Genomic DNA, 71,329 nt, shown 5'->3' with positions numbered 1-71,329 from the left:
TATAGAGTCTAAGGATGCTACATTCTTTGAGGATATTTTCCCCATGAGAGATATGCAGAGCACTTCTAGACTGGAATCTGATGAGACTCCTGAACCTGCCATTCCGATGGAATATTATGAACACAAAAGTGATGAAAGTTCATCAGAGGATGACGAGGAAGCTCCTGTTAGGAGCAAGAGACAAAGGACTGCAAAATCTTTTGGTGATGATTTCCTCATGTACCTCGTGGATGACGACACTCCCAGTTCCATTTCAGAAGCTTATGCATCTCCGGATGCTGACTACTGGAAGGATGCGGTCCGTAGCGAGATGGATTCCATCTTGGCAAATGGGACATGGGAGATCATTGATCGTCCCTATGGTTGCCAACCATTGGGATGTAAGTGGGTGTTCAAGAAGAAGCTTAGGCCCGATGGTACTATTGAGAAGTACAAGGCTAGGCTTGTGGCCAAGGGTTATACCCGAAAAGAAGAAGAGGATTTCTTTGATACTTACTCACCTGTGGCTAGACTGACAACCATTCGAGTGTTACTCGCATTGGTTGCCTCGCATGGTCTTCTCGTTCATCAGATGGACGTTAAGACGGCTTTCCTCAACGGAGAGCTAGACGAGGAAATTTAGATGCAACAGCCAGATGGCTTTATAGTAAATGGTCAGGAAAGAAAAGTGTGCAAGCTAGTGAAATCTTTGTATGGCCTGAAACAAGCGCCTAAGCTATGGCATGAGAAGTTCAACACTACTCTGACATTTGCTGGCTTTGTTGTTAACGAAGCTGACAAATGTGTATACTATCGCTATGGTGGGGGCGAAGGAGTTATACTGTGTCTCTATGTCGATGACATACTGATATTTGGCACCCACCTCAAAGTCATTGAGGAGGTCAAGGTTTTTCTATCTCAGAACTTTGAGATGAAAGACCTGGGTGTGGCTGATGTTATCTTGAACATTAAGCTACTGAGAAATACTGAGGGTGGAATTACACTTTTTCAATCCCACTATGTTGAGAAGATTTTGAGCCGTTTTGGATATTCGGACTGCAAACCTTCTGCAACACCATATGATCCTAGCGTGCGGAATCGAAAGTTCGAAGGCACGACTGTAGATCAATTGAGATATTCTCAAGTGGTTGGTTCACTGATGTACCTAGCCTGTGCTACTCGTCCTGACATCTCATTTGCTGTGTGCAAACTGAGCCGGTTTGTTTCCAATCCGGGAGATGTGCATTGGCATGCTGTTGAGCAAGTGATGCGCTATTTGCAAGTTACTGTGAACTACGGAATTCACTATTCTGGGTACCCGATGGTACTTGAGGGGTATAGCGATTCGAATTGGATATCTGATGCTGATGAGATGAAAGCCACAAGTGGATATGTCTTCACACTTGGTGGCGGTGCTGTTTCCTGGAAGTCTTGCAAGTAGACGATCTTAACGAGATCGACTATGGAAGCAGAACTCATAGCATTATACACATCATGCGTCGAAGTAGAATGGCTTCGTGAGCTTTTGATGGATTTCCGATGGTTGATAAACCAGTCCCAACTGTCCTTATGAACTGTGACAATCAAACGGTGATTGCCAAGGCTAAGAGTTCAAAGGACAATATGAAATCCACAAAGCACATAAGAAGAAGATTAAAATCTGTCAGAAAATCAAGAAACTCCGGAGTGATAGCGTTGGATTATATCCAGACAGCTAAAAATCTGGCAGACCCTTTTACGAAAGGGCTATCATGGATTGTGACAGAAAATGCATCCAAGGAGTGGGTATGAGACCCACGTAAGTTGCCATGGGGGTAACCCAACCTATGTGATCGGAGATCCCGTGAATTAGGACCTGGGAAAACAATCCAGCGGTCAACTAAGGATAGTATCCTTAATTAACCCACTCCGTTGGAGATGCAATAATACTCTCAATTTTGTAAGGCGGGCTGACTTTTGTCTTAATGTGTTTCAAAGCTTATGTAAGCAAGACGCTAACCTACAGAGCATTCTTTGGTGGAACACACCTATGTGAGCCCGACTGCTAGTCACAATCTATGAGATTGGATGATCTCTAGGAAGCTCATGAGAAGGTATGGAGTATGACTTATAAGCTCCACCCGTGGGGTTTAGCCTTCGGTAGCCACGTATCAGCTGACAATGGTCGAAACTTCTACACGCCAAACTGACAATTCAAGGCATAGTCCATTGTTCAGTTGTGAAGAAGTCTAATCCCATTGCTCTAGGTGGAAGTTAAACTTAACAGTCTCCACTGAAAATTCTGGTATATCAAACATTGTTTGGAACAGTTGACAAACTTATGTGCCTCGAGATCTGGTGGGGGATTGTTGGATTATGGATGGGCTTAGGCCCATATAAGACAATAATTCCTGGTTAATCTCTAAGGCCCATGCATGTGCACGGCAAGTGGTGGGAAGTGTGAGAAATTTAGTATCATACTGCTACAGTAAGAAGAATGAGACCTCTTTATCAGAGCTGCTCCATCACTTGCTATTGGGAGCTTGGGAATAGGAGTTGTACACGCGCGCTCCTCCTCCGCCGCCGCCCGCCTCATCTCGCCACGCCTCGCCTCGTCACGACGCGCGCGCGCGCCGCGGATTGCGGGAATGAGCCGAGTCGAAGCTTATTTTCGCCGGTCAGGAATGGTTAATTAATCTCAGATTAATTAATGAGTCGCTTACGGAAGTGCCAGTGTCCGAGACGTTGGACCGTGGGTTGTTCGCGGACTCGGTCATGGGCCTGAGCCCAGACCCATCTACCCGACGACCTATATAAGAAGGCGCTGGCCAGTGGAGTGAACCCTAACTCAGTTCACTCACTGCCTTTCACACAACCCTAGCCGTCATCTACTGTTCCTCTCTCTGTGCTGCTTCCGGCGATCCCATCCCAACGATCGCGTGCACGGTTGGTCGGGAGAGCAGGTGCCTCTGGAACCCTGTCGTTCGAGATCCTGCCCGGGAGAACGGCAATAAGGTTTTTGAAGAGCGTCTCAACGCCGACTGCTCCCGGTCCGTCCCCTTCACCGACCACCTCTGCTTCCACTACTTCCCCTGCATCGACTCCATGGCTGACGACGAAGCCGTCAAGAAGAAGGCCTCGGCCGATGCCGAGGCTGCTGTTGCCGCCACCGCGTTGGCCTGGCCAACCGGAGGGTATGACTCGTTCATCCCCTATTTGCTCGTTCATGTGCTAGCCGTATATATGTTGTTCATAGATGTTTCGGTTCTATGTATTGTACGTGCTCACGTGCTTACGTATCAGTATGAGATGCATACCGTATTTGCCATGTTTACTGTCTACTCGTGGATTAAAATCGAGAAAGTGCTAATATTTTCAACACTAACCACCGCGTCCTTGATAAAGGCAAAACGACACACCTAGAAAGTATTTGTGCCACGATTCGAAACATATAATTTTTGAACATATATCGAATTAACTCAATACTTCTAACATTTGCCTCACACAACATACTACAGTACGTAGTAGCCCACCTAATTTTTGAACATCATATCTAATTAATTCAAGACTTCAAATCCAGCAGCTGCTCTGACGCCTTCTGTCCCTGTCGATCTCCGCCTTGGCCTTGCGCAGCCGGGCCTTGTAATCTTTCTTCCACGCGCGGAACTGCGCCTTGAGTTTCCTGAGGTCACCGACGGAGCCCGCGCTCGGGGCGCCGGGGTGCCACGGTCTCTGCTCGACAGTCAGCGCCGCCACACCATTCTCGAGCGCCTGGCTCCCCCGCCGGAACTCCGCGCCGAGCCGGCCCACCGCGCTAATTCGCCTGCCGCCGTCCGCACTACGGCGGCTGCCCGCCTGCCGCAGCCTCGTCGGTGCCTCCTCGCCGGGCAGATTCATCATGCGAGGCTCGGCGAATTCATGGAGGTCGACGTAGGGTAACTCTTGAGCCATCCGTGCAGCGTCCCGAGCCATCTGCAGAGACGCCAACTGCTCGTGGAAATCCTCCTCGAGGGACTTGATCCTGATCTCGTACTCCAGCCACCTGATGTGGTAGCTCTCGATCCGCCGCCTGAGCGCCGCGTTCTCCTCCTCTTTCTGCCGCAGCCGCGCCTCCGCCTCCGCCGCCTTCCTCTCCAGCTCCGTCACCGAGGCTGAAACCTCCGCCGCCGCGTCGTCCTCGCCCCCCTGCCAAGAAATTTGCATGTCGCAGCCCGCGCCTCATGATCAGATCAGCTCGAATGGATGGATGCCAATGCCGATGGCAATAATGGGCATGGCTGGAAACTTGGAATGGAATGGACGGAAGGTACCTTGTGAGGTGGCGATGGCGATGGCGACGGCGGGGTCCACGGCCCCGCGGCGGCGGCCCCAGGGACCCTCGGCAGCGACGGGAGACGGCCTCGCAGGGTCGGCCGCACGGGCAACGGCGGCGGCGGTGTCGACTCGAGGGCTTCCTCCCCCTCACCATCTTCGTCGTTGTCGTCCATTTGCGTTACCTCTCCTCCTCCGGACCTTCCCATCAGCGACTTCAGCATCGCTTCCAGCGAGCTGAGATCCGACGTCGACACCACCGACATGGCCGGCCGGATCGATCGGTCCTTATCTTCGCATCAAGAATTCATGCATGGCGGGCACGTGAGAGAAAAGAAAGACGAAGATCGTGATCGATGCGGATTACTCTAGATCGCAACGAGATGTTGCGGCTAGCACGCGCCGATCGGTGCGGAAAGCCTCGATCGATCGATCATGCGCAGATGCATGCACTGTTGCGGAAATGCGGAAGGAAAAGATCGAGCTACGGAACGGAATGGAGAGCGCGAGGGAGGAGGAAGCCCACCGCGAATATAGGATCTTCCGTACGTAGTGAGGTTTTTCTGTAGCATGGTCTTCCCACTCAGATGTTTGTGAATTAACTCACCACGCGCCTCGCCTTTTTTTTTTTTTTGAGGATGCCACGCGCCTCACCAGAAATGTTTGTTCGAGGTTCCCCTTCCACTAGCTGTGAAATGCATTGCTACTCACATCGTAATTAATTTTTGGTGGGTTCAAGAATTAATAAAACAATAAAGTCTCAAATTGTAGAAAATGGTCAGATAATTTTTGTTGTTGTTTTTCAAGTTTCAGTGCAATTTAAAATCCCCAAAAACTGAAATTTCACAACATAATCAGTCTCAAATTTTAATTTTGGGTGAATTTTAGTCAAAATTTCAGCGCAATTTCATAACAAATTCAACTTCAAGGAGATTTCCAACACTACATTTCAATTTCATAGCCATCATTTCAATTTCCAGCACTACAGCGCAATTTCATAACAAATTCAATTTTAGTCAAATTCAACTTCATCAGTCCAATTTCATAGCCTGCACTCTAGAAATATCAAGGAGCAGTATTAGCCTGTAAATCCAATTTCAAAGCCAGTTTACTGCAATCTCAAACACTACATTTTGGAATTATCCAGAGCCATTCTAGTGAGATTTCCAACACTGTATTTCAGAGCCATTTCAGTGTAATTTTGTACCACAATTTAGAATGTTCACCCACCAATTTCAATGAAATTCCACATGACCATTTTTTTGTACAGTTTCAAAACCACCTGTGTGGAGTCTCACAACCATTACAATGCAGTTTTAGAAATACAGAAATTTGGTCATGGCGGACGATGGCAGTGTCTTTGTCGTCATTTCCTTGTCGAGGCATCGTCACTGCAGTCAGCGTCACCTTGCAAGGGTTTTTCCAGGGGATGATGATGACGCTTTTGATGTCGTTCTCTCTCCTGGGGGTGGGTTCGTTTTGGAGCTGGTGTTGGCTAGATGGGCCAAGAGGTGGAGCGGTGTTGCATTTTGATGACATGGCATAGTGGGGTCTCGGCGATGGACGCATGTTGATGGGCGCACGCAGGATGGTGACGCTGTCTGGCGGTGTGGTGGCATCGACAACAGGAAGGCCTGACAAGGTCAATGTGTTGATCCCTCCTGAAGATGGGATGATGAAAGATGACTGCAACAAATTCTAGACCGTCCGCATACGGTGCGCACTGAGTGTCTGCTAGACCGGTTGGTGTTATCCGCTCACCGTTGGGCCGTTTTGTGAAGGCATCGGATTAGTTGTTGTGTCTTGGTGCGAGGCCAGGGCACATTGATGTTGTCCTGGATAAGGAGGTGTTAACCATGTCGGACTCTGATGGCATGGGCCGGGCCAAGGACCCCAGATAACTAACCAGTGGGCCACATTCGCCGAGCCCCATGAAAGGATTGGGATGGAATGTTCTGAAGACTTGGTGCATACTCCAAGGCACAAATGGAATCTTTAGCATGTTTATCTTCAAATGCAGTCGATCTATGTGTAACCCCTAGGTACACATTCGGCGTCTATATATACCAAAGGGTTTATTGTTGGAAATATGTCCTAGAGGCAATAATAAAATGGTTATTATTATATTTCCTTGTTCATGATAATTGTCTATTGTTCATGCTATAATTGTATTAACTGGAAACCGTAATACATGTGTGAATACATAGACCACAACATGTCCCTAGTAAGCCTCTAGTTGACTAGCTCGTTGATCAATAGATGGTTATGGTTTCCTGACCATGGACATTGGATGTCATTGATAACGGGATCACATCATTAGGAGAATGATGTGATGGACAAGACCCAATCCTAAGCATAGCACAAGATCGTGTAGTTCGTTTGCTAGAGCTTTTCTAATGTCAAGTATCATTTCCTTAGACCATGAGATTGTGCAACTCCCGGATACCGTAAGAATGCTTTGGGTGTACCAAACGTCACAACGTAACTGGGTGGCTATAAAGGTGCACTACAGGTATCTCCGAAAGTGTCTGTTGGGTTGGCACGAATCGAGACTGAGATTTGTCACTCCGTATGACGGAGAGGTATCTCTGGGCCCACTCGGTAATGCATCATCATAATGAGCTCAATGTGACTAAGGAGTTAGCCACGGGATCATGCATTACGGTACGAGTAAAGTGACTTGCCGGTAACGAGATTGAACAAGGTATTGGGATACCGACGATCGAATCTCGGGCAAGTAACGTACCGATTGACAAAGGGAATTGTATACGGGATTGATTGAATCCTCGACATCGTGGTTCATCCGATGAGATCATCGTGGAACATGTGGGAGCCAACATGGGTATCCAGATCCCGCTGTTGGTTATTGACCGGAGAGTCGTCTCGGTCATGTCTGCATGTCTCCCGAACCCGTAGGGTCTACACACTTAAGGTTCGGTGACGCTAGAGTTGTAGAGATATTAGTATGCGGTTAACCGAAAGTTGTTTGGAGTCCCGGATGAGATCCCGGACATCACGAGGAGTTCCGGAATGGTCCGGAGGTAAATATTTATATATGGGAAGACCTATTTTGGCCACCGGAAAATGTTCGGGATTTTTTGGTATTGTACCGGGAAGGTTCTAGAAGGTTCCGAAGTGGGGCCCACCTACATGGGGGGCCCACATGAACGTGGGTAGTGGGGGCAAGGCCCCACACCCCTGGTCAAGGCGCACCAAGATCCCACCTTAGAAGGAATAAGATCATATCCCGAAGGGATAAGATCAAGATCCCTAAAAAAGGGGGATAACAATCGGTGGGGAAGGGAAATGATGGGATTTCTTTCCCCCACCTTTGCCAACGCCCCAATGGACTTGGAGGGCAAGAAACCAGCCCCCTCCACCCCTATATATAGTGGGGAGGCGCATGGGAGCAGCACCCCAAGCCCTGGCGCCTCCCTCTCCCTCCCGTGACACATCTCGCTCCTCCCGCAGCGCTTGGCGAAGCCCTGTTGGAATCCCGCTACTTCCACCACCACGCCGTCGTGCTGCTGGATCTCCATCAACCTCTCCTCCCCCCTTGCTGGATCCAGAAGGAGGAGAAGTCGCTGCTCCGTACGTGTGTTGAACGCGGAGGTGCCGTCCGTTCGGCGCTAGGATCATCGGTGATTTGGATCACGACGAGTACGACTCCATCAACCTCGTTCTCTTGAATGCTTCCGCTCGCGATCTACAAGGGTATGTAGATGCACTCATCCCCTCTCGTTGCTAGTATCTCCTAGATTGATCTTGGTGACACGTAGGAAAATTTTGAATTTCTGCTACGTTCACCAACAGTGGTATCAGAGCCAGGTTTATGCGTAGATTCTATGCACGAGTAGAACACAAAGTAGTTGTGGGCGAAGATTTGTTCAATTTGCTTACCGTTACTAGTCTTATCTTGATTCGGCGGCATTGTGGGATGAAGCGGCCCGAACCGACCTTACACGTACTCTTACGTGAGACAGGTTCCACCGACTGACATGCACTTGATGCATAAGGTGGCTAGCGGGTGTCTGTCTCTCCCACTTTAGTCGGATCGGATTCGATGAAAAAGGGTCCTTATGAAGGGTAAATAGCAATTGGCATATCACCGTTGTGGCTTTTGCGTAGGTAAGAAACGTTCTTGCTAGAAACCCATAGCAGCCACGTAAAACATGCAACAACAATTAGAGGACGTCTAACTTGTTTTTGCAGGGTATGCTATGTGATGTGATATGGCCAAAAGGATGTGATGAATGATATATGTGATGTATGAGATTGATCATGTTCTTGTAATAGGAATCACGACTTGCATGTCGATGAGTATGACAACCGGCAGGAGCCATAGGAGTTGTCTTAATTTATTGTATGACCTGCGTGTCAATGAAAAACGCCATGTAATTACTTTACTTTATTGCTAACCGTTAGCCATAGTAGTAGAAGTAATAGTTGGTGAGACAACTTCATGAAGACACGATGATGGAGATCATGATGATGGAGATCATGGTGTCATGCCGGTGACGAAGGTGATCATGCCGCGCCTCGAAGATGGAGATCAAAAGGCGCAAGATGATATTGGCCATATCATGTCACTTTATGATTTGCATGTGATGTTTGTCATGTTTACATCTTATTTGCTTAGAACGACGGTAGCATAAATAAGATGATCCCTCACTAAAATTTTAAGAGATGTGTTCCCCCTAACTGTGCACCGTTGCGAAGGTTCGTTGTTTCGAAGCACCACGTGATGATCGGGTGTGATAGATTCTAACGTTCGCATACAACGGGTGTTGACGAGCCTAGCATGTATAGACATGGCCTCGGAACACAAGCAAAACACTTAGGTTGACTTGACGAGCCTAGCATGTACAGACATGGCCTCGGAACACAAGAGACCGAAAGGTCGAACATGAGTCGTATAGTAGATACGATCAACATGGAGATGTTCACCGATGATGACTAGTCCGTCTCACGTGATGATCGGACACGGCCTAGTCGATTCGGATCATGTATCACTTAGATGACTAGAGGGATGTCTATCTAAGTGGGAGTTCATTAAATAATAAGATGAACTTAATTATCATGAACATAGTCAAAAGGTCTTTGCAAATAATGTCGTAGCTTACGCTTTAGTTCTACTAAGATATGTTCCTAGAGAAAATTTAGTTGAAAGTTGATAGTAGCAATTATGCGGACTGGGTCCGTAAACTGAGGATTGTCCTCATTGCTGCACAGAAGGCTAATGTCCTTAATGCACCGCTCGGTGTGCTGAACCTCGAGCGTCGTCTGTAGATGTTGCGAAACATCTGACATACACGTTTTGATGACTACGTGATAGTTCAGTGTGTGATGTTGAACGGTTTAAAATTGAGGCACCGAAGACATTTTGAAACGTCGCGGAACATATGAGATGTTCCAAAGACTGAAATTGGGATTTCAGACTAGTGCCCACGTCAAGAGGTATGAGACCTCTGACAAGTTTCTTAAGCCTGCAAACTAAGGGAGAAAAGCTCAATCGTTGAGCATGTGCTCAGATTGTCTGAGTACTACAATCACTTGAATCGAGTGGGAGTTAATCTTCCAGATGAGATAGTGATGGTTCTCCATAGTCACTGCCACCAAGCTATTAGAGCTTCGTGATGAACTATAACATATCAGGGATAGACATGATGATCCTTGAGCAACTCGCGATGTTTGACACCGCGAAAGTAGAAATCAAGAAGGAGCGTCAATTGTTGATGGTTAGTAAAACCACTAGTTTCTAGAAGGGCAAGGGCAAGAAGGGATACTTCATGAAACGGCAAATCAGTTGCTGCTCTAGTGAAGAAACCCAAGGTTGAACCAAATCCGAGACTAAGTGCTTCTGAAATGAGGGGAACGGTCACTGAAGCAGAACTACCCTAGATACTTCGTAGATGAGAAGGCTGGCAAGGTCGACAGAAGTATATTGGATATACATTATATTAATGTGTACTTTACTAGTACTCCTAGTAGCACCAGGGTATTAGATACCGGTTCGGTTGCTAACTGTTAGTAACTCGAAATAAAAGCTGCGGAATAAACGGAGACTAGCTAAAGGTGAGATGACGATATGTGTTTCCAAGGTTGATGTGATCAAGCATCGCATGCTCCCTCTACCATCGAGATTGGGGTTAAACCTGAATAATTGTTATTTGGTGTTTGCGTTAAGCATAGACATGATTGGATTATGTTTATCGCAATACGGTTATTCATTAAAGGAGAATAATGGTTACTCTGTCTATTTGAATAATACCTTCAATGGTCTTGCACCTAAAATGAATGGTTTATTGAATCTCGATCGTAGTGATACACATGTTCATGCCAAAAGATATAAGATCGTAATGATAGTACCACATACTTGTGGCACTGCCACTTGAGTCATATTGGTATAAAACGCATGAAGAAGCTCCATGTCGATGGATCTTTGGACTCACTCGTTTTTGAAAAGATTGAGACATGCGAACCATGTCTATTAGTATATATGCATGAAGAAAGTCCATACAGATGGATCAATTGGACTCACTTGATTTTGAATCACTTGAGACAAGCAAATCATACCACATGGGCAAGATGACTGAAAGGCCTCGTTTTCAGTAAGATGGAACAAGAGAGCAACTTGTTGGAAGTAATACATTTGATGTGTGCAGTCCAATGAGTGCTGAGGCACGCAGTGGATATCTTTATGTTCTTACTTCACAGATGATTTGAGTAGATGCTGAGAATATTTACTTGATGAAACACAAGTCTGAATTATTGAAAGATTCAAGTAATTTCAGAGTGAAGTTGAAGATCGTCGTGACAAGAGGATAAAATGTCTGTGATATGATCATAGAGATGAATATCTGAGTTACGAGTTTGGCACACAATTAAGAAATTGTGGAAATTGTTTCACGACTAATACCGCCTGGAACACCATATTGTGATGGTGTGTACGAACATCATAACTGCACCCTATTGGATATGGTGCATACCATGATGTCTCTTATCGAATTAGAACTATCGTTTATGGGTTAGGCATTAGAGACAACCGCATTCACTTTAAATAGGGCACCACGCAATTCCGTTGAGACGACACCGTATGAACTATGGTTTAGAGAAACCTAAGCTGTCGTCTCTTAAAAGTTTGGGGCTGTGACGCTTATGTGAAAAAGTTTCAGGCTGATAAGCTCGAACCCAAAGCGGATAAATGCATCTTCATAGAATACCCAAAACAGTTGGGTATACCTCCTATTTCAGATCTGGAAGCAAAAGTGATTGTTTCTAGAAACGGGTCCTTTCTCGAGGAAAAGTTTCTCTCAAAAGAATTGAGTGGGAGGATGGTGGAGACTTGATGAGGTCATTGAACCGTCACTTCAACTAATGTGTAGCAGGGCACAGGAAGTTGTTCCTGTGGCACCTACACCAATTAAGTGGAAGCTTATGATAGTGATCATGAAACTTCAGATCAAGTCACTACCAAACCTCATAGAACGACAAGGATGCGTACTACTTCAGAGTGGTACGTAATCCTGTCTTGGAAGTCATGTTGCTAGACAACAATGAACCTACGAGCTATGGAGAAGCGATGGTGGGCCCGGATTCCGACGAATGGCTTGAGGCCATAAAATCCGAGAGGATCCATGTATGAAAACAAAGTATAGACTTTGAAAGAACTACTTGATGGTCGTAAGGCTATTGGGTACAGATGGATTTTAAAGGGAAGACAGACAATGATGGTAAGTGTCACCATTAAGAAAGCTCGACTTGTCGTTAAGATGTTTTCCGGCAAGTTCAAGGAGTTGACTGCGATGAGACTTTCTCACTCGTAGCGATGCTAAGAGTCTGTTAGAATTATATTAGCAGTTACTGCATTATTTATGAAATCTTGCAGATAGGATGTCAAAACATTGTTTCCTCGACGATTTTCTTGAGGAAAGGTTGTATGTGATACAACCAGAAGGTTTTGTCAATCCTGAAAGATGCTAACAAGTATGCAAAGCTCCAGCAGTCCTTCTAAGGATTGGAGTAAGCATCTCGGAGTTGGAATGAACGCTTTGATGAGATGATCAAAGATTTTGGGTTTATACAAAGTTCATGAGAAACTTGTATTTCCAAAGAAGTGAGTGGGAGCACTATAGAATTTTTGATGAGTATATGTTGTTATCATATTGTTGATCAGAAATGATGTAGAATTTCTGGAAAGCATCCAGGGTTATTTGAAAAGTGTTTTTAATGGAAAACCTGGATTAAGCTACTTGAACATTGAGCATCAAGATCTATAAGTATAGATCAAAAAATGCTTAATAGTACTTTCAAATGAATACATACCATGACAAGATTTTGAAGGAGTTCAAAATAGATCAGCAAAGAAGGAGTTCTTGGCTGTGTTACAAGGTGTGAGTATTGAGTAAGACTCAAGACCTGACCACGGCAGAAGAAAGAGGAAGGACGAAGGTCGTCCCCTATGCTTTAGACGTAGGCTCTACAATATGCTATGCTGTGTACCGCACCTGAAGTGTGCCTTGCCATGAGTTAGTCAAGGTGTACAATAGTGATCCAGGAAGGGATCACATGACAGCGGTCGAACTTATCCTTAGTATCTAGTGGACTAAGGAATTTTCTCGATTATGGAGGTGGAAAAAGGAGTTCGTCGTAAAGGGTTACGTCGATGCAAACTTTGACACTAATCCGGATGACTCTAAGTAGTAAACTGGATTCGTATAGTAGAGCAGTTATTTGGAATAGTTCCAAGTGGCGCGTGGTAGCTACATCTACAAGATGACATAGAGATTTGTAAAGCACACACGGATCTGAATGTTGCAGACCCGTTGACTAAAACCTCTCTCGTAAGCATAACATGATCAAACTCTAGAACTCATTGAGTGTTAATCACATGGTGATGTGAACTAGATTATTGACTCTAGTAAACTCTTGGGTATTAGTCACATGGCGATGTGAACTTTGAGTGTTAATCACATGGTGATGTGAACTAGATTATTGACTCTAGTGCAAGTGGGAGACTGTTGGAAATATGCCCTGGAGGCAATAATAAAATGGTTATTATTATATTTCCTTGTTCATGATAATTGTCTATTGTTCATGCTATAATTGTATTAACTGGAAACCGTAATACATGTGTGAATACATAGACCACAACATGTCCCTAGTAAGCCTCTAGTTGACTAGCTCGTTGATCAATAGATGGTTATGGTTTCCTGACCATGGACATTGGATGTCATTGATAACGGGATCACATAATTAGGAGAATGATGTGATGGACAAGACCCAATCCTAAGCATAGCACAAGATCGTGTAATTCGTTTGCTAGAGCTTTTCTAATGTCAAGTATCATTTCCTTAGACCATGAGATTGTGCAACTCCCGGATACCGTAGGAATGTTTTGGGTGTACCAAACGTCACAACGTAACTGGGTGGCTATAAAGGTGCACTACAGGTATCTCCGAAAGTGTCTGTTGGGTTGGCACGAATCGAGACTGGGATTTGTCACTCCGTATGACGGAGAGGTATCTCTGGGCCCACTCGGTAATGCATCATCATAATGAGCTCAATGTGACTAAGGAGTTAGCCACGGGATCATGCGTTACGGTACGAGTAAAGTGACTTGCCGGTAACGAGATTGAACAAGGTATTGGGATACTCACGATCGAATCTAGGGCAAGTAACGTACCGATTGACAAAGGGAATTGTATACGAGATTGATTGAATCCTCGACATCGTGGTTCATCCGATGAGATCATCGTGGAACATGTGGGAGCCAACATGGGTATCCAGATCCCGCTGTTGGTTATTTTCTTTCTTTAACGGTAATACCAATATCGTTGCACTATTATATGGTTATTCTTTTGTATTATAAAAAGCGCAATTTTTGTGTAAAATGTGTGATTTTTTTTCATTATATGGTTATTCTTTAACTCCATTAATTCATTTCTTCTTATGAAAGTTTCTTTTTATGAAAATTCCACTATTATAAGCTTATTTTTGCATGTCATAAAGAGCGCAATATCTGTGTATGTTGTGTGCAAGTTTGTTCACTATTTGTTTTATTGTGTTTCATTTTCTTATTCTTAAAGGGTAATCCCAATGCGACTAGTTCATTCTCCCTTAGAAAACATTTATATTTTGATTTTATTTTAGTTTTTGTTTCATTCCTAGCCTTCTCAAAGGGTGAACCTACGTCACTAATTCATTCTCTCTTAGAAAACTTCATTATTTTGATTTGGTTTAAGTTTTTATTTCATTGTCCTTCTTCTTTAAGAGTAATACCGATGCCACCAAGTCATTCCCTCTCAGGAACCTTTTTTTTTGCGAAAGTTCCACTATTCTACGTTTATTCTTGCATATTATAAAAGATCACAATTCATTTGTAAACTGTGTGCAAATTTTGTGCGTATTTATTTTATCTTCATTTTATTTGTTTTTAAAGGGTAATACTAATGCCACTAATTCATTATTCCTTAGAAAACTTCATATTTTGATTTTGTTTGAGTTTTTATTTCATTTTCTTCTTCTTGAAGGATAATACCAATGTTCTTAATCCATTCCTTCTTATAATTTTTTTCTTGCAAACGACATTACTATATGCTAATTATTGCATATTATTAGATACACAATTTATTTGTAAATTATCTGTAATTTCTGCCATTATTTTTTATTTTAGTTTTCACTTTATTTTCTTTTAAAGAGTATTACCATTGCTTCTAATTTATTCCTCCTTAGAAAGCCTTTTTTGTTTTAGTTTTTATTTTAGTGTAATAGTATAGGACAGTCAAAACCTGGTGCGTGGCCTTCTGTCCATGGTCCGACTTTGTTCTGATCCAAAAGGAGTAATCTATCATGAGGTCAAAACTTTCAATAGACTAAAATTCAGTTACGATGTTGGCTTTTTGTACTCTTATAGGATGGGACTGTAGTAAATAGCCCATTAACGTGCAGCCTTTGGCGCTGATCGCACTAGGCCCCGGCAGGTTTGGCCGAATGCTTTGCCAGATGCTGTTTGTACACATGAGTTTGGGCTTTAACAAAATGTTTTTTCTCTGGCCTAAGAAAAATTGACTGACTCAAACTAATTTCAGTCGACAGACTGTTAGTCGCTCCCATCCTCCTCCATCAAGATAGACAGCCTGTATGCCCTGGACCTGTATTATAGTTTGTATCTTGAATAAATGCCAGACCAATAATGCATAACGCGTATATCACCGTGAAAAAAGTGTGTGGTCAGATTGCAGCGTCCAGGTGCTGCCGCGTCTAATTAAGGGCGTCCAGGATGTCTGCACTCCTTAGTTAAGGGCTTTGCTGAAATTAAAACCCTTAATTAAGTAAAAAAGGGGCTTTGCTGAAATTAAAGCAATGCCAAGGCTTACACTGTTGTTTAGCATGAGTAGCCCCCCAATTATCTTGTAATCTCCCTTGCAAACGATGTAGTTTTTTTATGATCAATAAAGTTTTTTTTGACATGATGATCAATAAAGTTGCCATGTGGTTTTCCCTAACAAAAACGCATATCCCATCAAAAAAAAAAAAAGGAAAACGTAGCATGTCGCGCCGGTTGGACATGCTCTAATCTGGTCGAGTCGCACCGCGTAGCCGAGCGGACGACTAGCCAGAGTGACCCGACGCATCGGAGTATGCGAGCAGCCGAGCCGACGCCACCCCCACCCCCCATCTCCGGCGCCGCCCCGCGGCCCCAACTCCGGCCGCCGCTTAGCTCCGCCCGCGCCCTATTAAGCTTGTGAAGAAGCAGAGTTCAGTGGAGAGATTAACGGACCGCCTCGTCGCGGGGGCCTCGATGGACGACCTCACCCCGTCGCCGGCGAGCGAGGTGCCGTTCCGCATCAGCTTCTCCGGCCACGGCGGCCACCTCCGCCTCGACCCTACCCCCAACCCGCCCAGCCCCGTCCCCGACTTCGTCCTGGTACGCCCCCCCCCCCCCCCCCCCCCCCCCCCCCCCCCCCCCCCAAACTCCGTCCCACACTGCACGTTTTTACTCAGTGCGAAGTCTGAACCCTAAACCCAGCGATGCTGTAATGGCAACCGCAGCCGCCGGCCTACCCGCCCGAGAGTCCCAGCAGCGTGAAGGAGTACCTCGAGGCCAATTACCTCAACCCCGAGCTCTACGTCCCCACCGTGGCCAATGACGGCAGGGTGTGGGATGTGGACTGGTTCGACCTCGCCAGGCCGCCTCTGGAGCCCTCTGCCCCCCGCACCATGCTCGTCCCCGCCTGGGAGCCGCCTTTTCGCCGACGATCGTCGTCATCGTCTGAGCAGCAAGTTTGGGACCCTGAGTCTGTGCAGATGGAGATGAGCCAAGTGTTCGACTCGGGGACTGGGGGGATGGTGCCACGGATGCCAGGCCCAGCGAAGGACTTTGTGAGGGGGAGAGTCAACAGCCGGCCGTTCCGCCCGGGGGGCCTGCAGGACGATGCGGCTGAGGCGGCAGCATTGGAGAAGGCATTCCCAGAGGGTGCCCGAAATGGCGATTGGGTGCGTGAGCTTATGAGTGGTGGCCCTGCACTAAACGCTCCACCAGGGTTCCCCAAGGGATTGGACTTGGGCCAGTTGAAGGTTCGTTAAATCTTGAAGTGTGTGTTCATTTTACCAAGGAATGCTGTGGGTGTTCTAAACTGGGGCAGTAACAACTCCTCTCTTATGTTATAGGAGTATAACAGTCACTGGAAGTGTTTCCGTGACGGGGAGCATGTCGAGGAGCAACCTGCATCTTCATCAAATGACTCGACGGTAACCAGCTTAAATGCTTACAGTTCAACATCCACATCCCTGCAGTTTTGGCATTATATTCTGATTGCCCCATGGTCCGGCAGGATAAGTACTCGGTGCAGTTTGATGATTTGTTCAAGATAGCCTGGGATGAAGATGATGCCAACATTGTGTCACATGAAGATGATGGTGAGCAATTGGCTGGAGATGAGGGTACCAATGGTAATTTATTGCCGCCGTAGTTCATATGTTCAAATCACATGAATATATTCTCTTGTTTTGAATCGCAGCAGCTACTTTCTACACCTACAGATATGCCATTTTGACTTTTCAGTCTCAATGCAATAATTTGAATATGTTTTTTAATACTAGCAGAAGACGAAATGAATCATGAAGCCATTTCTAAGATAGACCAAAGTTTGAAAATGCTGTCTGCAAGGATCACACAAAAACCTACATTTAGATATGGAATATGAAGTAATTGATAAAATGCCTATTACTACTATGTATAGAGTACGGTTTCTCGTGAAAAACAAAACATGTATAAGCTACAGTTACTTAATGAAAAAACTGTATATAGGCTACATGTGTTTCTCAATGCTATTAAGTCTTATCCGGTTCCGTGTTAATCCTTGCATTTCCCAATCGCAGATGTCAATGAACGAAAGGTTGATAAGTTGCAAGATGCTTCTGAAACTCTTACAATGGCAGACACTGACAAACAGGAAACTAATGCCAGAGAAGATATTTCTGAAGCTCAAACTGACTTGGATAAAATGTTATCATCTGAAGTGCAAGATACTCGCAGAGAAACAAGTGGATTAGTTGATGATAAGCCAGCACAGGAGGGCACGGTAGGTGCACATTATTAAAAAAAAATGTGACTCTTTGCATCTGTTTTGTTTCTTATTACATCATCTTCGTTGGTGCTTGGTGTTGCAGAAGCAGCAACATTTCTGAAGAAAATCGAACTGCTGACTGTTATTTCTTTTCATTTCACTCAATAGGATTGGGCACTCGTTGTTGGGGATAATTCTATTGTGGCGAACTTCCACAAACTTGTTCCAGATATGGCAATTGAATATCCCTTTGAATTGGATAAGTTCCAGAAGGAGGTAACATACTCATCAGCATCTGTACCTTTTATCTGAATATCTGAAGTTTCCAACGCTGATGAGCATCTAGTGTGTTATGCTGTTTAAGAGCATGAACTACATTTCTTTTAACATGATGTTCAATAGGCACAACCATGCCACAGGCTTGTGTAGTGGTTCATGCACCAGTGAATCGGTGATAGCGTGGTACCATATCTCTGTGCTTTGACAGTCTACACCCTTTCCTTGTAAATTACCACGAATAGGAAACATTCAGTTTCAATTTACCTAGCAACTATATTAAAGATTTTTAGATTTGTATCGGAATTAGTTAGGATGGCACAAATTTTCTTTGTGCATGCAAGCTATCAACATTAAGAAACTTGAAGCTGTGAATAATTATGTGTTTTGAAGTCTCAACCTTAGTTCTTAGTGGTTGATAGACTAGGAATTGTGTGCTAAGAACTAATAAATTTGCACTCATATGATTTTACCACCATCTTGTGAAACTCTGAGTGGTTGATAGACTAGGAATTCAACATCCCTTCCAAATTCTCTATCCATCACATGCGGAGACACTTGTGTTCATACTTATGGTTCACACATTGACTACATATGGAAACAAATTCCGTATTATGATAGCTGCAAATGGTACATTCCATTTCTATTTGTTCCTTGTCTTTGGCCCTTTTGGGACACAAGACTGCCATATGAATTTCGAATGGAAGGAAACATCAAGCAAGAAGGGGTGTCCCCTTCATATACTTCTTATCAAAGTTATGCATACAAGCAAGAGCAATCCCTAATTGCTATCACCTTATGGTTAGAATAGTATGGTAATGAATGCTTGATACAATCGCTAACCTGTATTCTTTGTATTTACCATAAATAGGCTATATATTATCTTGAGAAGGGGGAATCAGTCTTTGTGGCAGCCCATACATCAGCAGGAAAGACGGTTGTTGCAGAGTATGCCTTTGCTTTAGCATCAAAAGTACGTCTGACTTCACTGATTCATTTCTGTATATTTTTTCTGAGCTGCGGCCTTTCATTCTTCTTATTTACTCTGTTATTTGCGGTCAGCAATGTGCTTGAGTTAGAGGGAGATCTCTAGCTTACTACTTATTACACCTTATAGTTGCTTTGAGAAGTACACAGTATTCCTTATACACTTTCACTTTTACTTTCGTTAGTAGATTTATGTTTAGAGTAATGCATACTTTGTTACACTACTTCTTATGTACTGTAGCAGTCTATTCAGGTCCTCCCAAACATATAATGACATATCTCTATAAAAAGAATGCAAGTGTAGACACTATGATAACAGACGTTATTATGCAGCATTGCACCAGGGCTGTCTATACTGCTCCCATTAAGACTATCAGCAACCAGAAATACCGAGATTTCTGCGGGAAGTTTGATGTGGGACTTCTTACTGGAGATGTTAGCATCAGACCAGAGGCAACTTGCTTAATTATGACAACAGAAATATTGCGCTCAATGCTCTACAGAGGTGCTGATATTATACGGGATATTGAATGGGTATGTCATTGCATTTTTTTTATTTTTCTTAGTGTAATATGCTCTGTTTTTCACTTTCAACTTCACATTTTGCAATCTTATAAAGGGATCATGGATTCATGGTTCATGTTTCTGATGTGTGATTAATGATGCAATCAGGTAATTTTTGATGAAGTGCATTATGTCAATGATGCCGAGAGAGGCGTAGTTTGGGAGGAAGTTATTATAATGCTCCCGAAGCACATTAACATTGTCCTCCTTTCAGCAACGGTATGGATTCAGTGAAAACTGCAATCTTATTACGACTGTTGCAATCAACCAAATATGGTATATATAGTATTGATGTTGAAACTGTTACCTGGTAATAGTTGAGTCATACCAATTATGCAAGTATGGCATGTCATTTAGTACATAGTCGTTCAGACTTCACTTTAGAACAGGGAATACTAGTACTTTTCAGCTGCCTTTGGATTCTTAATTGATACTGAAGATCTTAAGGTGATTTGGCCGTAGCATTATGGCAAGTATGTGTAAGTTTCATAGTATGGAAGATTGTCTGATTGTGTAAGTTTCATAGCATGCAAGTACGGTCTTATGATCCAGGAACCTAGATTATGTCATACATGTACAGGAAAGTAATTTATTTGCTGGTTGTGGTTATGCAAGTCTCTGGCTGCTACAGTATTCAACTACAACTATTACTGGCTGTAGCAACCGTTTAATGATAAGCAATGGTTAATGTGAAAATTTGATTCCAAACTAACACATTAAATATATTGAAAAAGTGCTTTTCACTGTTGTGCTACGAAAAATCTGAAGTTTGATATTCCATAATATTTCATCCATGTTCAGGTTTACTTTAGGGTTGACTTTTTAATTATTCTGCCAGGTTCCGAATACAGTTGAATTTGCTGACTGGATTGGCCGAACAAAACAGAAGAAAATTCGTGTCACATCGTAAGTGTAACGTGCTATCATTTTGAAGTGGGGGAAAAATGCACAGTTTACCCCTGAACCTATAGTTTGTTAATTCCAACCAGCCACTCTACTATAGTATTTTGTGCAATAAAAATCTTGATAATTGTTTCTGTTGATATAAGCCTATAAGTTAATTATGATGATCCTATTAGGCCTTTTTTTTCACATGTATAATAAATTAATAACATGTCATATGACCTATTAATGGTCTACGCCTACTAAAACTTGCTAGCTAGTAGTATGGATGAGGAGGTGCACGCTTGGATCCCGGAGAAGTAATCAACATGCACGCACATATGAGGAGATTACGTACAAATGCTATGTTAGTCACCTTCATGTAGTTTGATTGAGTCAGTAATTTGTTAGAGGGCCTGGCCGCGTGGATCATGGAGATAATTCAGGTGGTAGTGGCTTGCATGATTAGCTGGTTATCTATTTGATTCATCTTTCAGTGGAACAAAATGTGTCATTTGGTGTTAAACATTTGCCTATCGCAAGTGTGTATTTGTCCCTGAGAGGCTGAGAGAGAATGCAAATGCACTCAGAGAGATAGAGGGAGGAGTTGAATTACACAGGATGGAGTTGAGTAGCTAGAGGAAATGGTCAGGGTACCGCGTTCCTTTGACATGTTTATAGTGGGAGCTGAGTTCTGCTTCTTGCCCTCTCATTTTCCCCTAAAGGAGGGGTATTTTTGAAACACTCTTCTTACTATAGTATACGGACAACAATTTGCCCTTCCCCGATGTGGGGGGCATAACACAAGATACCTTTTTGGCTTGGTTGCACATAATTGGACAGTGTAGGAGCTTCAACAATATTGGGCTCTAGGTGAGGTTAGATAATTCAGCGCCTTACAGTGTAATTTTACATTCTTAACTGCACTTTTGTAATAACATGCTTCCTGTTCTTAAGCTCTTTCAACATATACTTCATCATATCACAATTTGCATCACCGTATGACCACTATATTTCACCAGGACTAACAAAAGGCCTGTTCCCCTCGAGCATTGCCTGTTCTACTCTGGAGAGGTATACAAAGTATGTGAGAAGGATATATTTCTTACTCAAGGATTTAGAGACGCCAAGGACGCTTTCAAAATGAAAAATGCAAACAAGTTTGGAGCGAAACCTGGAACAAAATCAGGAGCTCCTGCAGTACGTGCTGGAACTCAAGGCAGAAATCCAGACACGTCTAGTAAAGGGAGAGATCAGAAGCACCCAAAGCACCACCAAACCAATTCAGGAGCAGCAGCAATTCAGCAAAGCACCTCAGGGTCAAGGAGATCTGAGTCTTCATTCTGGATGCCGCTTATAAATAACCTTTTGAAGAAATCACTTGTGCCTGTATGTGAGAAAGATTGCTTTTGACATCTCTCTCCATGTTTTAATTCACGACGAGTTCTTTGGACCTCATGTTCTTCTGCTTTGAAATGTTACTTTTCATTGTGCATTCTGAACCTAATACTCCGTTGTAGAATAACAATTTATCTTATCATTTTTTGGTCATGAACATAATTTTCCTTTATCTATTGTATGTTACTTAACATTTGACATGACTTTTTCTGATCATTTCTATGGTTCTTCTGCAGGTGGTAATTTTTTGCTTCTCAAAGAACAGGTGTGATAGGTCAGCAGATAGCATGTTTGGTGCTGATCTCACCAGTAGTTCTGATAAAAGCGAAATCCGTGTTTTCTGTGATAAGGCCTTTTCGCGCCTCAAAGGATCTGACAGGAACCTTCCTCAGGTTATCCAATAGCAAAGTTCTTGACTGGTTAGCTTAACTTTGTTTTGATGCTATAGATTTTGACATCTTTGTTAGGTCGTAGGAATACAAAGCCTTCTGCGAAGAGGAATTGGAGTTCACCATGCTGGGCTTCTTCCTATTGTGAAAGAAGTAGTTGAGATGCTGTTTTGTCGCGGTGTGATCAAGGTTAAGCTTCGAACATCTAACTGATATTTCATCTTTGTAAAAGGTTTACTGTGGTCCGCAAACCCCTTATAGTATAGTGCCTAGCACACTTAACATTAAAAATTGGTGGAAATAACCCTCTATGGTGGTTTTGCATGGTGGTGTTTCCACGGTTGCAGCGATTTGAACACATGGAGCTCCAACGTGGATAGGTTAGAATATTGGACAACCACACCATCATGGCCCCGCATGTCATCTTCTTCCTCCTCCCGCCTTCTCTGTCTCTGTCTGTCTGTCTGTCTGTCTGTCTCTCTCTCTCTCTCTCTCCTGCCCTTGCTGGCCACCTCCACCTGCTCCTCTTTGTTAGCCATCACCTCCTTACTCGATGGCCGCGTGCTCCTCCATGCCTTCCAGAGCTCGCTACACTCCACACTGACTTGGAGCAGGATGACGCTCCCGTGTGCCATGGCATGGTGGAATCATCTCCTCAACCCTAGCGTGGATCTGGAGCTGATAGTGATTGATCCATATGCTGCTTGTGTCTCGATTCCAGTGGTGCAGGTCTGCTGCTCACATGGAGCCGAGCTCATCTCAAATACTGCCAACTAGAGTTGTACTCTTCCTCCCAGCTGATTTTCCGAGCGTCTCCAATGGTGTCTCTCGCCTGAAGAGAGTGAGTGGAACATGATGCCATGTGTCCATGTGGGGTCCTGACATGGCTGTGCAGTCTTCCTTACTTATCTAAGCCGGAGCTCCACCTGTGGAGAACTATTAGCACAGTAGCAAAACCACCTCGTGAAACCGCTCTAAAGGGTTTTCTGCACTGGTTTTGGAAGCTGGGAAGATCAGATGTCAGGTTTGATACTTGTGAGGGTAAACTGGACTTCTCTTTTCGTCTTTCAGTTACATGTTAGAAACTGATGTACTAAGCTAACCAGGATTAACTACTTCTCCATTGTCATCTATCTACTTTTTCTCTTAGTAGTTGCACTTCTTGAAGCCTGAAGGGAAACATTCATGGACGGTCCATATGTTGTAGGATATTTGCTAGATGTAAACAAAGTATACAACTATAAATGCTTACTAGTGAGTAGTGGCTACTAATTGGCAGTTGTGCACTGTGCTCGAATAATCATTGCCGAACCAGTATCATGGGCACAAGGTGTTTAGCTTGAGTGAGCTAACTGTGAAATGATTGTTCGGTTCAAACCAGTGTTGTCAGCTACTAGCTAAACAGTTATATTTTAAAATAGCATGTGCTGCTGCAGTTATATTTTATAAATTAACCAAGTGGGAACCTTTTGACTTGCTTAAACTCGTTGCAGGTACTGTTTTCCACCGAGACATTTGCAATGGGTGTTAATGCTCCTGCAAGAACGGTGAGTTCTTTTTTGTTTCTTCTCTCATACGGAGGGTTTCAGTGTTTCTGTATCTTGTGTTCAGACTTCATATTGCTATTATACTTAAACTAAGCATGGTCGACCCATTCGTAGTTTTACTTATATTTGTACTCCCTCCGTTCCTAAATGTAAGTCTTTTTAGACATTTCAAATGGCAACAACATACGGATGTATGTAGACATATTTTAGAGTGTAGATTCACTCATTTTGCTCCGTATGTAGTCATTTGTTAGAATCACTAGAAAGACTTATATTTAGGAACGGAGGGAGTATATTTGAACTGTGGTAATGAAACCGATCAATTGTCTCGTCATTTTTCGAATTGACTGCAATGTGCTAATGATGCATACCTTATACTTAGTGTAAACTAACATCATTTATTCTGGCTGGTAACTGCTATATCTTTGCAGTTAATTCTAATTGTAGCGAGGTGCTAATGGTCATTTTGTTATGTTTTATAGTTCAGAACCTTGGGAGTCCTTTTTCGATTTATTCATGTGGGAAGCATGAAGTAGTCACCACTTAACACTCACCTCGCTGAGATTTGGGATACAACTGTCAATTTTTTTGTCTTGGCATGTGTATTGGGAGTTTGGGACAATAATATCTAGTGATTGTATTATGGTTTGCAGGTCACTTCTGTTGAATATGCTTTGCACTAGACCAATTTTAATGTATTGTCAGTATCTTGCCAACATTGATTGACAGGTTTCTTTTTCTAAATATATTTTGCAGTTTGCTGTTGACAGTTACACATAATGTCCAGTATTTAGTTCGTGCAAACATAAATGTAGTCAGGCTGATGCACATAGTGTTTTTTCTTATTTCTGTGCGCCGTTTGGAATCAAGCTAATTGTTGCTCATGCTGAGTTTATATGTTTGAGCTTACCATGCCTTTTAAGCCCAAGATTCTGACTGCTCTGTGCCTCCGACTAAACCTTGCAAATTCAACAGGTTGTGTTTGATACTTTAAGGAAGTTTGATGGAAAGGAACATCGAAGGTTACTTCCAGGGGAGTATATTCAAATGGCTGGACGAGCTGGTAGGAGAGGACTAGATACCATAGGTACAGTGATAATGATGTGCCGTGATGAAATTCCTGAAGAAAGTGATTTGAAAAATCTTCTTGTTGGAAAACCAACTCGACTGGAATCTCAGTTTCGACTAACATACACTATGATACTACATCTTCTACGTGTGGAGGAACTTAAGGTATACCTCTCACTGTCGACTAGAAAAGTTTCCTGCTCAGCCATGTTATTTGAATAAGTTTTGTATTTAGATGTGGGTGTATTTCCTGTGACCAACCATCTTTCAATTTCTCGAGCTCATGGGGCAGATGCACTCTGAAATATATATGTTTCAACTTTCAACTCTGGATACTCAAAATTGCAACATAAACTCGACATATATGTCCCTCTTGCTAAACTGCTCAAATCAGCTTATTTCCTCTTATACAATCTTCTTTCTTGAGCTTATCTATGCTGAAGCACATGCATTGCGAATATATATGTTTGAATTATAGACCAAAAACTGAAATAAGCTAGAAATATATGTTGCTCTTGCTTCTGTTAGACATGTATATATTAGCTGTCTGATATCATTATTGTTTTAAGTGGTTTAGTGCATTTTTTATTTGCCTGTATACTGGCTATGGCCTCATGAGAATACAAGTTGCTATTCCTACAGCTGCACTGCTCAACTCAGGTTATTTACTTGTTAAAACACAGTATATTGTCAATCCATGTTTTGATAAATATGTTGACCAGAGAGTCTGTATTCGGGGCTAACACCTTGTACCTGGCATGGGTGGGTGCCCCCATTATCTCTACCATTGGATGTGCGTTGAGATCTGCGCACATTCTCTTACCACAAATATATCGTGAGAGCATGTGCACAAATCTCGAGGTATTGTTTAAATGGCTGACGCAGTGGAAGCGCCCAGCCTACATACAAGCACAAAATCGACTCATGTATTCAACTAAATTTCTTGGCTTGCAGTCTGCTTAATTTGCATTACTGTTTGATGTGAGGTCGCAGGCAGTTGCAATTGGCACTGGTTCTGAATGAGCATAAGATGGAAGTATGATTGATTGCATTGTCGTTAACGTTATTATCAGCTGGAAATACTCAATACATGATAAAACTTTGTTAAGTTTAATTTTCTTTTCTCCTAGGCATACTGACTTTACTATCAGTATATATTTTTTGCTTTGGGAGACGCTAGAATGCGTCTTGATGTATTTTATGGAAAGAATAATGCCCAAGGCCAAAAGGCCCTACAGAGGCGGTGACTATGTCTTAGATCGATGTGTGCCACTATGCTCTTTTTAAAATGTTCCAGTGGAAACGGGATATCCTTCACAGATGCATTGTCTTGTAGGTGGAGGACATGCTTAAGAGAAGTTTCGCAGAATTCCATGCACAGAAGGATTTGCCTCAGAAGGAAAAGCTGCTTCTGCAAATGCTACGTCAACCTACAAAGACAATCGAGTGAGACATCAACCCTTCTTTACCAAATTGTATTAATACGGTTGGTGCCGATATTTGATATTCTTGCACTCATGTTTAATTTATGGGTTGGGTATCTAATTTGTGGAACTACAACCCTTGGTAGAATAGACCCAACACAGCTTTAGAGTAATTGGCACTGCAAAGATGTGATAGAAAATACCGTAGTTGGCAAATGTGTTGATCTAGTCTCATTTTTTGGATATGCAAAAACGACCATCTATTCCTAGAGGACTAATCTTTGTTCATCTGTCCAAGTTGGCAAATGAGTAAATACGCCGCAATATCTTATAACCAAATCTTGTAGTAGTCTGTTGGACTTGGTTACAGAAGATAAAAACGATAAAAAAAACCGTAGTTACAGAAATGCAGACATTTATTTACTTAGTCCTCTGCCTCCCAGGCTTCCAGTCATGAACTGTGCATCTAGCCCCCAAAAGGATGGGAGTGTGGCAATATAGTCATTTTCTGCAGCACCTTGCAGGACTAGATGTACAGTTGGGTTGATCCAGGGCACATATCATAGAATCAGTCCTCTGTGTGATCTTTGGATGTTATCAAATGCTAAGCTGATATGTTTGGTACTTGGTATTTTCTTTTGTATACAGTTAATAAACAAATAAACATACAGCTCAGTGGATAGAGTGTTTGTTTCCTATGCAGAAGGTCGTAGGTTTTATCCCTACTTGGCGCGGTTCAGTCTTTTTCCTCCTTGTTAACAACCTTGTTAACAATCATTTGTTGGGCCTTTTTGGGGCTTCCTTATTTAGTATTACATTTTCATCATTTTCTTCGCAGTGTTATCTATATAGCACTATGAAGCATTTAACTCGTTTTTGGTAAAGCACTAACCATATAGTGTAATAATAATAAAAAAGTTGCAAGATCGTATATTACATGCAATAAATTATCCTATCTGCATCATAATCTATTAAATTCATTCTTAAATCATCAGGTGCATAAAAGGGGAGCCTTCTATTGAAGAATATTACGATATGTTTCTAGAAGCCGAAGAACACAGGGAATTTGTCACAGAAGCAATTATGCAGTTGCACACTACTCAGCAGTTCCTTGCGCCTGGAAGATTGGTGGTTGTTAAATCCAAATCTGTATGTATTCATTCTATTGGGTTGCATTTTACGCATGCTTTATTTTTGCTGTTCATCCTTTCAACGATTTTTTTGTTTACTTATCCTGTCACAAATAAGAATTCAATTTTGCGACCTTTTATTAAACAAATAAGGATCCCATCCCAAGGGGAGAAATCCTTAAATTCAGGTGACATGGGTATACACACAAGTAGCTTACTGGAGTTGAGCTTGGCCCAAATTCAGTCTTGTGTTTGAAATTAAGCTTGATATCTGCATCTTCTTGATTCAAAACTGAACTAAATTTCTGTTGGACCTCAATTAACTTACCACCTTTGAGCTTCTTTCTCAGCACCTCCAGTTTGAATGATAAGGACTTTGACCAGCCATTTTAAGCAAGCTACATTTACTGTGGACTTCTTGTGGCACTTCTATGTAATTTATTTGATTCGACGCAAGAAGTCTTGTCACTTCTATATAATGAATTTGAGAGGTCATCCAGGGGCTTACTGACTAGCACCATGGTTGGTGGGATAGACAGCTTGGGTTCGGTCCTCACTTGTACCTTAATCTACTTGATTTCATATAGGTTCTAATATTGAAACATCTTTTCTACGCTTCTACCATGGATTATGATAAACCACAGTAGGCTTGAGGATATAGCGGTGCTTTGCGCTTACTTATTTCTCCTACTTTTATTACAAATGGTTACTGGCACAACAGTGGCATCTTTTCCGCATTATAATGTGTATGTTATATGACAGGATGATGATCACTTGCTTGGCGTAATCGTGAAAAATCCATCCGCTACACTAAAGCAGTATGTTGTTCTTGTACTGACCGGTGATTGCACTTCATCTGCACTAGCCCCTAATTTATCCAGTCAAAGTGAGAAGGGGCCAGGGGATTCTCAAGGATATTTTATTATCCCGCCGAAAGGAAAACGTGGCATGGATGATGATTTTTTCTCTTCCTCTAGAACACGAAAAAGTTCAGGTGTTATCAATATAAAGCTACCATACATGGGGGACGCATCTGGAATGGGTTTTGAAGTAAGAGCTGTGGAGAATAAAGAGATTATTAGTATATGTATAAGCAAAATAAAGATTGATCAAGTCGGACTCCTTGAAGACATTAGCAAAACAGTTTACGCTAAAACAGTTCAAATGCTTATTAAAGAGCAGACAGATGGAAAGTACCCTCCTGCGCTAGATGCAATAAAAGGTACAGATATTCTGTGATGGCTAAACTGCCATATAAAATCTTGTGCTATTCCATTAAAGGTCAAATCAGATTGGAAAAAAGACCTTGTCTGCATGCTGATTATTGTGTTCATCTAGTATGTTCCAATTCGTTTATAGTCAATCTTGTAAGTAGAATAAGTTACAGGGCTATGGTGTACGTGTTCTTATGGCTTATACTTCCCTTAACTCCTAAGGTGTTTGTGCTAGAGAGACTTGAATGAGCAAGAATTATTGATTGCAACTAGGATAAAGCAAACAAAATGTGATCATATAACTCTTAATTTTCACTATCTTATTAGTACAGTAGAACTTGTCTTGAGTTCCCTGATGTAACATCAGCATTTGATGATTTACCTAACCGATGTGAATTTATTTAGGCGTTTCTTTCGATTGGAAAGAGCTCAATAATCTTTTAATGCTTTGTTCCACTTCCCGCACTTGATTTGTCAACTGTTTCAACTTGTTTATTTTTGATGCAATGCAGACCTAAAAATGAAAGACATGGATCAAGTTAAAAGATATCATGCACATAACAACCTACTGGAAGAAATGTCTAAAAACAAGTGCCATGGTTGTATAAAATTGAAGGAACATAAGTCAATGATGAAGGATCAAAAGATGCACAAGGATGAGCTGGATCAACTGAAATACCAAATGTCAGATGAGGCACTTCAGCAGATGCCACAGTTTCAAGGCAGAGTAAGACTTTACATATTTTTTCTTGTTCTTGTGGGTAGATTAGAAAAAAAGTAAGTTCCTTAAGCAACCATATCTATTATTTCTGGCACAACAAAATCCAAGGGGATTGGGAAACTCAAAATTTCGTAATTTGTCCAATCATTTCTGATCTGGGTCTGAACATGAGGTTTTTTGGTTTTTATCCTACTGCATTGAAAGTTGAAACAATGGTTTGGTTTTGAGTATAAATCATGAGGCTAGTTTTTTTTCCCATGGAATGTGTTTATGTAGGCTCAGTTCAAACAGAATATCATAATTGGCATGCTGAGTGGTCCAGTTACACATGTTTGTGTTGGGAAACTGTCATAGTTGATTAGTTACCGTGGATTGCTCAAAAGGCCGCAACCAGGATATCAAGAGGGAAATATCATTTCTTGGAGTGTGGACCACATGCACCTCAATTAATATTTTGACCCTTTAAGATTTCTGTTATAACAATTTTATTTTTCCATATGTGCAGATAGATGTACTAAAGGAGATCCATTACATCGATTCCGATCTTGTTGTTCAACTTAAGGGCAGAGTGGCATGTGAAATGAACTCTGGTGAAGAGTTAATATCAACAGAGTGTTTATTTGAGAATCAGTTGGATGAATTAGAACCCGAAGAAGCTGTGGCTATTATGTCTGCATTTGTTTTCCAACAACGGAACGCGTCAGAACCATCTCTCACTCCGAAACTGGCTGATGCCAAAAAGAGGTTAGTTTCTTTTCGTTGCCTGCTTCTAGTGCTTATCTCTCCAACACACCTTGTGTGTTGGACCTGGTAACTTTGCCAAGTACTACCTCTGTTTCTTACATTAATGAACAGAGGGTGTAATTGCTTACATGATACATACCTCAAGTACCTTCTGTTCTCTCTGTCTCCGTATTAGGCTCTATGACACGGCAATCAGCTTGGGACAGCTCCAAAAGAGGCACGAGGTGCCTGTGGATCCTGAGGAGTATGCACGTGATAATCTCAAGTTTGGTCTTGTTGAGGTTGTCTACGAATGGGCAAAGGTATTGCCACTACACACATCTTGGTAGGAACTCTTTCTGTGGGATGGGTGTAAAATTCTAAGTCTTTTTCTGCCGGGTCGATGTGCAGGGAACGCCTTTCGCGGACATATGTGAGCTGACAGATGTATCTGAAGGGCTGATTGTAAGAACAATTGTGCGGTTGGATGAAACATGTAGGGAGTTCAGGAATGCGGCTTCCATAATGGGCAACTCTGCTTTGTACAAGAAAATGGAGATCGCGTCCAACGCAATCAAGCGTGACATTGTCTTTGCAGCAAGTTTGTATGTCACAGGAATATGATGCATGTAGGCCCGGTGTAGCCTAAACCTAGCGGTGTTTGTAAGTAGAGAAATTCCTGTTCTGGATGTCTAATTTCTTCACAAGCCCAATCATGACAAGCGCACAACTGTAAAGATGTTTTTAGTGACAGTACCATCTGACACCGTTGACACCAGGTGCCCATGAGTGAGCAGAATCAACAAAATCTACTGCATTGTCTGATCAATTTCTGATGTTTTTAAGAGCAACTCCAATGGGGCGACCCATTTCATCCGCCCGCGTCCGTTTGGGTCGGCGCGGACAAAAGTGGCGGCCCAACGCGCCGACCCAAACGGACGCGCGTCCGTTTTTCATTCGTGGGCAACCCATTCCCGGCCCAATTTTGAGCTGGATTTGCATCGGCGCGGACACGAGACGGACGCGCGCGCGTGCCTACTCCTCTCCCCGGGTTCCCCGGTCGGTGGCAGCCATCACCATTTCCTTCCATTTTTTCCAAAAACACTCCCGCCCGCGCGCGTCCCCGCCCCCCAACCAGCCATGGAGGACGCCATTGACCTCGACCTTGATGCCGCCACCGGCCTCGCCACCCTCGCCTTGTCCGGCGCCGTCGCCCCCTCCGGGAAAGGCAAGCCTCGTGCCCCGCGCAAGACCGCCGCCGTGACCAAGCCGAAGAAGATGATGACGCCCAAACAGCTGGCAAGGGAGTCGGCCAAGAGGAAGGGCCGGAGGCACGTCGCGGACGCGAGGGATGAGGCCGCCGTCGCCGCGCAGCAGGAGTTCACCAACGCCCGCGTCGCTGCGGCAACGAGGGAGGCGCTCTACATGCTAGGGGTAAACCCTAGCCAGCACAGCCTCGTCTAAGTCGCCGTCGCCGCGGCCAGCACCGGCTCGTCGGCGTTTCCTCGGATGGTGCTGCCCGACTCACCCCGCGTGTCGGCTTGCAACCCGGTCCCCGGCTTCCACATCTACCCGCAGGCCTCCCGCCTCTTCGGGGAGTGCTCACCCGACGTGAGCGTGGTCGCGCCTTCCACGCCCGCGCCCGCGCCCATCGACCTCAACGCCACCCCGGTGGTCGGTGGCTCGTCGTCCGGCGGCACGAGGAAACGCGCGCGGTAGACGCCGGTGGGCGGGCTCCTGGACGCCCGTAACCTGTTCAAGGAAATGCCGTCCGCCGTCGATGAGGACTACATGCAAAACCTCATCTTCGAGGGTGGTGCGCCGGGCGCTGGCTACGATCCCGACGAGACACAAAGCCAAGACGGCCGCGGGGCGTTCACGCCGGCCGCTGGCTATGATCCCAATCAGGCGGCCTTCATGCATGATCAGGTCGGCATCGACCTGGACGGCTTCCCCCTCGACCACGAGTTCCCGGACGACTATGGGCTAGAGGAAGAGGACGAGTGCGACATCGAAGTGGAGCCTTTGTTCGAGGACGAGCTCGCCAACCAAGCCGCTGGTCCTAAGCCGAAGCGCAAGAGCAAGCGCACGAAGGCGTACACAGCTGCCGAGGACAAGCTTCTTTGCGAGTGTTGGCGAGACATTGGACAAGACCCAAAGATGGGCGCTGAGCAAAAGCATTCGACCTTTTGGACTCGTGTGCACCGAGAGTTTTATGAGCGCAAGAAGTTTCCACCTTACCAATTTATGAGCACGCGCGGGTGGGTCTCCATTTCCAAGCGGTGAAGGGTGATCCAACAAGAGTGCAACAAGTTTTGCGCCACCCTTGAGAGCGTCAAGGCCCGCCCCGTGAGCGGCATCGGCATGCAAGACATGGTATGATAGCAAGCAAGCCGCCCTCTTTTGTGCCATCAAGATCATCCTTTTACGTCTTCATTTGCTATCACTTGCCCATATGCTTGCATGGAAACATTTTGTAGGCATTTCAAGCTTTGGAGGCATTCAAGGTTCAACAAAATGGCAAGTGCTTCAACCTCTCCCATTGCTATCGGGTCATCAAGGATGAAGAGAAGTTCAAGGCACAATATGCCGCACTCAAGGCACGTGGGGGAAGAAAGCCGTGGAGGATGTTGGGGAGGGCGAGCCGGCACGGCCGCGGGGGAAGACCAACTCCAAGAAGGAGGACAAGCGAGATGCGGCCACCAACGCCTTGATCGCAAGCGTGGACGGCATGATGAATAAGAAGGACTCAAGGGAGGAGGAGCGCCGGCGTTTCAAGGCGGAGCAAATGGATGCTTTCATGAAGATCCAAAGGAGAAGGCTTGATCTTGACGCCGAGAAGCAAGCCAAGATGTTCGAGCTCGAGGCGAAGAAGCCAAGATGCTAGAGATCGAGGCCGCCAACGCCAAGACCAAGGCGAAAGAAGGGGCTCTTGCGAGCATGATGACCGGGGCGGAGATCATGAAGGTGGATCTCAACACCGTGTCGCCAAGGAAGACGCCGTGGTTCGAGAAGATGCAGGTCGACATGCTCAAGTTCGACGACGAGTGATCTATGGCGGCGAGGGCCATCTTTTTTGTATGCCGGCAAGTGTGCCGGCATGACCACGGGAGCCGCGATGGCGTGGTCGAACTCAAGTCCTACCCTTTTTTGTGTGCTGGCATGTGTGCCGGCCGGCTGACGAGTGCGCCAACATGAACTGTGGTGATATTTTCTGAAACTGGCATTGTATGCCAGCGCTGGCATGAGACATGGCCGCTGGCATGATCGGCCGCGGGCCCTTTTTATTTAAAAATTGAATGCGGACATGAAATGGGTCAGCGCGTTGGGCGCACTGCCGACCCAAATACAAAACTGGGCGGACGCCTGGCGGACGGCCGACCCAAACGAATAAAAAACGGACAAATGCGCCGTCCGTTCGGGTCGGCCCGTTGGAGTTGCTCTAACCGACAGACATGTACAAGAAGAATTGCTATGACTTCACAAAGCTATACAGGCCTATAAATGTTCAAGTCAGTAATCATTGGCAACATTTACAGAACGTAAAATCCTGGGTGTACGTATAATTCAGCCCTCCTCCCCAAACTCTCTGGTGAACCTCGTGTACACTCCCAGCTCCGCCTTGCTCACCGTCGGTCTCTGCCTCGCAAGGACCTTGTCGAAGTCTGTCCTGGAGATCGGAGGTGGGGTAAATCTACATCGCCATAGGAAAAATCACCTGAGCAAAAGATGAACAAGGCAAGAGAGAGGTAGAATAACACGCTGACTGCATTTTATAGTGTTCACCTGGTCAGCCATGCCTTCCGCCGCGAGCTCCTCCATGGTGGTCTGCACGGCCCCCGGTTGCTTTGGCCCGCACGGCGTCCACGTGCCGCCGCCGTCCTCTGACCTGAAGAAGAACATGGCGTCCTGCGTCTTGCGTATGGGCTCAAACAGCACGTCCTTCAACTGTCAAAAGCGCGCAAGTGAGAAGTATCAGTATCTCGACACCATATGTTTATTGTGTGCAAGAAAAGGCTGGGGGGAGTATGGTGACATACGCAGACGGCGATATCCGAGCCGGAGAAGCCATCTGTCCGGTGAGCCACGCTCTCGAAATCGCTCTTGGTCAGGCTGTGTGGGGTGTCGCCGAGATGGACCTGCGAAGGTGAAGTCTGAGTTAACTGAACCTTGTAGCGGTGACAGATGTTAAGGGTGACTGAAGTTTGGTAGCAATGTCAGGGTGGGGTAGAGTTGACTTAAGTTTTCTTTTGGTCAGCTCATTACCTTGAGCATGCGTTGTCTAGCTTTAAGGTCAGGCAGTGGAATGTAGATGCGTTTGTCGAAACGTCGCCTCACGGCCTGGGGCACAAGTATGACAGGTTCAGTACTGTAAGGATAACACACAACACAGATGTACATTGCATTTGTTTTTCCACAGAAAATATGCACACTGTAATTATATGAATGTTTGATAAATGTCTACCTGATCCAGAGCATATGGAGTGTTTGTAGCAGCAAGAACAAGGACCTTGTCATCGTTATGGCCAACACCCTGTAACATTACAAGCATGGCAAAAAATGTGTTTAGTTACTACTGAAGAAACTGTGATCGATGGCAGTTGCCTTGCAAATTTTAAATTTATAGACAGATAGATGCATGTGGTTGCTTTGACAATCTGAGCCACTGTATTCTACTACCTCCATTCTAAAATATAAGACGTTTTGGTAGGTTATAAACTAGCCTACCAAAACGTCTTATATTTTGGAATGGAGGTAGTAAATTGATCGAAGGACAACGATCCTGCTAGTTTCTTGTAAAAGGAAGACACTGACAAGTGTTCTACAATGTCTGAAGAAGTCACCTGCATTTGGACGAGCAGCTCCGTCTTAACCCTCCTAGAAGACTCGCTTTCATTACCTTCCCCACGTTGCCCACACAAAGAATCAATTTCATCAATGAAGATGATGGAGGGGGCATTTTCACGAGCCATTTCGAACAGGTTTGCGACCAGCTTTTCGCTTTCTCCCATCCACTTTGAAAGAAGATCCGACGAAGATATACTACAGTTAGTTCAACACTGAACATTAGTCCATAAGTGGCAGGATGGTGATGATATACTAATTCAAACCTTGGCTCCAAACATCAGCATTGCAACAAAAATTAATGTGCCTCTGTTGAGTAAGCATTGCATATAACATGTTTGGTCTGGAACATAATTGTCAATCAATGTGCCTCTGTAGTTGGAGCACATGACTGGAACTGCAAGAGAAGTGAATCGCAGCAATCACCTGAAGAAGGTGGAGTCGGCCTCCGTGGCGACGGCTTTGGCCAAGTAGGACTTCCCCGTCCCCGGCGGCCCGTACAGGAGGAACGCCCTCCACGGCCTCCGCTTGCCTGCAATTAATCGTGCGACACATTTTGATCGGGTCACAAACAGGCGCTTCCTCCGAATTGAGGCGAAAAGGACGAAGAATCTCGTGGCACCTGATCACGTACCGGTGAAGAACTGCGGGAACCTGACGGGGAGCACGACGGCCTCCTGCAGCGCCTGCTTGGCGCCGTCGAGCCCGGCGACGTCGCTCCACCTCACGTTGGGCTTCTCGGAGACGATCGCCGAGTGGAGCCCCGCACGGAGCTTGGCCCGCTCCGAGGCGCGCTCGTCGTCCTCGCCCCCGCCGCCGCGGGGGTCCTTCTTCCTGGTCGCCGCCGCCGCCACGCCGTCGCCGCCGGGCCCGCAGGGGGCGGGACTGCCGTCGAGGAGCGCGCGGATCTCCTCGGCGCGGGCGACGTACCCCGGGAGCCTGGCGGCGATGGCGTCGCGGACCCTGGGGTTGTGCTCGTACTTGAGGTGCGCCGCGAAGTAGTCGAGCGCCTGCACGTAGTGCTGGAGCGCGGCCGCGTAGTCGCCGGCGTCGTCCTCCTGCACCGCCCGCCGGACCAGCGCGACCGCCTGGTCCTTCATGGCGCCGTACATCGTCGGCAGCCTCGATCGATCGCTACGCCCGCGCGGGGTTGCGGTTGGAGAAGGGAGAGGAGGAACTTGAACGCGACGGACTCGTGCGGTGCGGTCTGGTCACCTTTGGGCTCGCCCATCCCCACATGTCAGAGAGGCAGAGAGCAGGGAAAAAAAAGAAGAAGCCGTAATGCTGGGCCGTGAAAGGATGGATGCTGCCGTGGTGTTTTTGTTGGGCCCGTTGAAGCCCAAACGAACGAGAGGCGCAGCACAGGTTCCCTGCTATTTCGTTTAGTACCACCTGGCTTGCGGAGGGTGGAGAGGCGGTCGAGGGAGCTATAAAAGGAGGGGTAGGGCAGCAGGAGAACTCATACCTTTCTCGGCCTTTTGGCTAAGATCAAGTGTAGTATCTGTTCTTATCAGTTTAATATCTGATATGTGGGTCATGTGCTCACAACGATATTAAATTTATTTTTTATGGGGAGGGTCCACCATAGTGGCTTGCCATTGGGGCTCTCAGGTGTTGCCTGGGCGTTGCACTACAGCCCAGGCAGGCGCACCCCAACCAAAACTAATTTTAAAATTTTAAATTCCTTCAAAATCAAAGTTTAAATGTTATCATGTTTCTGAAAATCTGTCTGATCTTTGCTTACTGCACGGTTTAGAGATTTCTTCTTCTCTTTGCAGATGCAACAAGGCAATGCTGATTTGCTGTGTGGAACTGGCATGTTGGATGGACCAAAATTAGTTGGTAGTACTTGCCGCCGTTCTGAACTTGTTTCAGCTATGAAGGAGAACAAAGTTATATGTTCTGAACAAACAAGTCAACTGGAGCTTGTTCACATAAACCCGTTTACCATTTTGTAAGTCCACGAGTATAGCACTTATGTATCAGTAATGTTGAGGAACAGAGATTTGTATTGTATTATGTGTTTAACTACTTTTTTTATTAGTTTGATTGCTTACTACTCTTGCTTTCTGGAACATGGTTACATTTTACATGTGCATGCTTAGGAATAAATAGGGGGGTTAAACAATATATACTACGGTGTATCATGAAAGTGTGATCCGCATAAAAGGATGCCACCATCCCCTTGTTTTCCTGTTTATGTCTGTTATGAATTTCTCATGTATCCTTTTACCTGACCAGTCTTTCCTAGAGTTGGAGAATAGAGTAAGTGCTCTGAAGCAGGAACAATCAGCACCCACTTCAGCCATTGGTGAGCCATTCAAGCTTCTGAGCCATAACTGAAACTCACGACCGAAAAGGATTTGATATCTTGGTAAAACGGACTCTACTATACAACCACTGAAAAGCTTCTTCCTGGAAAACAACGAAGCCGTAATACTAGCGAGTATCTGCATAACCCTACTTACTGCAACTACAAAATAAAGGAAGGAAAAGACTGCTGCAATCAGTCAGAGAAATGACAATAGATTTAAAGCACTCCCAGTGTTGCTACTGTAAGGCACTTTAATCAACTAGAGTAGTTTTTTTATCTCTGATCTACTAGCGAGGGTAGTTAATCATCAAGATGTTACTCTGAAGACAAGTACTGTTGATTGCCTCGGAATTGATCCCCCAATTAATGTGCTCACTTTCACTTTTTTTTTTGAAAGAACCGGTGTACCACCGGCATTCATATATTAAGCAGGTAGAAGGCGGGAAATATGTTCATGATCAAGTGATCATGGTGGTTTACAAGATGTGGGTGTGAGAACCCCGAATGACAACAATAATACCCTGGAGCCTTTCGACATATCTGAAACAATAACTGAATCGTGAAAGGCCAGGAACAAACTGAACGAATAAGATTTCTGTTCACTGTAATACGTCAGGAGCCTACCGCCATCTCTGATAACATCACATCCTTTTCTGTTTGCATGCATGATCCAACAGATATTTGCTCAGTTATTTGTGACAAAAACACATGACTTGTCCAGAACTCCAGATGATCTTCAGAAGATGGGAAACTCATCACCGAAGAGGAATTCTTGGGGAAATGGACTCTGCTATATTTTAGATTCACATTGCCCTGACATTTGTCCCAAACTCCAGATGATCTTCAGAAGATGGCTGCGGCAACCGATAAAACCAACAAGTCAAGTTGATTTCGATGCTTTCATATGTATGCAATCACCTTTTATACTTCATTCTTGTCATATACTACCAACTTAAGTATTTAGAACTGTGAGATACTACCAAGAATAAAATGTACATTGAAGATTTTTTTTCTTTATTGAACTGAACCGAGTGAAGTTTCCACTTTCTACTGAAAGTCGCTTTTAGTTGAACAACCCACATGCTCTCCTAGAGATTGTAATCTACTTTGAACATAATTTACTATTCCCAGCTTCCTGTATTTTTGTGCTGGTGCTGTGTGTTGCTTTCAGAGAAAAATAAGCTAAACATGGTAATTGTACCAGTAGCCATCACAGTTCATCGGAGATAATGTCGAGCAACTTCGTGGCTATGTAATGGTATGTTCTTCATGCACTTTACATGGCTTGATGATCTCTACAGCTCATTCTGACATTCATACGGTTTCCCATCCTTAAAGTTTCTTGTATCTCGTCCTAGACTCACGCAGTGCTCTAGTCGCCAACGTCGTCCTTCAAGCTCGGCTCGTCCCCACATGTCAGAGACAGCGGGCGGAACGAACAGGGATAAAATGGAAGCCGTAATACTGGGCCGTGGTGTTCTTGTCGGGCCTGTTGGAGCCCAAACGAACGAGAGGCGCACGCATAGGCTGCTTGGCTGGTCGCCCGAGCGCACCAGGTCTCCCTGCTCTTTTGTTTCGTTTAGTACCACCTCGCTTGCGGAGGGAGGAGAGGCGGTCGAGGCAGCTATAAAAGGAGGGGCAGGGCAGCAGGAGAACTCATACCTTTCTCGGCCTTTTGGCTAAGATCAAGTGTAGTATCTTCTTATCAGTTTAATATTTGATATGTGGGCCATGTGTCCACAACGATATTAAATTTATTTTTTGTGAGGGAGGGTCCATCACAGCGGCTTGCCATTGGGGTCCTCAGGTGTTGCACTGCAGTCCAGGCAGGCGCACCCCAACCAAAACTAAGTTAAATTTTTTAAATTCCTTCAAAATCAAAGTTATAACTATTCCCTTAAAACCTCCTTTGCAGGGAGGGGTTCTTAACGCGCAGGTGAGCTCTGAACTTACTAGATTTAGCAGCGGTTTGGACTGTCGCTCTGGAGATTACTATGCTAAAGTCTACTGACAAGTTGTGGTCTGTAGGACTGCCGCAATCCTACTAACAAGTGACAAGTCTACTGACAAATTATTTGGAATGCATTGCAGCAGGAAAACGGAAACACCACCATCCTGAACTTGTTGCAGCTATGATGGAGCAAACCGAAGATTCAGAACATTGATGTATCGTAGCAGCTAAACAAACAACTCGAGGAGTCCCAGCAGCATCTGTTTTTTCAATCGCTTCCATCATCCATGTGATGTGTTGAGCCACGACTGAGTAGTGTCTGCCTGCCCAACTTCAGGAACTTGTTCACATAAACTTGTTTACCCGTTTGTAAGTGCACAAGAACAAGACTAATGTGTCAGTAATGTAGAAGAATAAATCTCTGCTTACTGTAACTACAAACTAAAGTACAGTAAGAATGAATATTTCTTTTAACAGAAGAAAGACTGCCGCAATCACTCAGAGAAATGATAATACATTAAAGCACTTCGGTGTAAGGCACTGTAATCATTTAAGTTTTTCATTCTGATCCTATCAGTGAGAAGAATAAAATGCTATCGGATAGGGTAGTTAATCATCAAGGTGTTACTCTGACAACAAGAATTGTTGATTGCCTCGGAATAATTAGTGCGCTCACTTTCACTTGGAAATTCAGGAAAGCAGTACAACCCTCTGTAGCCTTTTGAAACATCTGAAACGTAACTGAATGGTGAAAGGCCAGGTACAGATTGAACAAATACTACAGATTTCTGTTCATTGTAGTAATACTCCAGGAACCTACCACCATCTCTGATAACATCACATCCTTTTCTGTTTATACTCACGATCCAACAAATATTTGCTCAGTAATCCGTGACAAAAATACATCACCTGTGCTAGCTATTTACAGCAGTGTCTCATGGAACAGGCGAAATGACTACTTTGCCGGTGGCTCGCCCGGTCTCAAGGTAAGAAAACGCCTCCACGACCTGGGAGAAGGGGAAGGGCCCCTTGGGGTCGACCACCGGCTTCACCTTCCCGGACTCGAGGTAAGGGTTGAGCTTCGCCAGGACGGACCCGTCGGAGGTGACCACGAACCGGAACCCCGGAGGCGCGACCGCGCCTGTGAGGACCACCACGCTGCCGCCTTCCTTCACCACCTTGACCGCCTTCTCGCCCTGGCCTGAAAACCGAGCATGTGTCAGCTGCGGTGTACGTTTTGTCAGTCTTCTCTTGATCTCTCCTGTTGACAAACAAACTTACCGACTGCGTCGAACACGACGTCGTACTTCTCCGGCATGTCCTCGAAGTTCTCCTTGGTGTAATCAATGGCGACGTCGGCTCCCAGGCTTTTCAGGAGCTCCAGCTTTGGGGTGCTGGCTGTGGCCGCCACTTTCGATGCGCCGTAAACTTGCTTTGCCAGCTTCATTAGGCGTCAAGAGCAACATTACACACCAGTGTAAAATGATGTTCAGTAGGTCAGTGCTTTGACTGGACAGAAACATTCAGTTTTGAGATTGGACTGAAGCCACGCAGGAGCAATGTCAGACCTGGATGACAAGGGTCCCGACTCCGCCGGCGCCGCCGAGGACAAGGATGGACTTGCCGGCGGAGAAGCCTGCTCTCTCGAGGCCCTCATGGGCGGTCTCGATGGCGAGCGGCAGACCGGCGGCCTGCGCGAAGTCGATGCTCTTGGGCTTGAGCGCCACCAGCTTCTCCTCCACGGCGGTGTACTCTGCCAGCGAGCCGAACTGCTTGGGTCCCTCGAGGACCTTCTCGCTGATGTGGCCGTACACCTCGTCGCCTTCCTTGAGGTTCTTCACCTGGCTGCCGACCTTGACGACCACTCCGGCCATGTCGTACCCTGGCACAGTCTGCAGACCAACCACGACACAACACACAAGTGATCAAATCAAGAGCTCGAGCTCGGAAGGAAGTGAAACTGAAGGGGTGCCCGGGCTCACCGGGAGTGGGGAGTCGGTGGCCTTGAACTTGCCCATACGCCGCTTGGAATCGACGGGGTTGAGCGCCGCGGCAGCCACCCGGACCAGCACCTGGTCCTCGCCCACCGCCGGCACCGACACGGCCTCGTCGAGCTTGAGCACGCTGGCGTCCCCGTACTCTTCGTACGCCCAAGCCTTCATCGTCCCGGGAACGTCCGTCGCCGCGGTGACCACTGCCGGGGACGATGACGCCGCGGTCACCACGCTCCGGCCCGGCCCACCGCATCTTCTTGCGGTGGCAGCAGCACTAGTCCTCGCTGCCGGAACCGAGGACAGGAGGAACTGCGGTCGCGTTGCTGGACGCGGGAAGAAGGATCTCGAGCATGGATTCGTAAGGATCGAATAGGCGAGGAATGCTTGCATCTTCGAAATCTTGTTTATGCTCCTCTGGTTTCTGTGTTCTTCGTGTGCGTGCGTGAGTTCTGGTGATTGCTTAGCTTCAGTTATCCGCTGTGGCAGCTGGGAGTGGCGGGGAATGGCTGGGGATAAAAGGCCGGGACCGGCTACGGGAGGATCTGGTTGAGATTTGCGTTTGTGATCGAAGGAAGGAGAAAGTTCAGCTGGTTGTGACACCTGGCTACTAGGCTTCAACTTCAGCAGGTCACTTTCCTTGCACACAACTTTTGGCGCCAGCAGCAGCTAGCAGGTCACTCGGATCCAGGAATTGAAGTTCGCCCGGCCGAACATCGAAGGACTAATTTTCTAAAATAAATAAATAAGTACTCCCTTGGTTTTTATTTAGTCCACGTATTAGCTTTAGTCAAACTCAAACTTTATAAACTTTGACAAAATTTATAAACAAAAGTATTAATATATACAATATCAAATCAATACCATTAGATTTATTATTGAATGTACTTTCATATCATATAGATTTGTTATAATAAATGTTCGTATTTTTTCTATTAACTTGATCAAACTTTACGAAGTTTGCTCTAATATGCTAGAGTAAATAAAAACGAAGGAAGTACAAATCTACACAACTAAACTTTATGAAATCTAACTTTCTTTCTTTGATAAAGGATAATTTAATTAGGCGCTAATACGCGTTGGCGCATCGGCCCAACGATTTCGGCCGGTCGAGCGTGATCCGTCGGATGCGATCCAGGTGGGCCATTGGATCGGGCAGAAAAACGGTTTGCCCCTGCGCTTCTCCTTCCTCTCGTTGGTCCTGCATCTCGCGCAGCTCCTCGAATGCACGACGCCGTGCTTTGTCGTCTCCGGTCGCAGCACTACGCCGCCCGCCCTCACCGGCGTCCTGCTCGGCACCGCCGGCAGTCGTCCTCACCTGCGTCGATTACCTCATGCGTTTTCTCGCCTCCGTGCATGCAACACCGTGTGCCCGTGGTTGCGGGCTTGCAGCTTCGGTGGCGACGCTCGCAACTCCAGTGCACAACGGCCGCACTCCGGTGGCGACGGCTCGTCGGACACAACGTCTCGACGACGAGCTCACAAAAAAGATGCATCCCTCCTCGGGTTGCCAGTAGCAGCAAAATTAACCACCTGTCGTAGCAAAAACAAGTGCCAGTTCCAGCAAAAAAACCCAATGTAGTATCTTCGTCTCGCCCACCCCAGGTCACCGGTCGTAGCTTTCCCCCTCGCAAGTCGCCGGTTGAAGCTTTTCGCACATACGGTTGAAGCTTTCTCTGTCAATCGTTGCAACTTTTCTGATTGCGTAGTGTCTGGTTGTAGCTTTCTCTTTCAATGGTTGGAGCTTTTTTCATCTACGGTCGAAGCTTTCCTATTAAGGTTGCAGCTATTTTCTTTTTGAGCGGCTCTTGGTGAAAGGTTTCTCTATCTTTTCAGTTGAAGCTTTTTTCATCGAAGGTTGTAGCATTTTATGCGAACGGTTGTAGCTTCCCACGATGGCATTGACAGCTTGCAGATTTCCCTCTATCCGGTTGAAGCTTTCCATGAAGGGTTTGAAGCCTTTTCTGTCAGCGGTTGCAACACGAGGGTGTCCGGCGGTTCTGCAATGCCTCCGGCAACATCCATCGCCGTTGCAGCATGCCCCCTTGCCCCCCACCCCATTACTGCCAGTCCGGGCAAGCGTCACACATGGCTGAGTGGCAGCACCTCACTGGCCATCATCAAACGCATGTAGCACGGTGTGGCTAGTTCCAACAGCCATGGTGTCGATTGCAGCAAAAATTGTGGCCGTTCCGTCTGGTTTGAAGGTGATGGAGAGCGGCCATTGGCACGGCGATCGGCTGCGAAGCAGCTAGAGGGACCAAGCTTGCGCGGTTAGTGATGGAAAAGAATGTGTCGCTTGCTCAGGGAAGAAGACAATGGGGGGAGGGGGGAGGGACGAACGAAGAAGACGATGGGTGGGAAGGAAAAAAAGAGTGGCAGATGTCATGCCTGAAACGATAAGGTTTGACTCTTTCACGATAGATGCACAGTCACGATCTACCGTGATCCAACGAGCCGCGTGCGTCCGACGGAACCGTTCCTCCGGCGCACGGGTGGGAAACATTTCCCATTTAATTAACTTAAAATGTAGCATCGAGTGGATATAAATCATAATGAACGAACAAAGATGCACACAACCATAAGAGTGTCTAACAAAATTTAAAAAAGACATATCAACAATAGTAAAGTAATATGGTGCCGACATTATCTCTATGTCGAAGGAGGTGGGGTACCAAACCGCAGATTATGTTGCCACGTTGGGTAAAAAAAATTATGATCACCCTCTCCAAGCTCATACACAATTCCGCAAACAACGGTTAGTACTTGTAGTGTAGAGCTCATATAACGATATATAACCTGCATAGAAGATATTGTGCCATTAAAAATCATGTTCACATAGCCAAAGTGATCATAATAAGGCACACTCCTATCTTTATTATCGTATTAAACCTATTTGGTATTTTGTCAACCCAGTGACCATAAATATTGATAACACTAGTACGCGGATACAAATTGAACGTTATTTTTATACCACATAGAATGCGCAAACTTGTAATGAGAGAAGAGGTGTTTTTACAGTAGGGTTTTCGCTACATTTTTAGTCAGGAAAAAGAGAAGAGGTGTTTGATTATCTCGTCGTGAGTATAAAAACTACCTTTCTTACTTCCTTGCGACGAACGAGGTTTTCTTTAGTTACAATAAATCCCCTCTGAAAATACTCATGAAAAATCTTAACTCTTAGTGGTATCTTTGATTTCCAAATTTGTTTATTATTGTCCCTGAAATATCTAAGTGCGTGAGTGCTGGAAATAGAAAGAAAGGAAGCAGCAAAAACTTTTCCGTGGCCAGCGCCTACAGCGAATCGTGTTGCTCTGTCTATGGACGGATCTTTCGTAGGAGTGGACGGCATGGCGGCGGCCGGCATGATCTTGAGACGACATGACGGTGGGGTTATTTTGCCGCATATCGATATATTTTTAATTGCAACGACGCTCTTGAGGCGGAGTTACATGCTATCATGCAAGGTATGACATTGGCATTGCAACATACTGAAGATCCTGTTATTGTCCAATCAGACTCCTTGGAAGCATTGTTAGCTTTGTCCAGCGAAGGCCTCTCGAGATTGGCATATGGTCATTTGGTGGTAGAGATAAAGTTCCTTATGCAAGCGAGAGAGTTTATTCCCATGAAAACCAAGCCTGAGCAAAATAGGGTGGCAGATCGGTTGGCGTCGTATAGTCAAGTAGAAAGTAGTACTGCTGTATGGCTACGTAGCACACCACCATGTATAGAGGATCTTTTGCCTCTCGATTGTAACCCTATTATGATGGAATAAAACTCTTTTCAGATCGCAAAAAAAAATCAACTATGAAGGACCCATATACAGTTAGATTCCAACGAAATACATGATAAAAGATGTTGTCATAATATAAGACGGGGGCCAATCAAAGGATGTGAGCGCATGTGTAAGCATACCATTCTTATCGCGTACAATGCGGTACAAGACTAGATACAATTCCCAAAGAGTACTATTTTCTAGCCACTTATCCTCTCGGAAATGTATCTCTGAGTCGTCCTCCTTATGATGAAAGATCCAAGACAAAAAAGATGTTTTTTGTCGCCACCAGACCGACCCAAAAATGTGAATTCTTAGGCTTTCAATAAGCTTGAGACACAATCTTTTGGCCAAGATACTTCATGCACATTAGGGTTTTATCAAATCCTTCCTCGGTACGTAGCTTTAACAACCATTTACAGTGTAGTGCATCATTATTAACCTAGAGGTACTTGTTAGAATAATTCAAGGCACACATAGTTAATCTACCGACAACCAAGCAACCACATGAGGCACGTCACCGAGAACTGTTAACGAGGTTCATCAATATGGCTACATCCTAGGGCCTGATTATCGGCGCTCCTCCCCATGACACCGCTATACTACCGCTCCCGGCCGTCTGGGTGCTGGCACACGTGTCGGTTCCCCTTGGTTGCCTTGCTATTATGTTGGCATAAGCTACATCATGTGTCTACCCTCTTATTTTATAAGAGGCCTAGGATACAAGTGTCCTATTAGGACATAACTCCTACCTTATCTAGACACAATACAGCTACAAGTCCAACTGTAACCTACCTTGTACAAATATTCAACATAATTCTAACAAACTCCACTTTGGCGAATATTGTCCACCACCTTGGATTCATTCGTGCATCAAACCTCCATGTACATTGGACTAGATATGCCATGAGTATCGCTGCTACTACCAGACTCCATGTGACTCCACATGTGACTGTAGTCCCTTCTTTTCTTGATCACAGTCAACGCTCCAGCGAAATAAACTTCTTCCTTACTCTAATTTGTGCTCCCAACTTTCGGAGTATCCGTTCAAACCCATCATACACCGATCACTAATCTGCGTGATGGTGAACATCTCACATATTGGATTCTTCCATGGCATCATCGAACCTTGCTCATTATACCACTTGCTAGAACAATTCGAGGTACTCATAGTCGATCTATCGAGGACAAAGCAATCACACAAGGCATGACACCAATATTTATTAATGAGGTTCACCAATATGGCTATAGCCCAGGGCCTGATGATACGTCCATTTTGCATCATGTTTTCCTACTGTTATTTATGATGTTCTTATGCATAACAATGCTTTATGGAGTAATTCTAATGCCTTTTCTATCATAATATGCAAGGTTCACACAAAGAGGGAGAATACCGGCAGCCGGAATTCTGGACCTGAAAAAGCTATGCCAGGCCACCTATTCTGCACAACTCCAAATGAGCTGAAACTTCACAGAGAATTTTTATGGAATATTTAAAAATTATTGGAGCAAATAACTACTAGTGGGGGCCCACCAGGTGGGCACAACCCACCCGGGCGCGCCAGGGCCCCCAGGCGCGCCCTGGTGGGTTGTGCCCTCCTCGGCCCACCTCCAGTGCCCCTCTTCTGGTATATAAGTCCTTTTGACCTAGAAAAATAAATAAGAAGAGGACTTTCGGGACGAAGCGCCGTCGTCTCGAGGCGGAACTTGGGCAGGAGCACTTTTGCCCTCCAGCGGAGCGATTCCGCCGGGGAACTTCCCTCCCGCGGGGGAGGGGGGAGGGGGGGTCATCGTCATCATCATCACCAACAACTCTCCCATCTTGGGGAGGGCAATCTCCATCAACATCTTCAACAACACCATCTCCTCTCAAACCCTAGTTCATCTCCTGTGTTCAATCTTTGTATCGGAACCTTAGAGTGGTGCTTGTGGGTGACTAGTAGTGTTGATTACATCTTGTAATTGATTACTATATGGTTTATTTGGTGGAAGATTATATGTTCAGATCCATTATGCTATTTAATACCCCTCTGATCTTGAGCATGATTATCATTTGTGAGTAGTTACTTTTGTTCTTGAGGTCACGGGAGAAATCTTGTTGCAACTAATGATGTGAATTTGATATGTGTTCGATATTTTGATGGTATGTATGTTGTGATTCCCTTAGTGGTGTCATGTGAACATCGACTACATGGCACTTCACCTTATTAGGGCCTAAGGGAATGCATTGTGGAGTAGTTATTAGATGATGGGTTGCAAGAGTGACAGAAGCTTAAACCCTAGTTTATGCGCTACTTCGTAAGGGGCCAATTTGGATCCAAAAGTTTAATGCTATGGTTAGATTTTATATTAATACTTTTCTCGAGTTGCGGATGCTTGCGAGGGGGTTAATCATAAGCAGGAGGTTTGTTCAAGTAAGAACAACACCTAAGCACCGGTCCACCCACATATCAAATTATCAAAGTAGCGAACACGAATCAAACCAATATGATGAAAGTGACTAGATGAAATTTCCGTGTACCCTCAAGAACGCTTTGCTTATCATAAGAGACCATTTGGCCTGTCCTTTGCCACAAAAGGATAGGGCTACCTTGCTGCATATTATTTGTCATTACCGTTACTTGCTCGATACAAATTATCTTGCTATCAAACTACCCGTTACTTATAATTTCAGTGCTTGCAGAGAATACCTTGCTGAAAACCACTTGCCATTTCCTTCTGCTCCTCGTTGGGTTCGACACTCTTACTTATCAAAACTCGAAAGAACTACGATTGATCCCCTATACTTGTGGGTCATCAAGGCTCTTTTCTGGCGCTGTTGCCGGGGAGTGAAGCGCTCTTGGTAAGTGGAAATCGGTAAGGAAAAATTATTACTACGTGCTGAAATTTATTGTCACTTGTTACTATGGAGAACAATCCTTTGAGGGGTTTGCTCGGGGTATCTTCACCTCGACCGAAACCACAATTAGTTGCCCCTCAACCTACTGCACCTACTGAAAATATTGGTTCTGAAATTCCTTCGAGTATGATAGAACAACTGCTAGCTAATCCTTATGCAGGAGATGGAACCGAACATCCTGATATACACTTGATATATGTGGATTATTTAATCTTGCAGGTTTACCCGGAGATGAAGCTAAGAAGAAGGTTTTCCCTTTATCTTTGAAGGTAAAAGAATTGGCATGGTATAGGCTATGCGATGATATTGGATCTTGGAGTTGGAATCGATTGAAATTGGAATTTCACCAAAAAATTTATCCTATGCATCTAGTTCATCATGATCGGAATTATATATATAATTTTTGGCCTCGTGAAGGAGAAAGTATCACTCTAGCTTGGGAGAGGCTTAAGTCAATGTTATATTCATGCCCTAATCATGAGCTCTCAAGAGAAATTATCATTCAGAATTTTTATGCTCGGCTTTCTCGTGATGATCAATCCATGCTCGATACTTCTTGTACTGGTTCCTTTATGAAGAAGACTATTAAATTCAGGTGGGATCTTTTAAATAGAATTAAACACAACTCTGAAGAATGGGAACTCGACAAAGGTAAAGAGTCAGGTATTAAGCTTAAGTATGACTGTGTTAAATCTTTTATGAATACCAATGCTTTTCAAAAGTTTAGCACTAAATATGGACTTGACTTTGAGATAGTAGCCTATTTTTGTGAATCATTTGCTACTCATATTGATCTCCCTAAGGAGAAGTGGTTTAAATATCACCCACCTATTAACTAAGTAATTAAAGAACCGGTAATAGCTAAAGATGAAACTATCATTTATAATGTTGATCCAGTTGTCCCTACTACTTATATTGAAAAACATCCTTTCCTTGTTAGGATAAAGGAACATGCTAAGGTTTCAACCGTGTTCAATAAAAGTAATATTAGAGCACCTAAACCTGCTCAACAAATCAAAGTAGAACCTAGCGTTGCTATGGTTAAAGATCTCTTGGTAGAAAATATAGATGGGCATGTTATTTACTTCTGTAATGAAGCTGCTAGAATTGCCAAACCCGGTGAGAAAGATAAACATAGACCTGTTGTTGGCATGCCTGTTGTCTCAGTCAAAATAGGAGATCACTGTTATCATGGTTTATGTGACTTAGGTGCTAGCGTGAGTGCTACTCCTTTTACCTTATATCAAGAAATTATGAATGATATGGCACCTGTTGAAATAGAAGACATAGATGTTACTATTAAACTTGCTAATAGAGATACCATCACACCACTTGGGATTGTTAGAGATGTTGAAGTCTTGTGTGGGAAAATAAATTATCCTACTGATTTTCTAGTTCTTGGTTCCCCACAAGATGACTTTTGTCCCATTATCTTTGGTAGACCTTTCTTGAACACTGTTAGTGCTAAAATAGATTGTGAGAAACAAACCGTCGGTGTTAGTTTTGGTGTTGAGTCTCATGAGTTTAATTTTTCTAAGTTCAATAGAAAACATCATAAGAAAGAATTGCCTAGTAAGGATGAAATAATTGGCTTGCTTCTATTGCCGTGCCTCCTACTGATCCACTAGAACAATATTTGCTAGACCATGAAAATGATATGCATATGCATGAAAGAAATGAGATTGATAAAATTTTCTTTGAACAACGACCTCTGCTTAAACACAATTTGTCTATTGAAACTCTAGGAGGTCCTCCTCCACCTAAATGTGATCCTGTGTTTGAATTAAAACAATTTCCAGACACTTTGAAATATGCTTATCTTGATGAGAAAAAGATATATACTATTATTATTAGTGCTAACCTTTCAGAACATGAAGAAGAAAGATTATTGAAAATTCTGAAGAAGCACCAAGCTGCTATTGGATATACTCTTGATGATCTTAAGGGCATTAGTCCCACTCTTTGTGTAACGCTCTGAGTCCGATGCACCAGGTGTCTTCCAGTTATTTGTCATCGTTGCCATGTCATTCGCTTCCGTGTTGCACTTTGCCATGTCATCATGTGCATCTCATTTGCATTCATGTTCGTCTCTTGCATCCGGTCACTTTCTCTGTTGTCCGTTTCGGCATCCGACACTCTCACATGCACCCGTTGCACCTCTCAGATCTTGTTTCGTGAGCGGGAGAAAAACGTTCAGTTGCTAGTTGCTAGTTGCAGGTGCAGTTGTAGGTTGTTCCATGTTGGGACATGGATATCATGGGATATCACAATACCTCTTATTTAATTAATGCATCTATATACTTGGTAAAGGGTGGAAGGCTCGGCCTTATGCCTGGTGTTTTGTTCCACTCTTGCCGCCCTAGTTTCCGTCATACCGGTGTTATGTTCCTTGATTTTGCGTCCCTAACACGGTGAGGGTTTATGGGCCGCTCTTGACAGTTCGCTTTGAATAAAACTCTTCCAGCAAGGCCCAACATTGGTTTTAACATTTTCCATAATAATATTGAACTAAATAATTAATTGGCATAGGGCGTCATGAACCCGAGGAAATTCTTTTCTACATACAGGGGGGCCAGTGCCGATGGTGTTGGTCCCAAACTAGAGCACCGTGCGGGACCACCTTTTGGCAACTTGGGGTATCTGGATCCTATACGCTTCGCTCATCCGTCGTGGCCTGAGACTAGATATGCGTGACTACTATCAGGGTGTCGACACGTCGGGAGGTCTTGCTGGACTTGTTTTACCATTGTCGAAATGTCTTGTGCACCGGGATTCCGAGTCTGATCGGAGGGTCCCGCGATGGAGGATTGTCTCCGCGGATCGTGAGCTTGTCATGGGCTAAGTTGGGACACCCCTGCAGGGTTTAAACTTTCGAGAGCTGTGCCCGCGGTTATGTGGCAGATGGGAATTTGTTAATATCCGGTTGTAGAGGACTTGAAGTGAACTCAATTAAAATACACCAACCGCGTTGTGTAACCGTGACTGTCTCTTTTCGGGGAAGTTCGAGAATAGAACACGGTTGGGTTATGTTTGAACGTAAGTAGTTCATGATCACTTCTTGATCATTACTAGTTTGCGACCGTTTGCATAGTTTCTCATCTTACTCTTGTATTCGTAAGCTAGCCACCATACATGCTTAGTCGCTGCTGCCACCTCACCACTTACCCCTTTCATACCCATTAAGCTTTGCTAGTCTTGATACACATGATAATGGGATTGCTGAGTCCTTGTGGCTCACAGATTACTACAACAACAGTTGCAGGTAAAGGTAATGTGTTGATCATGACGTGAGAGCGCTGTTTGCTTGCCCTGGAGTTCTTCTTCTTCGTCCATCTTGGGTTTGGTTCCTGGTCGGCAGCCTGGGCTAACAGGGTGGATGTCGTTTGAGTTTCTGTTTGTGTTTCATCCGTAGTCGGATGTTGTTCTCTTGTATGATGTATTGTTGTATTCTTGCGGTAATTGTATGCCTTGTATGTATCCCCATCCATTATGTAATGGTTTGATGTAATGATATCCACCTTGCAAAAGCGTGTCAATATGCGATTCTATCCTTGGTGGGACCTTCGAGTTCCTTTAGGATAGAGTCGCATATTGGGCGTGACACTTTGTCAGCACAAGATTAATATGGAACCTGACGCTAAACCCGTTGTTGATCACCAACGACGTTTAAATCCTAAAATGAAAGAAGTGGTAAGAACTGAAATACTGAAGCTTCTAGAAGCAGGTATAATCTATCCCAGAGCTGATAGTAGATGGGTAAGTCCCGTTCATTATGTCCCTAATAAGGGAGGTATTACTGTTGTTCCTAATGATAAAAATGAACTTATTCCACAAAGAATTGTCACTGGCTATAGAATGGTAATTGATTTTAGAAAATTAAATAAAGCAACTAGAAAAGATCATTACCCTTTGCCTTTTATTAATCAAATCCTAGAAAGATTATCTAAGCATACACACTTTTGTTTTCTTGATTGATATTCTGGTTTTTCTCAAATACCTGTTTCACAACCTGATCAAGAGAAAACCACCTTTACTTGTCCTTTTGAAACTTATGCTTATAGACATATGCCTTTTGGTTTATGCAATGCACCTGCTACCCTTCAAAGATGTATAACTGCTATATTCTCTGATTTTTGTGAAAAGATTGTTGAGGTTTTTATGGATGATTTTTCCATTTACGAAACTTCTTTTGATGATTGCTTAAGCAATCTGATGTCTACTACGCAACCTTCTTCTTGTAGACGTTGTTGGGCCTCCAAGTGCAGAGGTTTGTAGGACAGTAGCAAATTTCCCTCAAGTCGATGACCTAAGGTTTATCAATCCGTGGGAGGCATAGGTTGAAGATGGTCTCTCTCAAACAACCCTGCAACCAAATAACAAAGAGTTTCTTGTGTCCCCAACACACCCAATACAATGGTAAATTGTATAGGTGCACTAGTTCGGCGAAGAGATGGTGATACAAGTGCAATATGGATGGTAGATAAAGGTTTTTGTAATCTTAAAATATAATAACAACAAGGTAACTAATGATAAAAGTGAGCACAAATGGTATTGCAATGCTAGGAAACAAGGCCTAAGGTTCATACTTTCACTAGTGCAAGTTCTCTCAACAATAATAACATAATTGGATCATATAACTATCCCTCAACATGCAACAAAGAGTCACTCCAAAGTCACTAATAGTGGAGAGCAAACGAAGAGATTATTGTAGGGTACGAAACCACCTCAAAGTTATTCTTTCGGATCGATCTATTCAAGAGTCCGTAGTAAAATAACACGAAGCTATTCTTTCCGTTCGATCTATCATAGAGTTCGTACTAGAATAACACCTTAACACGAAAATCAACCAAAACCCTAATGTCACCTAGATACTCCAATGTCACCTCAAGTATCCGTGGGTATGATTATACGATATGCATCACACAACCTCAGATTCATCTATTCAAACCAACACAAAGTACTTCAAAGAGTGCCCCAAAGTTTCTACTAGAGAGTTAAGACGAAAACGTGTGCCAACCCCTATGCATAAGTTCACGAGGTCACGGAACCCGCAAGTTGATCACCAAAACATACATCAAGTGAATCACGTGATATCCCATTGTCACCATAGATAAGAACATGCAAGACATACATCAAGTGTTCTCAAATCCTTAAAGACTCAATCCGATAAGATAACTTCAAAGGGAAAACTCAATCCATCACAAGAGAGTAGAGGGGGAGAAACATCATAAGATCCAACTATAATAGCAAAGCAATCGTGCCAAATCAAGAACACGAGAGAGAGAGAGATCAAACACATAGCTACTGGTACATACCCTCAACCCCGAGGTTGAACTACTCCCTCCTCATCATGGAGAGCGCCGGGATGATGAAGATGGCCACCGGTGAGGGATCCCCCCTCCGGCAGGGTGCCGGAACAGGGCCCCGGTTGGTTTTTGGTGGCTACAGAGGCTTGTGGGGCGGAACTCCCGATCTATTGTGCTCTCCGATGTTTTTAGGGTATATGGACATATATAGGCGAAAGAAGTCGGTCAGGGGAGCCACGAGGGGCCCACGAGGGTGGGGGGCGCGCCTAGGGGGGTAGGGCGCGCCTCCCTGCCTCGTGGCTTCCTCGAAGCTTCCCTGACGTCTACTCCAAGTCTCCTGGATTGCTTCCGTTCCAAAAATAACTCTCCCGAAGGTTTCATTCCGTTTGGACTCCGTTCGATATTCATTTTCTTCGAAACACTGAAATAGGCAAGAAAACAGCAATTTTGGCTGGGCCTCCGGTTAATAGGTTAGTCCCAAAAATAATATAAAAGTGTTTAGTAAAGACCATAAACATCCAAAACAGATAATATAATAGCATGAATACTTTGTAAATTATAGATACGTTGGAGACGTATCACAATCTTGACCGAGTTTTGCAGAGATGCGAGCAAACTAATCTTGTCTTAAATTGGGAGAAGTGCCACTTTATGGTCTATGAAGGTATTGTCTTGGGACATAAAATTTCCGAACGAGGTATTGAGGTGGATAAAGCCAAAGTTGATGCAATTGAGAAAATGCCATGTCCCAGAGATATTAAAGGTGTTCGTAGTTTTCTCGGTCATGCTGGTTTCTATAGGATATTATTTAAGAGTTTTCTAAGATTTCCAGGCCTCTTTCAAATCTTTTACAAAAGGATGTTTCATTTGTTTTTGATGATGATTGTGTAGAAGCCTTTGGAACACTTAAGAAAGCCTTAATTTATGCACATATTGTTCAACCACCTGATTGGAACTTGTCTTTTGAAATTATGTGTGATGCTAGTGATTATGCTGTTGGTGCTGTTTTAAGACAAAGAGTTGATAAGAAAATAAATGTTATTCATTATGCTAGTAAAACTCTAGACAGTGCCCAAAGAAATTATGCTACTACTGAAAAAGAATTTTTAGCACTGGTGTTTGCTTGTGATAAATCCAGATCTTACATTGTTGATTCTAAAGTGATTGTTCACACTAATCATGCCGCTATTAAATATCTTATGGAAAAGAAAGATTCTAAACCTAGACTCATTAGGTGGGTTCTCTTGCTACAAGAATTTGACTTACATATCACTGATAGAAAATGAGCTGAGGACCCCGCAGCTGATAACTTGTCTAGGTTAGAAAATATTCTTGATGATCCACAACCTATTAATGATAGTTTTCCTGATGAGCAATTAGCTGCAATAAATATTTCTCATAACACTCCTTGGTATGTTGACTATGCTAATTATATTGTTGCTAATATAACACCTACCTTCAGTTACCAACAAAAGAAAAAAATTCTTCTATGATTTAAGACATTACTTTTGGGATGACCCACATCTTTATAAAGAAGGGGTAGATGGTATTATTAGACGTTGTGTACCCGAGCATGAATAGGGACAAATCCTACGAAAATGTCACTCCGAAGTTTACGGAGGGCATCATGCGGGAGACAGAACTGCTCACAAGATATTGTAATCTGGTTCTTATTGGCCTACTCTCTTCAAGGATGCCCGTAAGTTTGTTTTATCTTGTGATGAATGTCAAAGAATTGGTAATATTGGTAAGCAAGAGGAATATGAATTATTCTCTTGCTGTTGAACCATTTGATGTTTGGGGTTTCGATTACATGGGACCTTTTCCTTCCTCTAATGAGTATACACATATTTTGGTTGTTGTTGATTATGTTACTAAGTGGGTAGAAGCTATTCCAACTAGTAGTGCTGATCACAATACCTCTATTAAAATGCTTAAGGAAGTTATTTACCCAAGGTTTGGAGTCCCTAGATATTTAATGACTGATGGTGGTTCATACTTTATTCATGGTGCTTTCCGTAAAATGCTTGCCAAGTATGATGTTAACCATAGAATTGCATCCCCCTATCATCCTCAGTCTAGTGGTCAAGTTGAACTTAGCAATAGAGAAATAAATTGTTTTTACAAAAATTTGTCAATAGGCCCCGAAAGAATTGGTCTAAGAAATTAGACGATGCACTTTGGGCTTACCGAACATCATATAAAAATCCCATGGGTATGTCTCCTTATAAAATGGTTTATGGAAAAGCTTGTCATTTGCCTCTTGAGTTAGAACATAAAGCATATTGGGCAATTAAAGAACTCAATTATGGTTTCAAACTTGCCGGTGAAAAGAGGCTATTTGATATTAGCTCACTAGATGAATGGAGAACCCAAGCCTATGAAAATGCCAAGTTATTTAAAGAAAAAGTTAAAAAATGGCATGACAAAAGAATCCAAAAGCGGGAATTCAAAGTTGGAGAATATGTTCTTTTGTACAACTCTCGTTTCAGATTCTTTGCAGGAAAACTTCTCTCCAAATTGGGAGGACCTTATGTCATCGAGGAAGTTTATCGATCTGGAGCTATCAAAATAAATAATGTCGAAGGTACTAACCTGAAGGTTGTTAATGGACAAAGAATAAAACATTGTATCTCAGGTACTCCCATTAATGTTGAAAGCAATATTATCCAAACTATGACACCGGAAGAACACATAAAAGAAACCTTCCGTAACACTCCAGAATCGTGAAAAAAGAGGAGGTACGTGACACGGTAAGTAAACGGACTCCGAAAAATCCGCAAAAATATATTTTGTCACTTTTGGAATATAACAAAAATTAGGAAAATAAGAAACAACCAGGAAGGCAACCCTGGTGGGCACAAGACACCAGGGCACGCCTGGCTTGCCAGGCATGCCCAGGTGGGTTGTGCCCACCTCGGGTACCTTCCGGACTCCGTTTTTCTCCCGTTTGCTTATTTCCCAAGATAAAAAATCTTTATATACCGCCCAAACCTATTGACCACCGTATCGCGGAGAAATCTTCTGATTTCTTTTCTTGCTGTTTTCTGACAAATCTAGATTACCATGTGAAAGCACAAGTGCTCCTTGGGTGATTTTGGTAATTAATGTCAACATATCTCTTGTTGGACTAATACTTTTATCTAGTATATTCAGATGAGTTCAACAGTGGAGTGGCATGGACTAGAGGACGTGGAACCCCTTCAAGATGCTAAGGACAGAAGATTGGAAAAATCTCAAAGCTCAATACTCTTCATTTTCATTTTAGTGATCCAAGATCACATTGAGTCCATAGGAAAGCCAATACTATTAAAAGGGGACGAGGTGTTGCTTAATGGCTTGCTTGCTCAACGTGCTTAGTGATATGCTCCAAAGCCCGCAACCACTTTCTCATTCCACATATGTTCCAAACCTAAAGTCAATCTCGGCCCAACCGATTTGATCTATCCGGTGCCACCGAGTTCACTTGACATAGCCACTGCCAGAAACCCTAATCAGTTCGGTCTCACTGATGGGATCTCGGTCTCACCAAGATGGGCTTGCAAACTCTCTGTTGCCTGTTCCAATTATTTAGGTCCCACCGAGATGTGCAATCGGTCCCACCGAGTTTGCCTGACCAACTCTCTGTTTTGCTTATTACCAAAATCGGTCCCACTGAGTTTGTGTAATCAGTCAAACCGAGTTCAGGTTTTACCCTAACCCTAGCACATCGGTCCCACCGAGTTGATCATGTCGGTCCCACCGAAAATCCTAACGTTCACATTTTGAACTAAATCGGTCCGACCGAGTTTCATGATTCGGTCCCATCGAGTTTGGTAAATTGTGTGTAACGGTTAGATTTTGTGTGGAGGCTATATATACCCCTCCACCCACTCTTCATTCATAGAGAAAGCCATCAGAACATGCCTACACTTCCAGCATTCATTTTCTGAGAGAGAACCACCTACTCATGTGTTGAGACCAAGATATTCCAATCCAACCACAAGAATCTTGATCTCTAGCCTTCCCCAAGTTGCTTTCCACTCAAATCATCTGTCCACCAAATCCAAATCCGTGAGAGAGAGTTGAGTGTTGGGGAGACTATCATTTGAAGCACAAGAGCAAGGAGTTCATCATCAACACACCATCTATTACCTTTTGGAGAGTGGTGTCTCCTAGATTGGTTAGGTGTCACTTGGGAGCCTCCGTCAAGATTGTGGAGTTGAACCAAGGAGTTTGTACGGGCAAGGAGATCGCCTACTTCGTGAAGATCTACCCTAGTGAGGCAAGTCCTTCGTGGGTGATGGCCATGGTGGGATAGACAAGGTTGCTTCTTCGTGGGTGGAGCCCTCCGTGGACTCGCGCAGCCGTTACCCTTCGTGGGTTGAAGTCTCCACCAACGTGGATGTACGATAGCACCACCTATCGGAACCACGCCAAAAATCTCCGTGTCTCCAATTGCGTTTGCACACTCCAATCCCATCCCCTTACTTTCTTGCAAATTGCATGCTTTACTTTCCGCTGCTCATATACTCTTGTCATGCTTGCTTGAAATGTATTGTGAATGTTTAAACTTGTGCTAAAACTCCACCTTAACTTGAAGAACTTAAAAACTGCCACTTTTCTTTATTGAGGGTCTAATCACCCCCCTCTAGACACGTCTTCTCGATCCTTTCACCATGGCCACTTCAAGCTCCTCCAAGGACAAGTTCTTCGAGAATTTCATCAACCCATATTTGCGGGAGGTGATGAAGCACCCTCAAGCCATCGAGATGTGTGAGGGGGTGCTCCACATCCGCGACGTCCAGGGTCCCAAATGGACGAGAACCATGGATGCCAGGCTCGAAGCTATCGAGCAGGAAGTCTTCAAGTGCAAGGGGATGGTGGAGCATGGACTCAATGCTAATCACCTCATGATCGCGGACTACATCCGTGATCTCAAGGTGGATGGCCAATCCATGAAGGACATCGTATTCACCTTCAACGAGCGAATCAATTTTCTTCAAGGCTAAATCTATGATCTCCAAAACCAAGTCTTTGAATATGAGGCAAGGTTTAAAGGTATGAATTTGGCTACCAGCTGCAAGACCCGCGAGACTCACTCCTCCTCTTTTGATGGTGAGCCTTTGCCATGGAAACCTGAAGATAAGAGCGTTACTACCTCATCACCACCACCTCCTTCATCACCAAAGGAGACTTGAGTATCGGGTATGGGCACTCCCCTTGGCTTGTGCCAAGCTTGGGGGAGGTGCCCTGGTATCGTATCACCATCACTATCTGTTGGCTTTATTTATCTTAGTTCGATCCTTAGTTATCTTTCGATTTAGTTGAATAAAATTTTAGTTCGATCCTTTCTTTTCAAGTGCTTGCTTAGTGATCTATCCTTGTAATCGTGTGCGAGATATATAATAAAGTTTAGTTTGAGTTTTGCTTTCTTTACTTCCATGTTCAATAAAAAGAAAGGAAATAAATGAAAAAGATCATATGATAATCTTATGGTAAGTAATGACATCACATAAGGAACAGTATAAGTAGAAATATTTATTGGAGATTTACAAACATAGCGTTGGTCAATGATGCAATTCATGAAAGAATTAATAAGGGAAGAGAAGATTCACATGCAAATACACTATCTTGGACATCTTTTATGATTGTGAGCCCCCATCAAAATATTATATGCCAAAATTGTTGACGTTAGACAAGGAAGACAACATAATGATTTATGTTTGTTCATATTCACCTAGAAGTTATATTGTCATAGATCCTTTAACATGTGGTGCTTGCTCCTGATACATCTCCAACGTATCTATAATTTTTGATTGTTCCATGCTGTTATATTATAATTCTTGGATGTTTTATAATCATTTTATATCATTTTTGGTACTAACCTATTGACATAGTGCCAAGTGCCAGTTGCTGTTTTTGCATGTTTTTTACATCGCAGGAAATCAATATCAAACGGAGTCCAAACACCGCAAAACTTTTTGTGGATTTTTTATGGACCAGAAGACCACCAGTGGGCCAGAGAAGCACCTGGGGGGTGCCTCGAGGGGGGCACAACCCACCAGGGTGCGCCTGGGGGCCCAGGCACGCGCAAGTGGGTTATGCCCACCTCAGTGGCCTCCCGCACCCCCTCTTTACCCTATAAAGTCCCAAATATTCCAAAAACCCTTGGGGTTAACCTAGATCAGAAGTTCTGCCACCGCAAGGCTCTGTAGCCACCGAAAACCAATCTAGACCCCGTTCCGGCACCTACCGGAGGGTGTATCATCTTCGGTGGCCATCTTCATCATCCCGGCGGCTCCCACGATGAGGAGGGAGTAGTCCACCCTCGGGGCTGAGGGTTTGTACCAGTAGCTATGTGTTTAATCTCTCTCTCTCTCGTGTTCTTGAGATGTCACGATCTTGACGTATCGTGGGCTTTGTTAATATAGTCAGATCATATGGTGTTTTCCCCTCTCTATCTTGTGATGAATTGAGTTTTCCCTTTGAGATTTCATTTTATCGGATTGAATATCTTTTTGGATTTTAGAACACTTTATGTATGTCTTGCATATAAATACTCGTGGTGACAATGGGGTATTGATGTCGCTTGAAGCTACGTCGGTATTTCCCCAAAGAGGAAGGGATGATGCAGCACAGCGGCGGTAGGTATTTCCCTCAGATATGAAACCAAGGTTATCGAACCAGTAGGAGAACCAAGCAACACAACGTAAACATCACCTGCACACAAATAACAAATACTCGCAACCCGACGTGTAAAAGGGGTTGTCAATCCCTTTCGGGTAACGGTGCCAGAAATTGGCAAATGGACGTGAGAGAGTTGTAAATATTGATAGATCAAACACCAAATAAAATAAAGTGCAGCAAAGTATTTTTATATTTTTGGTTTAATAGATCTGAAAATAAAAGGCAAATAAAATATATCATAAAGGCAAATAATATGAGAAAGAGACCCCAGGGCCGTAGGTTTCACTAGTGGCTTCTCTCGAGAAAAATAGCAAACGGTGGGTAAACAAATTACTGCTGGGCAATTGATAGAACTTCAAATAATCATGACGATATCCAGACAATGATCATTATATAGGCATCACGTCCAAGATTAGTAGACCGACTCCTGCCTGCATCTACTACTATTACTCCACACATCGACCTCTATCCAGCATGCATCTAGTGTATTAAGCTCATGGAGAAACAAAGTAGTGCAATAAGAACGATGACATGATGTAGACAAGATCTATCTATGTAGAGATAGACCCCATCATTTTATCCTTAGTAGCAACGATACATACGTGTCGGTTCCCTTTCTGTCACTGGGATCAAGCACCGTAAGATCGAACCCACTACAAAGCACCTCTTCCCATTGCGAGATAAATAGATCAAGTTGGCCAAACAAAACCCAAATATCGGAGAAGAAATATGAGGCTATAAGCAATCATGCATATAAGAGATCAAAGAAACTCAAATAAATTTCATGGATATAAAAAGATAGATCTGATCATAAACTCAAAGTTCATCCAATCCCAACAAACACACCGCAAAAAGAGTTACATCATATGGATCTCCAAGAGACCATTGTATTGAGAATCAAACGAGAGAGAGAGGAAGCCATCTAGCTACTAACTACGGACCCGAAGGTCTACAAAGAACTACTCACGCATCATCGGAGAGGCACCAATGGAAGTGGTGAACCCCTCCGTGATGGTGTCTAGATTCGATCTGGTGGTTCTGGACTCTGCGGCGGCTGGAATTGATTTTCGTCGACTCCCTTAGGGTTTCTGGAATATTGGGGTATTTATAGAGAAAAGAGGCGGTCCGGGGGGCACCCGAGGTGGGCACAACCCGCCAGGGCACGCCTGGGCCTCCAGGCGCGCCCTGATGGGTTGTGCTCTCCTCGGAGCACCCCCCAGGCGCTGCCTTGGCCCATTAGGTGTCTTCTGGTCCATAAAAAATCTTCGTAAAGTTTTGCTGCATTTGGACTCCATTTGGTATTGATTTTCTGCAATGTAAAAACATGCAAAAAACAGCAACTGGCACTTGGCACTATGTCAATAGGTTAGTACCAAAAAATGATATAAAATGACTATAAAATGATTATAAAACATCCAAGATTGATAATATAATAGCATGGAACAATCAAAAATTATAGATACGTTGTATCATATTTATTCACTTGATATATGTTTTGGCACTCAACTCGCGGATTCCCGAGGTGACATTGGGGTAATCTATGCATAGGGGTTGATGCATGTTCTTGTCTTTGTTTCTCCGGTAGAAATCTTGGGTCACTCTTTGAGGTTCTTTGTGTTGGATTGAGCATTATAAATCTGAATTTGCTTTGGTGTTATTTTAGTGCGAACTCTTGATAGATTGATCGGAAAGAATAACTTAGTGTTATTTTAGTACGAACTCTTAATAGATCGATCGGAAAGAATAACTTAGTGTTATTTTAGTACGAACTCTTGGATAGATCGATCGGAAAGAATAGCTACAAACAATTTCTTCTTATGTTCTCCGCTAGATAGGAACTTCAGAGTGATTCTTCATCGCAGTTTGAGGGATGGTTATATGATCCAATTATATTAGCATTGTTGAGAGATTGCACTAGCAAAAGTACGGACCCTAGGCCTCATTTGCAAGCATTGGAATACCGTTTGTGCTCCATTTTATCAATTGCTACCTTGCTATTTTTTATTGTTCCTATTACAAAAATCAATATATACTATCATTACTACACTTGTATCATCATCTCTTCGCCGAACTAGTGCACCTATACAATTTACCATTGTATTTAGTGTGTTGGGGACACAAGAGACTTTTTATTATTTGGTTGCAGGGTTGTTTGAGAGAGACCATCTTCATCCTACGCCTCCCACGGATTGATAAACCTTAGGTCATCCACTTGAGGGAAATTTGCTACTGTCCTACAAAACTCTGCGCTTGGAGGCCCAACACGAGTCTACAAGAACAAGTTCTGTAGTAGACATCAAGCTCTTTTCTGGCGCCGTTGCCGGGGAGGTGAGTGCTTGAAGATATATCTTTAGATCTTGCAATTGAATCTTTAGTTTCTTGTTTTATCACTAGTTTGGTTTATAAAAAGAAAACTAAAAAATGGAATTGAGGTTGTATCATATTATTGATCATCTTTATAATATCTTTCATGAAAATGATGGTTCAGAAAATTGTGCTCAATTGTTAGAAGAAGTCAATAACATTTTTGGCACAAAATATTTGAATGATGAGCATTATTGCAATGTTCTCAGTATGAATTCTTTGAATATCCATGATGCTAATGATATGCAAAGCCATAAGCTTGGGGATGCTATATTTGATGAATATGATATTTTTAGTCCCCCAAGTTTTGATGAGAAAATTTATTATGATGACTGCATGCCTCCTATTTATGATGATTATATTGATGAAAGTGGATTTGGAGAGGTCGTGACTTTATTTAATGATGAATCCACTATTTTGGAGGAGGTTGCAATTGATTATGACAACAAAGTTCCTATATATGATGATTATAGTGATGACATGTATGCTATAAAGAATAATGATAACCATGAAACTTGTCATCATGCTTTTAATCTTCAATCACATGATAGTTATTTTCTTGAGTGTGCTCCCACTACTATTGATGAGAATAAATTTGCTTATGTGGAGAGTAAGAAAATTTCTATGATTATGCATCATGAAAAGAGTGCCTTATGTGATGGCTATATTGTTGAATTCATTCATGATGCTACTGAAAATTATTACGAGGGAGGAACATATGCTTGTAGGAATTGCAATAATATCAAGTTTCCTCTCTATGTGTTGAAAGTTTTGAAGTTATGCTTGTTTTGCCTTCCTATGCTAGTTGATTCTTGTTCCCATAAGTTGTTTGCTCACAAAATCCCTATGCATAGGAAGTGGGTTAGACTTAAATGTGCTAGTCATATGCTCCATGACGCTCTCTTTATGTTTCAATTCTTATCTCTTATGCGAGCATCATTGAAATCATCATGCCTAGCTAAAAGGCGTTAAAGAAAAGCGCTTGTTGGGAGACAAACCAACACTTTTACCTACTTTTTTGTGTGTTCACATGATTAGGCTACTTTAATAATCATGTTTTATTGATTTTGTTTCAATAAAGTGCCAAGTAAGACCTTTGGGATGGCTTACAGTGATAGTTGATTTAATCTTGCTGAAAAACAGAAACTTTTGTGCTCAGGAAAACAATTCTGATTTTTTACAGAAGCGCAATAAAATGCTGATTCTTTTTGTAGAATATTAATAGACAAATTTCCCAGGATTTCCTATTTTTTCAAGGATTTTGGAGTAGCAGAAATATGGTTGGAATACAGATTACTACAGACTGTTCTGTTTTTGACAGATTCTGTTTTCAATGCATAGTTTGCTTGTTTTCTAGTTTCTATGGCTTATATTGCTCAATATAAATTGTGTAAATGATATTATACAGTAGCCATTGTGTGGAAACAATTATGATTCTTGTCTTTGACAGTACCAAAAGTGAAATGGTTTGCTATTTATCATACTAACCTATCTCACAAAGTTCCGTTAAGTTTTGCGTGATTGAAGTTTTCAAGTTTTGGGTGAGATATCGATATGAGGGGAATAAGGATTGACAAGACCCTAAGCTTGGGGATTCCCAAGGCACCCCAAGGTAATATTCAAGGAATATCCAAGCAACTAAGCTTGGGGATGCCCCGGAAAGCATCCCCTCTTTCGTCTCCAACATTATCGGTAACCTCACTTGGAGCTATGTTTTCATTCGTCACATGATATGTGTTTTGATTTCAGCATCATTTTATTTTGTTAGGATTTGGTTTCTGTTATTTAGAATAATACTTTTCATCTTTATTTTCAATAAAAATATCAAGTATAGCCTTTGCCATGCTTATTTTGCAAGTCTACATGTTGCTGTTTCAAAACAGAAAGTTTATCGATGTTGCAAAAATTCCCTAGAAAAATCAGAATGTGATAAAATGTTGAAACTTTTTGCAAAATCAGCTCTGATAAATTTTCTACAGTTTGGTAAAATTTTCATAATTTTTGGAGTTTAATAAGTATTGATACTCTTGCATTCTTTATAGACTGTACTATTTTGGCAGATTGCTGTTATGTTCGCATTGTTTGCATATGTTTGCTTGTTTAATGATTCTATTTTAGGATAGGAGTATTAAATATGCAGAGGAATTTAGTATGCAATGTTGAATAATAAATTTTTTGATTTGCTACAGTAGAGAATGATAAAGTTTTTGCATTGGTTTATACTAACTTATCTCACGAGTTCTTGTTGAGTTTTGTGTGGATGAAGTTTTTAAGATTTAGGGAAGCCGTGATATAAAAGGAATTAAGGAGACACAAAAGCTCAAGATTGGGTATGCCCAAGGCACCCCAAAATAATATTTCAAGAAGTCTCAAGCATCTAAGCTTGGGGATGACCCGGTAGGCATCCCACCTTTCGTCTTCAACAATTATTGGTTTGTATCGGTTGAGCCTAAGTTTTTGCTTCTTCACATGGTGTGTGCTATCCTTGGATTATCATTTTATTTTGTTTTGCTTGCTGTTTTAATAAAGTACTTAGATCTTAAAGTTTCTTTTAATAAAATAGAGTCCTCAAATAGTTGCCAGGGAGGCTAAGTAAGCGACATTCACATCCCGTCAACGAAGCTCTTTTCTATGGAATTGCTCTAGTGCTTCACTTATATCTTTTTGAGCATGGTGTGCTTTAGTATTTTTTAAGAAATTCTCTCTTGCTTCACTTAAATTAATTTGAGAGAAATAAATATTATGCTCATGATCTTCACTTATATTTGTTTGAGCTTATCAAAAGCAACATATGAAAATTAGTCCCAAAGTGATAGATATCCAAGAAGGGTATAATAAAAACTTTCATGAAGATGATTGGACAAAATAAACTTGATTCATCGTAATAGTTTTGACATATGATGATGTGATATGTGAGTCATGTTGATGAGTAATTATGCTTTAGTAAGAATATTGGTGTTAAGGTTTGTGATTCCCTATGCAAGCACGAAAGTCAATAGTTGTGCAATGAAATTAAATCCTACTTGTGGTGCATTATTCAGTGTTAATTATGCTCAATGCTCGCTTATGAGATTATTCGTTTCTTGGTAGGACGCTTCCCAATCTTTTGCTAGCCTTCATTTTGCACTAAGTATGATCACTACTTGTGCATCCAAAATCCTTTAAACCAGTTTTGCCACATGAATCCACTATACCTACCTATATGCGGTATTCTTTTGCCGTTCTAAGCAAATATGTATGTGCCATCTCTAATTTTCAAAACAAATTTATTTTTTGTGTGCTCGTACCGCTCGCGAGGCGGTGAGGGCTGGCGAATATTTTCCATGCTAGATGTGTTATTCTCACGATGAGTGTTTATTCACTTGTCATTGCACGAGAGTAAGGCAAAGGTATTAGGGATGCCCAGTCCTGAAATGAAAAATGAATTTACTTTATGTTGTCAAATAATAAATTCCTTGGAAAGTGTTGGTATGGAGGGCATCCGTGGATACGGTTAGCCATGGAAAGTGAAAGTATGGTGGAAAAAGGAATAAACTTTAATTTCTGTTTGGGAACCGCCTAGATATATCTAGCATGGAAAGTGTTGGGAGCTCTAAGTCGTTTTCGTTGGTGGGAAAAGTATGCCTCTCGAAATGTTTTTATCTCTCAATTTTTCGCTTTGAGCTCTGGCACCTCTACAAATCCCTACTTCCCTCCGTGAAGGGCCTTTCTTTTACTTTATGCAATTTTTATTTTTAATTTGAGTCTCCATCTTCTCTTATAAAAGCACCAACTAGGGGGCACTATGATCGTACTTGAGCATTGGGTGTAGCTGTATCAATGATTGAGCATGATGGGCTAGGGATAACTTATTTTAGTGTTAATATTTTGAAAGACATGCTTGCTTGTTGGCATGCTTGAGTATTTAAGTCCTCATGTCAAAACTAGACTATTGCTTTGAACAATATAAAAGTCCAAATGTCCATGCTACAAAGAAAAGGATATGAGATGACATGTTAGGCAACATTCCACATCAAAATTTCTATTTTTATCATTTACCTACTCGAGGACGAGCAGGAATTAAGCTTGGGGATTCTGATATGTCTCCAACGTATCTATAATTTTTTATTGTTCCATGCTGTTATATTATCATTCCTGGATGTTTTATAATCATTTTATAGTCATTTTATATCATTTTTGGTACTAACCTATTGACATAGTGCCAAGTGCCAGTTGCTGTTTTTGCATGTTTTTTACATCGCAGGAAATCAATATCAAACGGAGTCCAAACACCGCGAAACTTTTTGTGGATTTTTTATGGACCAGAAGACCACTAGTGGGCCAGAGAAGCACCTGGGGGGTGCCCCGAGGGGGGCACAACCCACCAGGGCGCGCCTGGGGGCCCAGGCGCGCCCAGGTGGGTTGTGCCCACCTCGGTGGCCTCCTGCACCCCCTCTTTACCCTATAAATTCCCAAATATTCCAAAAACCCTCGGGGTTAACCTAGATCGGAAGTTCCGCCTCCGCAAGGCTCTGTAGCCACCGAAAACCAATCTAGACCCCGTTCCGGCACCCTACCGAAGGGGGGAATCATCTCCGGTGGCCATCTTCATCATCCCGGCGGCCACCACGATGAGGAGGGAGTAGTCCATCCTCGGGGCTGAGGGTTTGTACCAGTGGCTATATGTTTAATCTCTCTCTCTCTCATGTTCTTGATATGTCATGATCTTGACGTATCGGGGGCTTTGTTAATATAGTCGGATCATATGGTGTTTTCCCCTCTCTATATTGTGATGAATTGAGTTTTCCCTTTGAGATTTCGTTTTATTGGATTGAATATCTTTTTGGATTTGAGAACACTTTATGTATGTCTTCCATATGAATACTCGTGGTGACAATGGGGTATCATATTGATTCACTTCATATATGTTTTGGCACTCAACTCGCGGATTCCCGAGGTGACATTGGGGTAATCTATGCATAAGGTTTGATGCACGTTCTTCTCTTTGTTTCTCCGGTAGAAATCTTGGGGCACTCTTTGAGGTTCTTTGTGTTGGATTGAGCATTATAAATCTGAATTTTCTTTGGTGTTATTTTAGTGCAAACTCTTGATAGACCGATCGGAAAGAATAACTTAGTGTTATTTTAGTACGAACTCTTGATAGATCGATCGGAAAGAATAACTTGGTGTTATTTTAGTACGAACTCTTGGATAGATCAATCGGAAAGAATAGCTACAAACAATTTCTTCTTATGTTCTCCACTAGATAGGAACTTTGGAGTGATTCTTCATCGCACTTTGAGGGATGGTTATATGATCCAATTATATTAGCACTGTTGAGAGATTGCACTAGCGAAAGTACGGACCCTAGGCCTCATTTTCAAGCATTGCAATACCGTTTGTGCTCCGTTTTATCAATTGCTACCTTGCTGTTTTTATTGTTCCTATTACAAAAGCAACATCTACTATCATTACTACACTTGTATCATCATCTCTTCGCCGAACTAGTGCACCTATACAATTTACCATTGTATTTGGTGTGTTCGGGAGACAAGAGACTTTTTATTATTTGGTTGCATGGTTGTTTGAGAGAGGCCATCTTCATCCTACGCCTCCCACGGATTGATAGACCTTAGGTCATCCACTTGAGGGAAATTTGCCACTGTCCTACAAAACTCTGCGCTTGGAGGCCCACCACGAGTCTACAAGAACAAGTTTGTAGTAGACATCAACGCCCCATCTTTGCTATCCAAAAATTCCGCACTAAGTAGAGATACTACTTGTGCATCCAAAACCCTTAACCCAAATCTTGTTTTGAGAGTCCACTATACCTACCTATGGATTGAGTAAGATCCTTCAAGTAAGTTGTCATCAGTGCAATACGGCAATAAAAATTGCTTCTAAATGTGTTAGATCATTTAGTGTAAGAGAAAATTGAGCGTTGTACAAACTTGTGATGGAAAAATAATAAAGGCGACAGACTGCATAATAAAGGTTGCTATCATAAGGGGCTATACAACGTGACGTTCTTTTGCACTAAGAGATTGAGCATACAACCAAAAAGCACATGGCAACCTCTGCTTGCCTCTGCGAAGGGCCTATCTTTTACTTTTATGTATTTACTTTTATGCAAGAGTCAAAGCACCTATCTATTCCTTTTTATTTTTCTCTTTTGGCAAGCACCATGTGGTGAGGAAAGATCTAGGAACATATATCTAGTTGTATATGGGTGGGCATCTGTTATTATTGTTTAAATCACCCTTGAGGTGAATACGTTGGGAGGCAAAACTATAGGCCCCTATCTTTCTATGTGTCCAGTTGAAACTTTTTTCTCTTGTGTATGCGATGAGTGTTAGCAATCATAGAAGACTATATGATGGTTGAGTATGTGGACTTGCCAAAAGGCTCCGATATGTGACCCTTCCTGAAAAGATGATGAATTGTAGTTGCAAAGTTGACCGAGAACATAGTTTGTTGGTTTTCAATAGAGTTTTATGCTTTATACTTCAATGTTGCGATGAATTGTTACTTATTCATGAGAAGTTTATGATAAAAGTTATGTGATAAAAGTTTTATAATAAAGTTATGTGATAGAAGTTTTATAACAAAATTTGTTGCTATTATAATAATATAGATGATGCTTCAATGTCCGTATTTTGTTTTATCGACACCTCTCTCTCTAAGCATGTGGACATGTTTTTCGATTTCGATTTTCGCTTGAGGACAAGCGAGGTCTAAGCTTGGGGGAGTTGATACGTCCATTTTGCATCATGTTTTCCTACTGTTATTTATGATGTTCTTATGCATAATAATGCTTTATGGAGTAATTCTAATGCCTTTTCTCTCATAATATGCAAGGTTCACACAAAGAGGGAGAATACAGGCAGCTGGAATTCTGGACCTGAAAAAGCTATGTCAGGGCACCTATTCTGCACAACTCCAAATGAGGTGAAACTTCATGGAGAATTTTTATGGAATATTTAAGAATTATTGGAGCAAATACCTACCAGAGGGGGACCACCAGGTGGGCACAACCCACCTGGGCGCGCCATGGTGGGTTGCGCCCTCCTCGGCCCACCTCCGGTACCCCTCTTCTGGTATATAAGTCCTTTTGACCTATAAAAAATAAGAAGAGGACTTTCGGGACGAAGCGTCGTCGTCTCGAGGCGGAACTTGGGCAGGAGCACTTTTGCCGTCCGGCGGAGCGATTCCGCCGGATAACTTCCCTACCGGGGGGGATCATTGTCATCATCATCACCAACAACTCTCCCATCTTGGGGAGGGCAATCTCCATCAACATCTTCAACACCACCATCTCCTCTCAAACCCTAGTTCATCTCTTGTGTTCAATCTTTGTACCGGAACCTTAGATTGGTGCTTGTGGATGACTAGTAGTGTTGATTACATCTTGTAGTTGATTACTATATGGTTTATTTGGTGGAAGATTACATGTTCAAATCCATTATGCTATTTAATACCCCTCTGATCTTGAGCATGATTATCATTTGTGAGTAGTTACTTTTGTTCTTTAGGTCACGGGAGAAATCTTGTTGCAAGTAATCATGTGAATTTGATATGTGTTCGATATTTTTGTTGGGGAACGTAGTAATTTCAAAAAAATTCCTACGCACACGGAAGATCCATCTAGGTGATGCATAGCAACGAGAGGGGAGAGTGTAGTCTACGTACCCTCGTAGACCAAAAGCGGAAGCGTTATGACAACGCGGTTGATGTAGTCGTACGTTTCATGATCCGACCGATCCTAGTACCGAAAGTACAGCACCTCCGCGATCTGCACACGTTCAGCTCGGTGACGTCCACGAACTCTCGATCCAGCTGAGTGTCGAGGGAGAGCTTCGTCAGCACGACGGCGTGATGACGGTGATGATGAAGCTACCGGCGCAGGGCTTCGCCTAAGCACTACGACGATACGACCGAGGTGGATTATGGTGGAGGGGGGCACCGCACATGGCTAAAACAATGATCAACTTGTGTGTTCTAGGGTGCCCCCTGCCCCCGTATATAAAGGAGCAAGGTGGGAGGCCGGCCGGCCCTAGGGCGCACCAAGGAGGGAAGGAGTCCTCCTAGTAGGACTAGGACTCCCCCTTTCCTAGTCCTACTAGGAGGGGGAAGGGGGAAGGAAGGAGAGGGGGAGGGAGAGGGAAAGAGGCGCCGCGCCCCCTTCCCCTAGTCCAATTCGGACTCCCTTGGGGGGGGCACCTCCTGGCTGCTGCCCTCTCTCTCCCCTAAAGCCCACTAAGGGCCCAATAACTTCCCGGGGGGGGGGGGGGGGTCCGATAACCCTGCGGCACTCCGGTTTTATCGAAACCTCCCGGAACACTTCCGGTGTCCGAACGTAGCCGTCCAATATATCAATCTTTATGTCTCGACCATTTCGAGACTCCTCGTCATGTCCGAGATCACATCCGGGACTACGAACTATCTTCGGTACATCAAAACACATAACCTCATAATACCGATCGTCACCGAACGTTAAACGTGCGGACCCTACGGGTTCCAGAACTATGTAGACATGACTGAGACACGTCTCCGGTAATAACCAATAGCGGAACCTAGATGTTCATATTGGCTCCCACATATTCTACGAAGATCTTTATCGGTCAAACCGCATAACAACGTACGTTGTTCCCTTTGTCATTGGTATGTTACTTGCCCGAGATTCGATCGTCGGTATCTCAATACCTAGTTCAATCTCGTTACCGGCAAGTCTCTTTACTCGTTCCGTAATGCATTATCATGTAACTAACTCATTAGTCACATTGCTCGCAAGGCTTATAGTGATGTGCATTACCGAGAGGGCCCAGAGATACCTCTCCGACAATCGGAGTGACAAATCCTAATCTCGATCTATGCCAACTCAACAAACACCATCGGAGACACCTGTAGAGCACCTTTATAATCACCTAGTTACATTGTGAAGTTTGGTAGCAACTAAGTGTTCCTCCGGTATTCGGGAGTTGCATAATCACATAGTCATAGGAACATGTATAAGTCATGAAGAAAGCAATAGCAATATACTAAACGATCAAGTGCTAAGCTAACTGAATGG

General features: G+C 43.4%; 3 protein-coding genes, 1 long non-coding RNA gene, 1 other non-coding gene and 1 pseudogene across 6 annotated transcripts; 4 read left to right on the top strand and 2 right to left on the bottom strand.

The window, feature by feature from the left end:
• The first annotated feature begins 15,872 nt into the window (after window positions 1-15,872).
• On the top strand, window positions 15,873-31,008 carry LOC109767177 (DExH-box ATP-dependent RNA helicase DExH11). Of its 2 annotated transcripts, none has more exons than XR_012187349.1 (22): window positions 15,873-16,198; window positions 16,324-16,848; window positions 16,942-17,022; window positions 17,106-17,223; window positions 17,653-17,855; window positions 18,009-18,116; window positions 18,988-19,089; window positions 19,437-19,637; window positions 19,776-19,886; window positions 20,506-20,573; window positions 21,572-21,938; window positions 22,184-22,339; window positions 22,415-22,525; window positions 23,830-23,883; window positions 24,859-25,116; window positions 26,288-26,397; window positions 27,371-27,524; window positions 28,268-28,727; window positions 29,232-29,446; window positions 29,717-30,184; window positions 30,360-30,486; window positions 30,575-31,008. XR_012187349.1 is itself a non-coding variant. In XM_045229761.2 (22 exons), exons 1-22 carry the CDS (start codon window positions 16,073-16,075, stop codon window positions 30,785-30,787), a joined length of 4,107 nt encoding a protein of 1,368 aa, XP_045085696.1. In that variant the 5' UTR covers window positions 15,873-16,072; the 3' UTR covers window positions 30,788-31,008. The 2 variants fall into 2 exon arrangements, 1 of the variants encoding a protein (XP_045085696.1); XM_045229761.2 differs by having other exon boundaries at window positions 29,946-30,184.
• A 2,598-nt stretch (window positions 31,009-33,606) lies between these two features.
• Window positions 33,607-36,235, bottom strand: LOC109767191 (protein SUPPRESSOR OF K(+) TRANSPORT GROWTH DEFECT 1-like). Its single transcript, XM_040393965.3, has 8 exons — window positions 35,643-36,235; window positions 35,435-35,540; window positions 35,008-35,206; window positions 34,629-34,697; window positions 34,430-34,504; window positions 34,204-34,302; window positions 33,950-34,111; window positions 33,607-33,857 (listed from the first exon to the last, which is right to left on the bottom strand). The coding sequence occupies exons 1-8, from the start codon at window positions 36,118-36,120 to the stop codon at window positions 33,684-33,686; spliced, it is 1,362 nt and encodes a 453-aa protein (XP_040249899.1). The 5' UTR covers window positions 36,121-36,235; the 3' UTR covers window positions 33,607-33,683.
• A 234-nt stretch (window positions 36,236-36,469) lies between these two features.
• LOC120967745 (U2 spliceosomal RNA) lies at window positions 36,470-36,664 on the top strand. Its single transcript, XR_005761462.1, has one exon. It is a non-coding gene; the product is annotated as a U2 spliceosomal RNA (small nuclear RNA).
• A 2,316-nt stretch (window positions 36,665-38,980) lies between these two features.
• On the top strand, window positions 38,981-39,163 carry LOC120967497 (U2 spliceosomal RNA; annotated as a pseudogene).
• Window positions 39,002-40,475, top strand: LOC120966242 (uncharacterized). The gene is made up of 2 exons (XR_005759597.3): window positions 39,002-39,258; window positions 39,414-40,475. It is a non-coding gene; the product is annotated as an uncharacterized lncRNA (long non-coding RNA).
• LOC109767179 (2-methylene-furan-3-one reductase) lies at window positions 39,993-41,840 on the bottom strand. Its single transcript, XM_020325947.4, has 4 exons — window positions 41,256-41,840; window positions 40,842-41,165; window positions 40,555-40,714; window positions 39,993-40,474 (listed from the first exon to the last, which is right to left on the bottom strand). Exons 1-4 carry the CDS (start codon window positions 41,655-41,657, stop codon window positions 40,209-40,211), a joined length of 1,152 nt encoding a protein of 383 aa, XP_020181536.1. The 5' UTR covers window positions 41,658-41,840; the 3' UTR covers window positions 39,993-40,208.
• Between the last annotated feature and the right edge of the window lie 29,489 nt (window positions 41,841-71,329).

Source organism: Aegilops tauschii, chromosome 6, assembly GCF_002575655.3.
Source record: "Aegilops tauschii subsp. strangulata cultivar AL8/78 chromosome 6, Aet v6.0, whole genome shotgun sequence".
In the NCBI taxonomy this organism is placed as follows: domain Eukaryota; kingdom Viridiplantae; phylum Streptophyta; class Magnoliopsida; order Poales; family Poaceae; genus Aegilops; species Aegilops tauschii.
The sequence above is the reverse complement of the archived record's forward strand: the minus strand, read 5'-3'. Positions and strand labels throughout refer to the sequence as shown.

Bases quoted from the DNA above. Each gene is read 5' to 3' on its own strand.
- LOC109767191 (XM_040393965.3), bottom strand. From the start codon at position 36,120: ATGTACGGCGCCATGAAGGACCAGGCGGTCGCGCTGGTCCGGCGGGCG. The intron at 34,698-35,007 runs GTGACTTCTTCA...GTAATGTTACAG, and splicing joins AGCTGCTCGTCCAAATGCAG to GGTGTTGGCCATAACGATGA. The intron at 34,505-34,628 runs GTAGACATTTAT...CTTGTGCCCCAG, and splicing joins CTCCATATGCTCTGGATCAG to GCCGTGAGGCGACGTTTCGA.
- LOC109767177 (XM_045229761.2), top strand. From the start codon at position 16,073: ATGGACGACCTCACCCCGTCGCCGGCGAGCGAGGTGCCGTTCCGCATC. The intron at 17,224-17,652 runs GTAATTTATTGC...TCCCAATCGCAG, and splicing joins TGGAGATGAGGGTACCAATG to ATGTCAATGAACGAAAGGTT. The intron at 30,185-30,359 runs GTTAGTTTCTTT...TCTCCGTATTAG, and splicing joins CTGGCTGATGCCAAAAAGAG to GCTCTATGACACGGCAATCA.
- LOC109767179 (XM_020325947.4), bottom strand. From the start codon at position 41,657: ATGCAAGCATTCCTCGCCTATTCGATCCTTACGAATCCATGCTCGAGA. The intron at 41,166-41,255 runs GTGAGCCCGGGC...GTTGGTCTGCAG, and splicing joins CCACCGACTCCCCACTCCCG to ACTGTGCCAGGGTACGACAT. The intron at 40,715-40,841 runs GTCTGACATTGC...CGCCTAATGAAG, and splicing joins TCGGGACCCTTGTCATCCAG to CTGGCAAAGCAAGTTTACGG.